The sequence below is a fragment of the Oncorhynchus keta genome, chromosome 17, assembly GCF_023373465.1.
Source record: "Oncorhynchus keta strain PuntledgeMale-10-30-2019 chromosome 17, Oket_V2, whole genome shotgun sequence".
Taxonomy (NCBI): Eukaryota; Metazoa; Chordata; class Actinopteri; order Salmoniformes; family Salmonidae; genus Oncorhynchus; species Oncorhynchus keta.
In genome coordinates, this window is record NC_068437.1 from 44,499,268 (window position 1) to 44,571,356 (window position 72,089).

The 72,089-nt window shown below is 43.5% G+C and overlaps 1 protein-coding gene across 3 annotated transcripts; it reads left to right on the forward strand.

Annotated features, from left to right (window-relative positions):
- Positions 1–18,267: 18,267 nt before the first annotated feature.
- Positions 18,268–48,969, forward strand: LOC118395902 (metallophosphoesterase MPPED2). Of its 3 annotated transcripts, none has more exons than XM_035789974.2 (8): positions 18,268–18,677; positions 19,631–19,890; positions 21,171–21,352; positions 25,121–25,346; positions 43,558–43,635; positions 46,592–46,707; positions 47,443–47,556; positions 47,770–48,969. In XM_035789974.2, exons 2-8 carry the CDS (start codon positions 19,709–19,711, stop codon positions 47,877–47,879), a joined length of 1,008 nt encoding a protein of 335 aa, XP_035645867.1. In that variant the 5' UTR covers positions 18,268–18,677; positions 19,631–19,708; the 3' UTR covers positions 47,880–48,969. The 3 variants fall into 3 exon arrangements, with proteins under 3 accessions (XP_035645867.1, XP_035645869.1, XP_035645868.1); XM_035789975.2 differs by lacking the exon at positions 18,268–18,677 and adding an exon at positions 18,705–18,856; XM_035789976.2 differs by lacking the exon at positions 43,558–43,635 and having other exon boundaries at positions 18,276–18,677.
- Positions 48,970–72,089: the final 23,120 nt, after the last annotated feature.

Consider the following 72,089-nt stretch of genomic DNA (forward strand, 5'->3'; position numbering starts at 1 on the left):
GCTGAAATACTTTTTGTCGATATTTGCACTAAATGAGTGTGAGATTGTGTTGCTGTAAAAATCAATTGCCTGATGATGCATGAGTGGAGAAGGAGAGTCTCATTTCATACAAGTGCATTTTTGTCCACTTTCCCTCTCCTTGCCTCTCCTCGATTTTCAAAAGGAAAGGAGAGGACGGAGGAGAGAGGACGCAGGAGTTGAACAGTTCCAATTAAGAAAAGGCCCGTTTGGAGGTTTAGGGCTGGTAATTGGAGGATTAGAGTGTTGAGAGAGAACAGAAGTGGACTGTTTACCCCAGCTTTACTCTGGGCTTAGATGATATTAGATGATATTTATCAAACAATCTCAGATAATTGGGAGTGTTCTTCAAAGTAATTCCTCACATTCTGATTCAGGTGCTGTCTCTCTATTTAATTACTTGTAAATCTCAAAGATTAAATGTTCTTTTCATGGTTTGGATTCATTAAATACTGGTTAAATGAGAGTTTAGATTGAGATCATAACGTGCTGATATTGCAGACACATGCAATTTATTTTCAGCTGTTGTACAGTATGATGTAATAGAAGGCATTTTAGTTGGACATTACGATGACCATTGAGTCCAGTTGTGTACACTTTGCACCTCTATGTCACCTACCACCAGTACTGACTGTTCCAACCCCACAGTTGATATTGTTACTCCTGATTTCCCGAGGTAAACATTTCACTTGGATTTCTGCTGTATTCACTTGGAGACCATCAGTTAAAGCATTAGTTTAGGTAGGCCTGGCCACCCCTCGGAGCCTGCTTCCTCTCTAGGTTTCTTATTAAGTTTCTGCCTTCTATGGAGTTTTTTCTAGCCAAAATGCTCCTGCATCTGGAATGCTTGTTCTTTGGGGTTTTAGGCTGGGTAAAAAGGGCTTTATAAAATACATTTGATTTCATAGAGCAGGTGCAGGCACGATGACCTTGGTGCCATTGGCCAGGTTTGGATTAATGCTAGCTCTACTTAATCACAGTCAGGACAACAGTTGCATATTCTGGAAGAATTTGTATTTATTTATTTAACCCTTATTTTACCAGGTAAATTGACAGAGAACACGTTCTCATTTACAGCAACAACCTGGAGAATAGCTACAGGGAAGAGGAAAAAGCCAATTGTAAATGGGATGATTAGGTGACTATGATGATATGAGAGACAGATTTGGGGTTAACACCTCTACTCTTACAATAAGTGTTAACTGTGTTAACAAACCTCCAGGCGAGATTCAATGCCATACAACACTCCTTCCGTGGCCCCCAACTGCTCTTAAATGCAAGTAAAAGTAAATGCATGCTCTTCAACCGATCGCTGCCCGCACCCGCCAGCCCATTTAGCATCACTACTCTGGACGGTTCCGACTTAGTAGAATATGTGGACAACTACAAATACCTAGGTGTCTGGTTAGACTGTAAACTCTCCTTCCAGACTCACATTAAGCGTCTCCAATCCAAAATTAAATCTAGAATTTGCTTCCTATTCCGCAACAAAGCATCCTTCACTCATGCTGCCAAACATACCCTCGTAAAACTGACTATCCTACCGATCCTTGACTTCGGCGATGTCATTTACAAAATAGCCTCCAAGCCTCTACTCAGAAAATTTGATGTAGTCACAGTGCCATAAGTTTTGTAACCAAAGCCCCATATACTACCCACCACTGTGACCTGTATGCTCTCGTTGGCTGTCCCTCGCTTCATATTCATCGCCAAACCCACTGGCTCCAGGTCATCTATAAGTCTTTGCTAGGTAAAGCCCTGACTAATCTCAGCTTACTGGTCACCATAGCAGCACCCACCCGTAGCACACGCTCCAGCAGGTATATTTCACTGGTCATCCCCAAAGCCAACACTTCCTTTGGCCTCCTTTACTTACAGTTCTCTGCTGCCAATGACTGGAACGAATTGCAAAAATTACTGAAGCTGGAGTCTTATATCTCCTTCACTAACTTTAAGCATCAGCTGTCAGAGCAGCTTACCGATCATTGCATCTGTAAATAGCCCACCCAATTACCTCATCCCCATATTGTTATTTATTTTTTGCTCCTTTGCACCCAGGTATCTCTACTTGCACATTCATCTCCTGTACATCTATTACTCCAGTGTTAAATTGCTAAATTGACATTATTTCGCCACTATTGCCTACTTATTGCCTTACCTCCCTAATCTTACTACATTTGCACACACTGTATATATATTTTTCTATTGTGTTATTGACTGTACATTTGTTTATCCCATGTGTAGCTCTGTGTTGTTTGTGTCGCACTGCTTTGCTTTATCTTGGCCAGGTGGCAGTTGTAAATGAGAACTGGCCTACCAGGTTAAATAAAGGTGAAATTAAAAAATACATGTAAAAAGTGTAATGGGATCTTGAGAGTGACCACAGAGAGTCAGACACTCGTTTAACGTCCTACTACAGGGCAATCATTGCCCTGGAGGCATTGAGATATTTTTTTAGACCAGAGGAAAAGGTGCCTCCTACTGTCCATCTAACACCACTTCCAGTAACATCTGGTATCCCATCCAGGGACTGACCAGGACCAACCCTGCTTAGCTTCAAAAGCAAGCCAGTAGTGGGATACAGGGGTGGTGTGCTGCTGTCCAAACCTTTAATCCCACTAACCAATGAAAGCAGAGAGGGTACTGTACATACACTGTCAAGTCAGTTGATCCCCTCCAAACTGGCATACTTCAGACTTGCAAGCAGGTGAATGGTAGCCTGGTTTCAGATCTGTTGGTGCTGTCTTGCCAACTCACTATAATCAAGAATAAGATCACTTTATTGGGAAATTGCACACAAGGTCCAACCGAAATTTGACTTCTGCTTTTAACCCAACCACTCCAAAAGGCCTAACTCTGTAAACAAGGGCACCCTCATAGACGTCATCCTGACCAACTGGCCCTCCAAATATACCTCCGCTGTCTTCAACCAGGATCTCAGCGATCACTGCCTCATCGCCTGTATCCGCCACGGAGCCGCAGTCAAACGACCACCCCTCATCACTGTCAAACGCTCCCTAAAACACTTCTGTGAGCAGGCCTTTCTAATCGACCTGGCCCGTGTATCCTGGAAGGACATTGACCTCATCCCGTCAGTTGAGGATGCCTGGTCATTCTTTAAAAGTAACTTCCTCACCATTTTAGATAAGCATGCTCCGTTCAAAAAATGCAGAACCAAGAACAGATACAGCCCTTGGTTCACTCCAGACCTGACTGCCCTCAACCAGCACAAAAACATCCTGTGGCGGACTGCAATAGCATCGAATAGCCCCCGTGATATGCAACTGTTCAGGGAAGTCAGGAACCAATACACGCAGTCAGTCAGGAAAGCTAAGGCCAGCTTCTTCAGGCAGAAGTTTGCATCCTGTAGCTCCAACTCCAAAAAGTTCTGGGACACTGTGAAGTCCATGGAGAACAAGAGCACCTCCTCCCAGCTGCCCACTGCACTGAGGCTAGGAAACACGGTCTCCACCGATAAATCCATGATTATCGAAAACTTCAATAAGCACTTCTCAATGGCTGGCCATGCCTTCCGCCTGGCTACTCCAACCTCGGCCAACAGCTCCGCCCCCCCCGTAGTTCCTCACCCAAGCCTCTCCAGGTTCTCCTTTACCCAAATCCAGATAGCAGATGTTCTGAAAGAGCTGCAAAACCTGGACCCGTACAAATCAGCTGGGCTTGACAATCTGGACCCGCTATTTCTGAAACTATCTGCCGCCATTGTCGCAACCCCTATTACCAGCCTGTTCAACCTCTCTTTCATATCGTCTGAGATCCCCAAGGATTGAAAGCTGCCGCAGTCATCCCCCTCTTCAAAGGGGGAGACACCCTGGACCCAAACTGCTATAGACCTATATCCATCCTGCCCTGCCTATCTAAGGTCTTCGAAAGCCAAGTCAACAAACAGGTCACTGACCATCTCGAATCCCACCGTACCTTCTCCGCTGTGCAATCTGGTTTCCGAGCCGGTCACGGGTGCACCTCAGCCACACTCAAGGTACTAAATGATATCATAACCGCCATCGATAAAAGACAGTACTGTGCAGCCGTCTTCATCGACCTCGCCAAGGCTTTCGACTCTGTCAATCACCAAATTCTTATCGGCAGACTCAACAGCCTCGGTTTTTCGGATGACTGCCTTGCCTGGTTCACCAATTACTTTGCAGACAGAGTTCAGTGTGTCAAATCAGAGGGCATGCTGTCCGGTCCTCTGGCAGTCTCTATGGGGGTGCCACAGGGTTCAATTCTCGGGCCGACTCTTTTCTCTGTATATATCAATGATGTTGCTCTTGCTGCGGGCGATTCCCTGATCCACCTCTACGCAGACGACACCATTCTATATACTTTCGGCCCGTCATTGGACACTGTGCTATCCAACCTCCAAACGAGCTTCAATGCCATACAGCACTCCTTCCGTGGCCTCCAACTGCTCTTAAACGCGAGTAAAACCAAATGCATGCTTTTCAACCGATCGCTGCCTGCACCCGCATGCCCGACTAGCATCACCACCCTGGATGGTTCCAACCTTGAATATGTGGACATCTATAAGTACCTAGGTGTCTGGCTAGACTGCAAACTCTCCTTCCAGACTCACATCAAACATCTCCAATCAAAAATCAAATCCAGAGTCGGCTTTCTATTCCGCAACAAAGCCTCCTTCACTCACGCTGCCAAGCTTACCCTAGTAAAACTGACTATCCTACCGATCCTCGACTTCGGCGATGTCATCTACAAAATGGCTTCCAACACTCTACTCAGCAAACTGGATGCAGTCTATCACAGTGCCATCCGTTTTGTCACTAAAGCACCTTATACCACCCACCACTGCGACTTGTATGCTCTAGTCGGCTGGCCCTCACTACATATTCGTCGCCAGACCCACTGGCTCCAGGTCATCTACAAGTCCATGCTAGGTAAAGCTCCGCCTTATCTCAGTTCACTGGTCACGATGGCAACACCCATCCGTAGCACGCGCTCCAGCAGGTGTATCTCACTGATCATCCCTAAAGCCAACACCTCATTTGGCCGCCTTTCGTTCCAGTACTCTGCTGCCTGTGACTGGAACGAATTGCAAAAATCGCTGAAGTTGGAGACTTTTATCTCCCTCTCCAACTTCAAACATCAGCTATCCGAGCAGCTAACCGATCGCTGCAGCTGTACATAGTCTATAGGTAAATAGCTCACCCTTTTTCACCTACCTCATTCCCATACTGTTTTTATACTGTTTTTATTTATTTACTTTTCTGCTCTTTTGCACACCAATATCTCTACCTGTACATGCCCATCTGATCATTTATCACTCCAGTGTTAATCTGCAAAATTGTATTATTCGCCTACCTCCTCATGCCTTTTGCACACATTGTATATAGACTGCCCATTTTTTTCTACTGTGTTATTGACTTGCTAATTGTTTACTCCATGTGTAACTCTGTGTTGTCTGTTCACACTGCTATGCTTTATCTTGGCCAGGTCGCAGTTGCAAATGAGAACTTGTTCTCAACTAGCCTACCTGGTTAAATAAAGGTGAAATAAAAAAAAATATAAAAAAAATATATATAGATTTTGGGGGCTGCCACTCTGGGAGCCATAAGGCTTACCAAAACAGTACAACAATATCTGGGACCTGGCTAGGTGAAAACACAGAGAAGACTTTCATCCTTGTCCTGGTTCTTCCCTGGGGAATTGCTTTACATCTAAAATACACCTGTGTGACTTTAAGGAAAGGATCCTCACCTAATTAGCCCCTATGTTAATGTGATCAATTCTAATGAAGCTGGATGTAGATGGAGAAGTCCAGCCAGGAGAGGCCTAAGGAGAGCAGCTGGCTGCTCCATAGTGAGATAGCCTGGCTATGCTGCACAACTACCTGCCTTGCTGCACCTTAGACTGACTCTACACAGCCGAATTAATATAGACAGGACATTAGGCCTTTACCACTCTGGTGGCCTGCCTTCCATGACTTTTAAGGATTCTATTGGCTTGTTTTCACCACTTTCCTTTCTATTGCCTCTGGGCTCTGTTGTGGGCTATCGGCTTTGAGGTCCTGGCCATGGACATTGACTGGCTTACCACGTGTCCATGTGACAATTTATCACAGTGTTGGGACAGAAACTGCCTGTGGTGGGAAAAGTACCCAATTGTCATACTTGAGTAAAAGTAAAGATACCTTAATAGAAAATGACTCAAGTAAAAGTGAAAGTCACAGTAAAATATGAGTAAAAGTCTTAAAGTATTTGGTTTCAAATATACTTAAGTATCAAAAGTAAATGTAATTGCTAAAAAATACTTAAGTATCAATAGTATAAATAATTTAAAACTCCTTATTAAGCAAACCAGAGAGTGAATGTGCTTTTTTATTTTATTTACGGTCAGCCAGGGGCACAATCCAACACTCAGACATCATTTACAAACTAAGCATATGTGTTTAGTGAGTCTGCCACGTCAGAGGCAAAAGAGATGACCAGAGATGTTCTTGTAATGGTTGTCGTTGCTTGAATAAGGAGAGGACCAGGGTGCAGCGTGGTACATGTTCATGATCTTTTAATTACACTGACCACTAGAACAGAACAGTCCTGTCTAAGACAGAGACAGAAAACAACTACCCACAACTCAAGGGTGAAAACAGGCTGCCTAAGTATGGTTCTCAATCAGAGACAACGATCGACAGCTGCCTCTGACTGGGAACCATATCAGGCCAAACACAGAAATACAAAACATAGAAATACAAAACATAGAATGCCCACCCCAACTCACGCCCTGACCAAACTAAAACAGAGACATAAACAAGGAACTAAGGTCAGGACGTGACAGTTCTCTTGATAAGTGTGTGAATTGGACCATTTTCCTGTCCTTTTAAGCATTCTAAATGTAACGAGTACTTTTGGGTGTCAGGGAAAATGTACGGAGTAAAAAGTACATTATGTTCTTTAAGAATGTAGTGAAGTAAAAGTTGTCAAAGATATAAATAGTAAGGTACATATACCCCAAAAAACTTCTTAAGTAGTACTTTTTACTTAAGTAATTTACACCACTGGAAACTTCATGATCAATAGAAATGTTGGAATCAATTGGAGATCAATAAAATGTAGGATGTCTCTAGAATCTAGTTTCTCTCTTTTTTCTTGTGTCACTATTTCTATATTTCATCTTAAACTCTATTGTTGGAAAATAACCTGTAAGTAAGCATTTCGCTGTTAGTATACACCTGTTGTCTATGAAGCATGTGACAAAATGTGATTTTATTTTAATTGCTTGGCTGGAGAGAAATGACCATGGTGTTAATGCAAAAGTATTTCAAATGCATACCAGCAAAAGAGCTTCATGTGTCTGCACTTACAATTGCCTTGACGGGTAAAAATTAGAGGTCGACCGATCAATCGGCATGGCCAATGAATTAGGGCCGATTTCAAGTTTTCATAACAATCGGTAATCAGCCTTTTTGGACGCTGATTATGGACGATTACATTGAATCCATGAGGAAACAGGCTGACCACCTGTTATGCGAGTGCAGCGTCAGAAGGACCTTGTGGCTGCAATGAGCCAAGTAAGTTGCTAGCTAGCATTAAACTTATCTTACAAAAAACAATCAATCTTCACATAATCACTAGTTAACTACACATGGTTGATGATATTACTAGGTTAACTAGCTTGTTCTGCGTTGCATAAATTCAAAGCGGTGCCTGTTAATTTATCATCCAATCACAGCCTACTTCAACTTTTCTAAACAGGTGATGATTTAACAAAAGGCATTCGCCAAAAAAAGCACATTCGATGCACAAATGTACCTAACCGTAAACATCAATGCCTTTCTTAAAATCAATACACAGAAGTATATTTTGCCTATTTAGTTAAAATAAATGCATGTTAGCAGGCAATATTAACTAGGGAAATTGTGTCACTTCTCTTGCGTTCAGTGCAAGCAGAGTCAGGGTATATGCAACAGTTTGGGCCGCCTGGCTCGTTGCGACCTGTGTTTCTTCCTAACAAAGACCGTAAATAATTTGCTAGAATTTTATATAATTATGACATAACATTGAAGGTTGTGCAATTATTAGACTTAGGGTTGCAACCCGTTCTACAAAATACGGAATGGTTCCGTATTTCACTGAAAGAATAAACATTTTGTTTTTGAAATTATAGTTTCCGGATTTCACCATATTAATGACCAAAGGCTCGTATTTCTGTGTGTTTATTATAATTAAGTCTATGATTTGATGTTTGATAAAGCAGTCTGACAGAGGTGGTAGGCAGCAGCAGGCTCGTAAACATTCATTCAAACAGCACTTTACTGTGTTTGCGAGCAGCTCTTAGCAATGCTTTAAGCACAGCGCTGTTTATGACTTCAAACCTATCAACTCCCGAGATTAGGCTGGCAATACTAAAGTGCTTATAAGAGCATTCAATACTCAAAGGTTTATGAAATACAAATGGTATAGAGAGAAATAATCCACGCATTAACTACAACCTAAAACATCTTAACTGGGAATATTAAACCACCAGCTTTCATATGTTCTCATGTTCTGAGCAAGGAACTTAAATGTTTTTTACATTTTTACATGACACATATTGCACTTTTACTTTCTTCTCAAACAGTGTTTTTGCATTATTTAAACCAAATTGAACATGTTTCATTACTTATTTGAGACTAAATAGATTTTATTTAGGTACTATATTCAGTTAAAATAAAAGAGTTCATTGTTCATTCAGTATTGTTGTAATTGTCATTATAACAAATATTATTATTTTTTAAATCAGCCGATTAATCGGTATTGGCTTTTTTTGGTCCACCAATAATTGGTATCTTATCTTAATTAACTGATAATGCCAGAGAAGCAGGTGTTTGGAGGATATATTGGCACGGGTGTTTTTAGGACTATATCTTGCGGAAGGATGGAAAACCGTGCCAATATATCCTCCAAACATCCGTTTCGAGGACATTATCCCTTTTATACAACGGCTTACCAATATATTCAAATAGTGATTAACATATTTTCATTGAAAACCTTATTTTGATGAATTTATTCATACCATTTCATCCTTCCGCAAGATATAGTCCCGACCAAAATCTAGGGTTGCTAACCAACCCGGCTGGTTGTTCATTCTATCGGTTTGGTTGCTAGAGATGCAACCTAGTCGTTCAGTCTTTTTGCTCTGTATCTATGCTTGCTAGCTAGCCAACTACAGCCAATTTACAGTCACGTCAAGAAGTGCATGCAGAATAACAACAAAGTAGCTACATTTGCATTTGTTTAAGCTGTTTTCTAGAGACATTTATTTGGACACATCCATAACAATGAGCTAATGAGGCGCGATTTCGCCTGGCATAGAAAATGTGCTCACTAATCAGGACACTGTTGTTCAGAGCTGCTAGCCAACACTGCAAACTAGCTGCACTTAATTTCGTTTGACATTTTTTCAATTGACATTTCTTTGAAAATATCCATAAAAAAAATACGCTTGCTGATTAATGATTTCAACTGGTTGAGAAAAGATGCCTGCCTGACCTGTCTCTCGCCCCGACTCCCTCCCGACACGTTCGTTACTGTAGGACAGCTGGAGTTTGAATTGTAATATTGAAACAATGTTGCAAATATCAGAGACAAACAGTAAGGTTTATACAAATCTCTGCTGTTGAAAACAAAATGTTAGGCTAAAAGAAATGTGAGATCATGTCTAGATACTTTTTATAGTGGAGATAAAGTTTATAAACTCCTTTTGGGGAGTTGTGTGTCAATCAGCATTCCTCTCAGTTAATGTAGTTTATTTATTTATTTTGGCCCACCAGACCTAATGTACAACAAACAACACCCCCCTCTTCACTACAGGACTCATTCTACGCTCTGCCAATGCAATATTGTAATAGTTGTAACAGTTGTGTTACGAAATGCTTCAGTCTGGTTTTAGACCCCATCATAGCACTGAGACGGCACTTGTGAAGGTGGTAAATGACATTTTAATGGCATCGGACCGAGGCTCTGCATCTGTCCTCGTGCTCCTAGACCTTAGTGCTGCTTTTGATACCATCGATCACCACATTCTTTTGGAGAGATTGGAAACCCAAATTGGTCTACACGGACAAGTTCTGGCCTGGTTTAGATCTTATCTGTCGGAAAGATATCAGTTTGTCTCTGTGAATGGTTTGTCCTCTGACAAATCAACTGTACATTTCGGTGTTCCTCAAGGTTCTGTTTTAGGACCACTATTGTTTTCACTATATATTTTACCTCTTGGGGATGTTATTCGAAAACATAATGTAAACTTTCACTGCTATGCGGATGACACACAGCTGTACATTTCAATGAAACATGGTGAAGCCCCAAAATTGCCCTCGCTAGAAGCATGTGTTTCAGACATAAGGAAGTGGATGGCTGCAAACTTTCTACTATTAAACTCGGACAAAACAGAGATGCTTGTTCTAGGTCCCAAGAAACAAAGAGATCTTCTGTTGAATCTGACAATTAATCTTAATGGTTGTACAGTCGTCTCAAATAAAACTGTGAAGGACCTCGGCTTTACTCTGGACCCTGATCTCTCTTTTGAAGAACATATCAAGACCATTTCGAGGACAGCTTTTTTCCATCTACGTAACATTGCAAAAATCAGAAACTTTCTGTCCAAAAATGATGCAGAAAAATTAATCCATGCTTTTGTCACTTCTAGGTTAGACTACTGCAATGCTCTATTTTCCGGCTACCCGGATAAAGCACTAAATAAACTTCAGTTAGTGCTAAATACGGCTGCTAGAATCCTGACTAGAACCAAAAAATTTGATCATATTACTCCAGTGCTAGCCTCTCTACACTGGCTTCCTGTCAAAGCAAGGGCTGATTTCAAGGTTTTACTGCTAACCTACAAAGCATTACATGGGCTTGCTCCTACCTACCTCTCTGATTTGGTCCTGCCGTACATACCTACACGTACGCTACGGTCACAAGACGCAGGCCTCCTAATTGTCCCTAGAATTTCTAAGCAAACAGCTGGAGGCAGGGCTTTCTCCTATAGAGCTCCATTTTTATGGAACGGTCTGCCTACCCATGTCAGAGACGCAAACTCGGTCTCAACCTTTAAGTCTTTACTGAAGACTCATCTCTTCAGTGGGTCATATGATTGAGTGTAGTCTGGCCCAGGAGTGGGAAGGTGAACGGAAAGGCTCTGGAGCAACGAACCGCCCTTGCTGTCTCTGTCTGGCCGGTTCCCCTCTTTCCACTGGGATTCTCTGCCTCTAACCCTGTTACGGGGCTGAGTCACTGGCTTGCTGGGGCTCTCTCGTGCCGTCCCTGGGGGTGCGTCACCTGGGTGGGTTGATTCACTGTTGTGGTCGGCCTGTCTGGGTTGCCCCCCTTGGGTTGTCCCCCCTTGGGTTGTACCGTGGCGGAGATCTTTGTGGGCTATACTCGGCCTTGTCTCAGGATGGTAAGTTGGTGGTTGAAGATATCCCTCTAGTGGTGTGGGGGATGTGCTTTGGCAAAGTGGGTGGGGTTATATCCTTCCTGTTTGGCCCTGTCCGGGGTGTCCTCGGATGGGGCCACAGTGTCTCCTGACCCCTCCTGTCTCAGCCTCCAGTATTTATGCTGCAGTAGTTTATGTGTCGGGGGCTAGGGTCAGTTTGTTATATCTGGAGTACTTCTCCTGTCCTATTCGGTGTCCTGTGTGAATCTAAGTGTGCGTTCTCTAATTCTCTCCTTCTCTCTTTCTTTCTCTCTCTCGGAGGACCTGAGCCCTAGGACCATGTCCCAGGACTACCTGACATGAGGACTCCTTGCTGTCCCCAGTCCACCTGGCCATGCTCCTGCTCCAGTTTCAACTGACCTGAGCCCTAGGACCGTGCCCCAGGACTACCTGACATGAAGGCTCCTTGCTGTCCCCAGTCCACCTGACTGTGCTGCTGCTCCAGTTTCAACTGTTCTGCCTTATTATTATTCGACCATGCTGGTCATTTATGAACATTTGAACATCTTGGTCATGTTCTGTTATAATCTCTACCCGGCACAGCCAGAAGAGGACTGGCCACCCCACATAGCCTGGTTCCTCTCTAGGTTTCTTCCTAGGTTTTGGCCTTTCTAGGGAGTTTTTCCTAGCCACCGTGCTTTTACACCTGCATTGTTTGCTGTTTGGGGTTTTAGGCTGGGTTTCTGTACAGCACTTTGAGATATCAGCTGATGTACGAAGGGCTATATAAATAAATTTGATTTGATTTGATTTGATTTGTCAGCCCTGCATGATAATTGACAGTCTCGGGCCTCCGTCTTTGTTACAAAAGATGGATATCCCTGCAGTACGTGCCCCCAGCTATATGGGATGCATCTTGGAAGTACATTAGAAAACAAAAATCCTTGAGTGAGAGCTGGGATTAATTAATTCATTGTGTCCTGGAGCGGTATATTTACATGCTTCAGTGTTTATAAAGCATCCGGGTGTGAGTTGGGCCACAGAGAGTTAACACATAATGAGGATTTAACTAGGAGACTCAGAGAAATTGATTTCATAGAGTGCAGGGGATATTTGATTGGATGTCTTCTACAATTTATGAACCTGCCCACTGGGCACAGATGTCAATTCAACATCTATTCCATGTTGGTTCAATGCAATGTCATTTACATTCGTAGGAAACTAGTGTGTGACCAGTGTGTGCTGTGCTACTTTCACTAGACCCAACAGACTATAGCCTCAGAAGCACTCAGATCCCACTGCAAGCTACACTGTGTGCTCTCTAGAGAGCTTTAGTGTATACTGTACCAGTCAAAAGTTTGGATACACCTACTCATTCAAGGGTTTTTCTTTATTTTTACTATTTTCTACATTGTAGAATAGCAATGAAAACATCAAAACTATGACATAGCACATATGGAATCATACATTTGAGACAATCAGTTATATTGTGACAAGGTAGGGTAGGGGTGGTATACAGAAGATAGCCCTATTTGGTAAAAGCCCAAGTCCATATTATGGCAAGAACAGCTCAAATAAGCAAAGATAAATGACAGACCATCATTACTTTACGACATGAAGGTCAGTCAAGATTTCAATAACTTTTAAAGTTTCTTCAAGTTCAGTCGCAAAAACCATCAAGCACTATGATGAAACTGGCTCTCATGAGGACTGCCACAGGCAAGGAAGACCCAGAGTTACCTCTGCTGCAGAGGATAAGTTCATTAGAGTTACCAGCCTTAGAAATTGGCAATTACCTGCACCTCAGATTGTAGCCCAAATAAATGCTTCACAGAGTTCAAGTAACAGACACATCTCAACATCAACTGTTCAGAGAAGACTACGTGAATCAGACCTTCATGGTCGAAATACTGCAAAGAAACCACTACTAAAGGACACCTGGGGCACCAGGTAGCCTAGTGTTTAGAGCATTGGACTAGTAACCAGAAGGTTGCAACTCGGGGATCCCGAGCTGACAAGGTCAAAATCCCACTGTTCCTAGACCATCATTGAAAATAAGAAATTGTTCTTAAATGATCTCCGCATGTGTGGTTCCCACCGCAAAGCATGGAGGAGGAGGTGTGATGGTGTGGGGGTGCTTTTCTACTGTCGGTGATTTATTTAGAACTAAAGGCACACAACCAGCATGGCTACCACAGCATTCTGCAGCGCAACGCCATTCCGTCTGGTATGTGCTTAGTGGGACTATCATTTGTTTTTCAACAGGACAATCACCCAACACACCTCCAGGCTATGTAAGGGCTATTTGACTAAGAAGGAGAGTGAAGGAATGCTGCATCAGATGACCTGGCCTCCACAGTCACCAGACCTCAACCCAATTAAGATGGTTTGGGATGAGTTGAACTGCAGAGTGAAGGAAAAGCAGCCAACAAGTGCTCAGCATATGGGGGAACTCCCTCAAGACTGTTGGAAAAGCATTCCAGGTGACTACCTCATGAAGCTGGTTGAGAGAATGCCAAGAGTGTACAAAGCTGTCATCAAGGCAAAGGGTGGCTACTTTGAAAAATCTAAAATATATATATTGTTTCACACTTTTTGGCTTACTACATGATTCCATATGTGTTATTTAATAGTTTGATGTCTTCACTATTATTCTACAATGTAGAAAACATTATTTATTTAAAAACTTGAATGAGTAGGTGTCCAAACTTTTAACCAGTACTATATGTAAATACTTTCAGCTTAATCCATTAAAAACATCCCTTTCTCAGTTCCCATCATCTGGCCATTTAGTCGTATACATATTCCATGGATTTAATAATTTCCTTAAAAAATAAATTTGACTTATTTTAGCTTGCTTTGGATGTGTAGCACACTGCAATTAGAATATAATTACATCAGATTAAAATGATTAACGTCCAGTCAGCATCTGTTCTTTGATACAGGTATGTACAACGTAAATCATGCTGGCACCAAGTTAATTGTTTATTATTCCCAAAGTAAATATTTAATTAATGCTCTTTCCAGAGAGGAGCATGTGTATTTACACTAGGCCAGTGCGTGGGCTATCTGGAAATAATGTGCATTCACTCACAGTGACCACAAAACTTTGTTCAACCATCGACCATCCTTTGTGATCTTCACCACAATTGGTACATGTAGGCTCACACTGTACAACAAACTGCCAATTCCACTGTCTATGACAGAACCTTCCACCTTAACCTACCTAAACTGACAGCCATATACATCATAAAGACAAATCATTACCAAATCTCTCATTACAGACCTTTTTCTCCTTTCCTTCCATGGGTAAATTGAAACCATGTGTAGCCCTTCTAACCTTCTACCTTTGATAAACATCCCCTGACAACACTAATGGTAAATGGAAGGAGAAATAATTGAACCAGGATTGAGAGAGACATGGGGAAAATGAAGACAGGCGTTGGACGTTGAATCCTACATGACATCTTCACGAAGATATATTACCTGGCATCCTTTTATCTTCAGAGATATATTACCTGGCCTCCTTTTATCTTCACAGAGATATATTACCTGGCCTCCTTTTATCTTCACAGAGATATATTACCTGGCCTCCTTTTATCTTCACAGAGATATATTACCTGGCCTCCTTTTATCTTCACAGAGATATATTACCTGGCCTCCTTTTATCTTCACAGAGATATATTACCTGGCATCCTTTTATCTTCACAGAGATATATTACCTGGCCTCCTTTTATCTTCACAGAGATATATTACCTGGCCTCCTTTTATCTTCACAGAGATATATTACCTGGCCTCCTTTTATCTTCACAGAGATATATTACCTGGCCTCCTTACCTGGCCTCCGGATACAGATAGCTCAAGAGGTATGCTTAGATACGCATTTAAAAAAAGTTAACCTTTAATTAAGCATAATGAGTATGTCTCTTGATTGAAGGAAAAAGCTGTTTCAGGTGTTTGAAAAATTCCTCAACTTTGCGATGGGGGGGAGCATAGACCCCCTCCAGAACACCCGCCCAGCAATCCTAATGTACTTTGTGACCCCTCCGATTTTTGGGGTTCATGACGTCCCTGTTCGTAACAATTACCACTAGTACAAACATGCAACAATTGTGAGAGTCCCTAGCAAGAGTAAATGTGTAGCATTGCAGTGAAAAGTAAAAGGACAATGTTTTATGGACTATGACTTGGTGTGGGGAATGTGTCAGCATCCCTTGATGTCTATTTTGAACCAAAAGCCCTATTTAACCAGACTGGATAGAAACAAAGCTGACATGGGAAACAAGGCTGGTGCCACTAAATATCAAGTGACACCCCCTTAGAAAGGCTATGTCTTTGAACAAATATAAAATGACAGTGTGCCACAGGCTGATTACTAATTCCACCTGTGCTAAATTGGTAACAGCATATATAATGTATATACTGTTTATATTGGTGAGGTTCCTTGATCAGGTAAGAAAATATATAGTCTGGGTTTGAAATGACAAACTCTGCTCAGGTAAAGTCTCTAGAGACCCATGACATTTGACTCAATTGTTTAATTTGGTGTATTGTTTTAACTTTTCAAAGTGATGCTAGCTAGTCTTACCCTGCATCCTCCTCTGAAGGTGGGGTTGTACAGTATATGATGCCACTGTATTGGACTGTCCTCTTTAATTATTGAACAAGTCAAAATTGACAAAAATGTTTTCTACTTAGGGGTCAAAAGGTGATGATGAGGTCACAAAGGCCAAGGAAAAAGCACTGCTGCCTCACTCCTAAGATGTGACATCATTCCCAAAGTAGAAGTAATTTCCGCAAAGAAACTAGAATGCCTGACCAGTTGCCAATAGTAAACCAATATCCACAGGCTGTTTTTAGCCAAGAAACCAGAGTACATGTACTGCCATCTATTTGAACCTTGGGATTTTCACAACTGAGGTGAGGTAGACAATGGAGGAGAGCATATGGGGCAGAGAAATGGGGAGTTGGTTGGTGTGTGCTTGTATGTGTGGTAGGGGTGGGTGGGGAGATATTTGTATCTCCTTCCACTGATTACCTCAGTTGCTGAATCAGTCAATAGGGCTCCAGAGGGTGGGCTCAACCCAAGCTGCTGCATTCACTGGGATCCACCAGGGCTTTCCTTAACCCATAGACCACTGCTGCTTAAAAGAGCCACACTGCATTGTGTGAGCAGCCAGCAACCCTATTGATTTCTCTACCTAGCATTATGGATAAGTCCACTTAATTATTATTTTTGAGGTCAACTGAGGGTCATCTTTTCCCATACAGGAGACTGTACTGTCACTGATGTAGATAGCTTTGAATAAATATAATGTCGAGTAGAATGGTAAGCAGCATGGTCTCAAGGCTAAGATTGGCTTTTCTGCTAAACTGTTTTATCGCAGGTTTTGTTCCTTATTTTCTAGATTTATTTTATTTTACCAGGCAAGTCAGTTAAGAACAAATTCTTATTTTCAATGGCAGCCTAGCAACAGTGGGTTAACTGCCTGGTTCAGAACGACAGATTTTTACCTTGTCGGCTCGGGGATTCGATCTTGCAACCTTTCGGTTACTAGTCCAACGCTCCATCCCCGAGCCGACAAGGTAAAAATCTGTCGTTCTGCCCCTGAACCAGGCAGTTAACCCACTGTTCCTCGGCTGCCATTGAAAATAAGAATTTGTTCTTAACTGACTTGCCTTGTAAAATAAAATAAATACCACTAGGCTACTAGGCTAATAAATACCAATAGGCTACCTGCCGCCCAAATTACTGTACTGTCCATTTTCAGGAGCATTTTTTGCCATCAACAGATACAACTGAACCATGCAACCCCTCGGCGAAACCACAAATGACTCAAAAGAGCATTGACGGTGGCATACCATCACTTGACATGGACAGACGTCATGAAATACTCACCAGTCTGGTTGCCATAGAACTGAAGCCCTTCAGCCTATCCTCACACACTAAGACAACAGTTAAAGAGGGAGAAAAGAAGGAGAGGATATGAAGGCTTAGAGAAATACCCATCCTTGTACATACTGCATGACTCCCACAAACACACACTGTCACACACAAACTGTCACATACACACACCTACATCAAAAAGCACCAGATATTGTTATCTAGGAAGTGCTGAAGTGTGAATCAACACTAAGGAAAGGTAATTTTTTCCTCTATAATACGTTACAACTAAATGAAAATATCCTAAGTATGAGGTAATTGCATGGAGTCAGGTTATGCACCCGTGTCAGTAGAAAAGCAAAAGAATGCACATTTTGTTTGCTGAAGGGGCCTTACATTAACGAACAGGGCCACATAACAGCACTTAGACCTAATCACTTCCTCTGGGAGATTAGACCACCTCAACTGTTACTGCATAGGATCACAAGACTCTGCATACAGCACACCACCATACTGTATGTTATGCACTGTTGTTCATGTATACATATAAACTAGTTGAAGAATAGTGTTACTTTTTATTTTCTCCTTTGTTGCTATTGAGATTGAGGATACTGCATGCATTAAGAAGGCAACATGCAGTACAACGGGTCATAACAGTTTATTCACAAATGTATAGCCTGTTTTCTTATCATTTCCAAGTGCACATCATTGTTTTAATTTACCCTGATATGTACGACCTTACATTTAACAGTTCAAATGTGTATTTTATTCTGTATGATGTTAATTATTGTCGTATTTTGTATAATACGTTTTAACAATTAAAATATAGTGCAATACAACACCGACTATTTCTTTAAACAGACGTGGAAGAATACCCTCAAACTTCTTTAGGCAACAAAGTCGTCTATGGCTAAATGAGCCCATTTGTAGGCTATCCAAAAATATAAATGGTTCAAAAATAGCTTGCTTTTAATCCTATTTACAATTCTACTAACAGTTGTCCCAGTGCAGTCGCCTCCTTGGCTCTGAGCTTCTGTAGCCTACTGTGTGCTCTCTGACCCCGGTGGCAGTCCTCTCGCAGACTCGCGCTGCTCCGCTCTCTCGGGCTCCCCCCTTCTCTTCTCACATCGAGGCTCCTATCTCGCCCGTTGCCTTTCTGTCGCATTTCCTCAAGAGCCAGCCGAGGGTCTCCCAGGGTCGAAGGTTCTGCCCTGCTAGCCACGACCTCCACCTCTCAAGACCTCCAAGTTGTCTGCGTTATCTATGGGACGGCATTTTTGACAACATAGACAGAGAGCTAACCCTGAGAACATATCTACCGGATGAACGGAACTCGCCACCCGTTTGGCAAGAACATCGCTGGGAAAAAATAACGAGGCACAAAGCGGTGGGTTAGGGGTGATTTGTCATTTACGAGCCATTCGGATACAGAGGTTTCCGTCGAGGCTGTAAATGTTGCTATTCGTAATATTGTAGATGAGAGAGCTTGGTTTATGTTTGTATTTTGTTCTGTAATGCAGAATAGGCCTACAATAAATGAGGAAGAACACGATCTTGTAATATCGGGTGAGAGGTTCAATTTAGTCTCTTCTGTGTCTTTAGGCTGATTGGTAGAAATGGTGCATATATTTAAAAATCCCCTTTTCCAAATGTTACAGCGTGAAACCAAAATTAGAGGGAACATATGTTTTTAGGTCAAATATCCTCTTTACAGTTCAGCTTGTAGATAATCAGCTTGTTACAGTTGACTGATAGTACATGTCTGTCTGCACTCTGCACCGCTGCTAACCTGCTAATGTTAAATTCGTCTGGGTAATTTTTATGTTTTAATTTTCAGTTTCCAATGTCTTGAACGAAAGTGGTGTAGTTTAAGTTCACTGTTTTGTCATCTGGCCAATACAGCAACTACAATTCGTTTGGTTACATTGTATCAATTCACACTTTTACATTTGTAAAAAAAAAATGTAGGCCTGGGTTATTTCAAGCCTTTTGATTGGAACACAATGCATACAGTAGTTTGATATTATATATTTCCTACTGACGTTACAGTATTGTTAAAGGTTTAATGTTCAAGCTTGTTTTGTATCCTTTCTACTGTAGGTAAAATCTATCAGCACTTCAGAAGACATTAGCGAGAAATATGAAAGTGTATCACCTCTTCTGATATTAGTGGTTGAATAATTCTTATAATTCTGGGTGTCTTCTTAATGTTGCTTTTGTACAACACAAGTGGTTTACTTAAAGCTGTCATTTACAGCAACACATTATTTTTAATCATGTCTGCTGCACAATTACTGTATTTTGAGGTGTGCTCCTCTCTTTTTGTTTGTGGTGGTACAGATTGTGGCCAGTTGTCCAGAGGGCCGGTGGGTCTGAGTTAGTGAACGGGGCTGTTCTGAATGATGCCCACTCCCTAAAATGGTTCTGGATCCTGGTAAACTAACTGCCCATGTCCCAAGCAGCAGAGCCATGGCTCACAGAAACCCCCCCTCTCAGGGCAAGGTGACCATCACTGTGGACGAGTACAGCTCCAACCCCACACAGGCCTTCACCCACTACAACATTAACCAGAGCCGCTTCCAACCACCCCATGTCCACATGTGAGTATCTATCTAGCCGCAGACCTGCACTGTATCTATCTCTTTTTCATCTGATGGGCCATTACAGTGCACAGAGGATTGATTGATGAATGTGTTCAAACAAAAGACTAAATATATGGACATCTGGCCTCATAACATCCACCACCATACCTTCTGTGTGCTCTATTCTCAGCACACATGAGCTTGTCTTGAATAGATGGAGTATGACTTAAACATGTTTGGTTATCCTCAGTGCCCTGTCAAATAACCTACAGTGTGTGAGGCGGAAGCCACCTTTCATGTTATTAATGTAACTGAGGTCAGAGGTGAGGTGGGTTTATAAGCTATTTAACAATGCTCCTTTGACCTCTGGGTCACAGCTCAATTCTAAGTAACTTCCCTATTGACTTCTAATCATTAGGATGTAATGAGTGTTGCTATGGGTGGGCCCGGGTTGGTCAGAGTTGGAGGCAGGTGCTCCTGACTGGCTGGCTGACTGACTGACATACAAAACTAGCTTTTCTAGCAGAGACAAAACAAAGGTGTAAGACAGATGTCGTCTTTATTGAAGTCAGGACTTCTGTTAACCAGTGTTTTTCATTTAGTCTACGATTAACCTTTTTTTAAATTGCAGTTTTTAAATCACATCTGCGCTCTCTTTGTCTAATTGTCTTAGACCATGGACAGATGTCTCAGTACAACAGCGAGATGGACCTTGTATCAGTTAAATTGTTTATTGAAGCTATAGTAATCAAATCGGATGGAGCATTTTAGAACAGGACAGTGTAGAGTGTAATTAACAGAAGAAGCCAAAGTCAACAGTGATAGAGATATAGGTAAGGTAATTCATTCATATCTGATGGACACATGGCAAGAGTAGGGAGTAATGAAAAACCTCCTGGACTTTGTGATGATTTGCATTAAAACATCTTGGTCGACTCATTCAAACTAGCAGCTTAATCTATAATTTGCCAGCATGATTCCATGCATCGCAGTTGGCCAGCCCTGACAGCCCAAAATTCCACAATCACAGCCTGGCTCACACAGTCTGGCTCCCAATGACGAGGCAACTGTGAGACTTTATGGGGGACCTGCACTAGCTTAAAGGTTGGACGGCCAATTCCAGTTTGGGATTCCTTAGACATCTTTAGAGAAGGCTGTTTTATTTGTAATATTATTTTATATTGGAGGTTGCTGCATGTGTCACATTGACAACCTAGGTTACATTTTCAAATGGAGGGCTGCTTTAATAATTTGACACAAACTCGTACACTGATTCTGCTGTCCCTCTTCGATGACAGGGTGGAGCCCATTCCCTATGACACCCCTAAACCCTCCGGTCATACACGTTTCGTCTGCGTGTCAGACACACACTCCAGGACGGATGGGATCCAGATGCCATACGGGGATGTCCTGCTTCATACTGGGGACTTCACTGAACTGGGCCTACCATCTGAGGTCAAGAAATTCAATGACTGGCTAGGTAAAGAGAGTCTCACACACACTTGCTCTTTTTTTGCTCTCAACCCTCAGCATCAGGGACGTTCCTTGCTGTTCTGCCGCCCTAGGCCAGACCAAAAATGATGTTGATGTTGTAAAATATGTATTTTCCAGATGTTGAAATTAGGTTACATTTGGGTTCTGAATGAAAGGTGAAAATATGTATTTTATGGACCAAAAATCAATGAATGTCCCTGGACGTTCAAATTAAGACCGGTCTAGACTGCACCAAATCTGAACCAAAAAGAGACGTCCAAAAGGCATCGGCCCGTGCTTACTGAGGTGTAGCCTACAGTTTTGCCTGAAATTACATTTTATGAATGCCCATCTATGTGGTCAGCCTACCATTTGTAAAACATTTTTTTTAAGATGTCTGAACAGGACCAAAAAAAGTAGTCCAAAAGGCATCGGCGTTGCTCCGTGCTTAATGAGGTGTAGCCTACAGTTTTGCCTGAAATTGAATTTTGTCAGCTGCAATGGTAGGCCCACCATTAAAACCGGCTTTTGCATTGGCTTTATTAGTCCTGATTCATGTGACTAATCAAGTTGGCGACTTAAGCTCTGAATATCAGCTGCCCAACTTTATCAAGAGTTATCGTGAGCCTATTTGCGATTTTATTTTTTCTTTATTTAACTAGGCAAGTCAGTTAAGAACAAATTCTTATTTTCAATGACGGCCTAGGAACAGTGGGTTAACTGCCTGTTCAGGGGCAGAACGACAGATTTGTACCTTGTCAGCTCAGGGATATGAACTTGCAACCTTTCGATTACTAATCCAACGCTCTAACCACTAGGCTACCCTGCCGTGATGTGTTTCCACAGCGGGAAATGCAGAAGCTTTTTTTTTAAAATCGCTATGATCAGCTTGTCCAAAAATGTACGGATACAAGCTTGATGCGGGGGCAGGTATCCTAGTGGTTAGAGCGTTGGACTAGTAATCGAAAGGTTGCAAGTTCGAATCCCAGAGCTGACAAGGTACAAATCTGTCGTTCTGCCCCTGAACAAGGCAGTTAACCCACTGTTCCTAGGCTGTCATTGAAAATAAGAATTGTTCTTAACTGACCTGCCTAGTTACAGTGCCTTGCGAAAGTATTCGGCCCCCTTGAACTTTGCGACCTTTTGCCATATTTCAGGCTTCAAACATAAAGATATAAAACTGTACAGCAGTTTTCAGTTCTTTCCACAGATTCTTGATTGGATTCAGGTCTGGACTTTGACTCAGCCATTCTAACACCTGGATATGTTTATTTTTGAACCATTCCATTGTAGATTTTGCTTTATGTTTTGGATCATTGTCTTGTTGGAAGACAAATCTCTGTCCCAGTCTCAGGTCTTTTGCAGACTCCATCAGATTTTCTTCCAGAATGGTCCTGTATTTGGCTCTATCCATCTTCCCATCAATTTTAACCATCTTCCCTGTCCCTGCTGAAGAAAAGCAGGCCCAAACCATGATGCTGCCACCACCATGTTTGACAGTGGGGATGGTGTGTTCAGGGTGTTGCTTTTACGCCAAACATAACGTTTTGCATTGTTGCCAAAAAGTTCAATTTTGGTTTCATCTGACCAGAGCACCTTCTTCCACATGTTTGGTGTGTCTCCCAGGTGGCTTGTGGCAAACTTTAAATGACACTTTTTATGGATATCTTTAAGAAATGGCTTTCTTCTTGCCACTCTTCCATAAAGGCCAGATTTGTGCAATATACGGCTGATGGTTGTCCTATGGACAGAGTCTCCCACCTCAGCTGTAGATCTCTGCAGTTCATCCAGAGTGATCATGGGCCTCTTGGCGACATCTCTGATCAGTCTTCTCCTTGTATGATCTGAAAGTTTAGAGGGACGGCCAGGTCTTGTTAGATTTGCAGTGGTCTGATACTCCTTCCATTTCAATATTATCGCTTGCACAGTGCTCCTTGGGATGTTTAAAGTTTGGGAAATCTTTTTGTATCCAAATCCGGCTTTAAACTTCTTCACAACAGTATCTCAGACCTGCCTGGTGTGTTCCTTGTTCTTCATGATGCTCTCTGCGCTTTTAACGGACCTCGAGACTATCACAGTGCAGGTGCATTTATACGGAGACTTGATTACACACAGGTGGATTGTATTTATCATCATTAGTCATTTAGGTCAACATTGGATCATTCAGAGATCCTCACTGAACTTCTGGAGAGAGTTTGCTGCACTGAAAGTAAAGGGGCTGAATAATTTTGCACGCCCAATTTTTCAGTTTTTGATTTGTTAAAAAAGTTTGAAATATCCAATAAATGTCGTTCCACTTCATGATTGTGTCCCACTTGTTGTTGATTCTTCACAAAAAAATACAGTTTTATATCTTTATGTTTGAAGCCTGAAATGTGGCAAAAGGTCGCAAAGTTCAAGGGGGCCGAATACTTTCGCAAGGCACTGTAAATAAAGGTGAAATGCAACTGATCATGACAATGGGGTGAAACTCCTGGACAACACTTGATCGTCTATTCCATATTATCCATTTTACTTTGACCTGGCCTGTTTTAAGGATATGTTTGTTAACGTGACAGCACATTTTTTTATTGAGGTTAGGCTATTTGATCAGAGAAACCTGCATGATGTAAAAAGTGTCCGTCTCATTATATTGTCATAGATTTTATCTCCATCCTGTAGACTACAGAAAAGGCCCCATACTCTTTCTACTATATCCTGTATTTGCTACATGATTGATGTTTGATCATTTTTTTTGACGTGACATGGAGGAGCACCGCAACGTTGCGTCTCTACAACAGCACCCTGCTTTTGACAAAGTGGGCACTGTTTATCACAGGGCGACATCAGTGCTCACCTTAAAAGCCCATTTTGCCACTGGTTGAGATATATTGGTTTTGGGCAGAATTATGTGAGGTTTTATGTGTTGTTGTTGGAGGTCTTGGTCAGTTTAGCTCAGAAAATGTCTCCCTCGTCAATCTGCCGTCATAGCCGGTGGCCTAATCCTGCCTTATGAGCGTGCCGGCCGTGCTCAGCATACTGTACAGTAACCTCTATCTTGACTAAAAAGGTTATTAGCTGTAAGTTACTATACCAATGGTATTTGGTATCATTTGGACTTCCTTATTTAAGCAAAAACTATTCTCCTCATAAAAAATATCTGCTTTGACGTTATTTAATATTTACTACTGTAAATGAAACATTTGAAATTAAGAACCGGCAGAAAGGAAGAAGTAACTTTCTTTGAAGGCCGGCCACACATTAAAACACTGCCATCCTCCTCAGTTTCAAATACATTTTAGCATACAGCCGAGAGAAAATTGAGTTGAGCTTTGAATTTGAGCCCTATACAGAGCTGCTGAGGTAATATAAGAGGTAACTGGGACAAAGGACCTGTCTCCAAGAAAGTAAAAAGGTCAAATGAAAAATGTTGAAATTCCCCTTTGTTGACTGAGATGTGCGTTGGCTGGGTAACTACGGTCTTTATCTGCAGTTATTGCTCTTTTGTAAGAGGGGAGAAAAGTTCACCCTGGTCTGAGGAGGTCAAGAAGCCTTAACCTTTTAATTTGTGGCGTTTTACTTCCATGGACCATTCCCTTAACCTCTCAAAGACAACTTTCTATTCTAGTGAATGAATATTGATTCACCAACTGGGGTATTCCCAGAAACCATGCTACTGGCCAAAGCTATGTAGTGTTTATATTCTGTACATGTCACTTGCCTTATGTTGAACAGTAACAGAAAGCTATCTATCCCATCCATATTCAACATGTCTTCCCTGCTGTCTCTCCTGCAGGGAGTCTACCTTATGAATTCAAGGTGGTGATTTCAGGGAACCATGAACTGACGTTTGACAAGGACTTCATGGCTGAGCTGGTCAAGCAGGATTACTATCGCTTTCCCTCCGTCTCTAAGCTGAGACCAGAGGACTTTGACGATGTTCAGGCCCTTCTCTCTAACTGTACTTACCTGCAGGACTCTGAGGTCACAGTCAAGGGATTCCGCATATACGGGGCACCATGGTAAGTTGCTCTCTTGTCTTTAGATAAGTATCATGACTTATTTACTTGTAGTCGATAGTGTTACGATACAGTGACTATAGAGGCTAGTCACTGAGTGACAGACTACTGCATAATATGACCTCATTGACACTGATCACGGTACCTGAGTTTGCCGTGTTGCTCAAATATTCTTCACATACAGTGGAGGTCATGACACTTTGTGTGGCCACTCTCGTTGCTTGCTTATTAAGTCCCTGAATGAGTCTAGTTGAGTTTTTCTTAGTAGTGTGTGTCCATGGTGGATATGAAACACTGCAGACCTAGCCCATGCTATATTCTGCTTCTAAGTTCTACGTTCCTTTTTGCTTTCTTCCATTTCCATACCCCATTGAGGGGATTGCCTTGTGTTGTCCTGAGTCCTGACAGGGACTCCATGTCTTTTATTAGACACAGAGTGCGTGAGAGAGAGACGTCTGTGGTTAGTTGGGTGTGGGTCAGTGCCAGCCGTGTCCTCTCCTCCTGTCCTAGACTTGGGGCATGTCCTGACACGCTACAGGCTGCCGTGGAGACAGACATGTACTTACAGTGTACTCGGCTCCAGACTGTTATGTCATCACACACCCATATCCTCAGCCAGCCACACCGCTGAGTCTGAGGCCCAGTTAACACTTCACCCACTGCTTTTCTAGTTTCCCTCCATACTACGGTGTCACTGTTGAATGATTGGTCTCTGTTTGGATTAGGAAGCCACACGGAGGGGTTTCTAAGAGTTTGTCAAGTGAAGAGTTTTGATGTAGGCATGATGCATGTGATAGACAAAATCAAATCAAATGTTATTTGTCACATACACATGGTTAGCAGATGTTAATGCGAGTGTAGCGAAATGCTTGTGCTTCTAGTTCCGACAATACAGTGATAACCAACAAGTAATCTAACTAACAATTCCAAAACTACTGTCTTATACACAGTGTAAGGGGATAAAGAATATGTACATAAGGATATATTTTTTATTTTATTTTTATTTTACCTTTATTTAACCAGGCAAGTCAGTTAAGAACACATTCTTATTTTCAATGACGGCCTGGGAACAGTGGGTTAACTGCCTGTTCAGGGGCAGAACGACATATTTGTACCTTGTCAGCTCGGGGGTTTGAACTCGCAACCTTCCGGTTACTAGTCCAACGCTCTAACCACTAGGCTAGTGATGGTACAAGGCAGCATACAGTAGATGGTATCGAGTACAGTATATACATATGAGATGAATATGTAGACAAAGTAAACAAAGTGGCATAGTTAAAGTGGCTAGTGATACATGTATTACATAAGGATGCAGTCGATGATATAGAGTACAGTATATACGTATGCATATGAGATGAATAATGTAGGGTAAGTAACATTATATAAGGTAGCATTGTTTAAAGTGGCTAGTGATATATTTACATAATTTCCCATCAATTCCCATTATTAAAGTGGCGGGAGTTGGGTCAGTGTCAATGACAGTGTGTTGGCAGCAGCCACTCAATGTTAGTGGTGGTTGTTTAACAGTCTGATGGCCTTGAGATAGAAGCTGTTTTTCAGTATCTCGGTCCCAGCTTTGATGCACCTGTACTGACCTCGCCTTCTGGATGATAGCGGGGTGAACAGGCAGTGGCTCGGGTGGTTGATGTCCTTGATGATCTTTATGGCCTCTCTGTAACATCGGGTGGTGTAGGTGTCCTGGAGGGCAGGTAGTTTGCCCCCGGTGATGCGTTGTGCAGACCTCACTTCCCTCTGGAGAGCCTTACGGTTGAGGGCGGAGCAGTTGCCGTACCAGGCGGTGATACAGCCCGCCAGGATGCTCTCGATTGTACATCTGTAGAAGTTTGTGAGTGCTTTTGGTGACAAGCCGAATTTCTTCAGCCTCCTGAGGTTGAAGAGGCGCTGCTGCGCCTTCTTCACGACGCTGTCAGTGTGAGTGGACCAATTCAGTTTGTCTGTGATGTTTATGCCTAGGAACTTAAAACTTGCTACCCTCTCCACTACTGTTCCATCGATGTGGATAGGGGGGTGTTCCCTCTGCTGTTTCCTGAAGTCCACAATCATCTCCTTAGTTTTGTTGACGTTGAGTGTGAGGTTATTTTCCTGACACCACACTCCGAGGGCCCTCACCTCCTCCCTGTAGGCAGTCTCGTCGTTGTTGGTAATCAAGCCTACCACTGTTGTGTCGTCCGCAAACTTGATGATTGAGTTGGAGGCGTGCATGGCCACGCAGTCTTGCGTGAACAGGGAGTACAGGAGAGGGCTCAGAACGCACCCTTGTGGGGCCCCCGTGTTGAGGATCAGCGGGGAGGAGATGTTGTTGCCTACCCTCACCACCTGGGGGCGGCCCGTTAGGAAGTCCAGTACCCAGTTGCACAGGGCGGGGTCGAGACCCAGGGTCTCGAGCTTGATGACGAGCTTGGAGGGTACTATGGTGTTGAATGCCGAGCTGTAGTCTGAACAGCATTCTCACATAGGTATTCCTCTTGTCCAGGTGGGTTAGGGCAGTGTGCAGTGTGGTTGAGATTGCGTCGTCTGTGGACCTATTTGGGCGGTAAACAAATTGGAGTGGGTCTAGGGTGTCAGGTAGGGTGGAGGTGATATGGTCCTTGACTAGTCTCTCAAAGCACTTCATGATGATGGAAGTGAGTGCTACGGTAGTCGTTTAGCTCAGTTACCTTAGCTTTCTTGGGAACAGGAACAATGGTGGCCCTCTTGAAGCATGTGGGAACAGCAGACTGGTATAGGGATTGATTGAATATGTTTCCTGTAAACACACCGGCCAGCTGGTCTGCGCATGCTCTGAGGGCGCGGCTGGGGATGCCGTCTGGGCCTGCAGCCTTGCGAGGGTTAACACGTTTAAATGTCTTACTCACCTCGGCTGCAGTGAAGGAGAGACCGCATGTTTTCGTTGCAGGCCGTGTCAGTGGCACTGTATTGTCCTCAAAGCGGGCAAAAAGTTATTTAGTCTGCCTGGGAGCAAGACATCCTGGTCCGTGACTGGGCTGGGTTTCTTCTTGTAGTCCGTGATTGACTGTAGACCCTGCCACATGCCTCTTGTGTCTGAGCCGTTGAATTGAGATTCTACTTTGTCTCTGTACTGACGCTTAGCTTGTTTAATAGCCTTGCGGAGGGAATAGCTGCATTGTTTATATTCGGTCATGTTACCAGACACCTTGCCCTGATTAAAAGCAGTGGTTCGCGCTTTCAGTTTCACGTGAATGCTGCCTCCAATCCACGGTTTCTGGTTAGAGAATGTTTTTATCGTTGCTATGGGAACGACATCTTCAACGCACGTTCTAATGAACTTGCACACCGAATCAGCGTATTCGTCAATATTTTTATCTGACGCAATACGAAACATGTCCCAGTCCACGTGATGGAAGCAGTCTTGGAGTGTGGAGTCAGCTTGGTCGGACCAGCGTTGGACAGACCTCAGCGTGGGAGCCTCTTGTTTAAGTTTCTGTCTGTAGGCAGGGATCAACAAAATGGAGTCGTGGTCAGCTTTTCCGAAAGGGGCGGGGCAGGGCCTTATATGCGTCGCGGAAGTTAGAGTAACAATGATCCAAGGTTTTACCACCCCTGGTTGCGCAATCGATATGCTGATAAAATTTAGGGAGTCTTGTTTTCAGATTAGCTTTGTTAAAATGCCCAGCTACAATGAATGCAGCCTCCGGATAAATGGTTTCCAGTTTGCAAAGAGTTAAATAAAGTTTGTTCAGAGCCATCGATGTGTCTGCTTGGGGGATATATACGGCTGTGATTATAATCGAAGAGAATTCTCTTGGTAGATAATGCGGTCTACATTTGATTGTGAGGAATTCTAAATCAGGTGAACAGAAGGATTTGAGTTCCTGTATGTTCCTTTCATCACACCATGTCTCGTTAGTCATGAGGCATACGCCCCGCCACTCTTCTTACCAGAAAGATGTTTGTTTCTGTCGGCGCGATGCATGGAGAAACCCGTTGGCTGCACCGCCCCGGATAGCGTCTTCCCAGTGAGCCATGTTTCCGTGAAGCAGAGGACGTTACAGTCTCTGATGTCCCTCTGGAATGCTACCCTTGCTCGGATTTCATCAACCTTGTTGTCAAGAGACGACATTGGCAAGAAGAATGCTAGGTAGTGGTGCGCGATGTGCCCGTGTCCTGAGTCTGACCAGAAAACCGCTACGTTTCCCTCTTCTACGAAGTCGTTTTTTTGGGGGTCGCTGCATGCGATCCATTCCGTTGTCCTGTTTTTAAGGCAGAACACAGGATCCGCGTCGCGGAAAACATATTCTTGGTCGTACTGATGGTGAGTTGACGCTGATCTTATATTCAGTAGTTCTTCTCGACTGTATGTAATGAAACCTAAGATGACCTGGGGTACTAATGTAAGAAATAACACGTAAAAAAAACAAAAAACTGCATAGTTTCCTAGGAACGCGAAGCGAGGCGGCCATCTCTGTCGGCGCCGGAAGAGAGTGCATGATGCTTTGATAAGTTTTAGAATGCTGTGTCTGCTACATATTTTCTATATTTATTCCTGTGAGACACTTTTTCAAAAGGGGATATTGAGGCTATAGTTACAAAACGTTACGTAATGTATAGAGCTAACCAAGCTTTATCTCCATTCCTGGTATTTCTTTTGTATTCTCCCTTGTAGGGTGGACAGGGACAGGCAGGCTGGCTAGCTGTACCGAGGCCCTGGGTGGCTGGAGAGGGTCGAGGCCAGAGCAGTGGAATCAGGCGATTGTGTGTCAGTCTGACTGACCCCAGTCTGGCCTCCACAACTCCCTGCTGGCTGACACATACACACCAGCCTCCTTTTACTGGCTCTCTCTCCCCCAATCCCAGACCCAATAATGTTCTGTGAACCACACGCCCCCCTCTGCCCGTGTTGTTCTTCATCAGTCGCTGGACGTGTTTTCTGGGAGAAAGAGAGAGGGGTTTAGGGGGCTTTTGTCTCCTCAAGTCCCAGCTGAATAGGTATGACTAACCTGACAATGACAGTCTGACCAGGTATAGCGTAAAGATGGTGACAGTGAGAGAATTGGTCTTTTAGGTCTTCATACCTTAACCTGGCTAAGTCACTATTATATTATATAAGCGTCCTGAGCCCAACTCTCATTCTCAGGGGTTAACCCTCCCGTCTTGAGGTGGGAGCTCTTCAAGCATGATTTAATCATATATTTGCCACTTCAAAGATGCTGGATATCCTGGTGATAAATAAATGTTTCTGACATTGCAGGCAGAGAGGAGAGGGCAACAATGAGGGCAGAAACATAGCGTTTCAGTCACAGAGTAGTGCTGAATCAAATTATTATCTTGGAAGGGGAGCAAACCAGCCACCCAGATGCATGATGGGAGGTCTGTGGTAGAGCTCTGGGGTCGTCATTACAGGGGCTATTTTCCAGATCTCCGAGCCTCTCCAGCAGGAAGTGGCTTTTGTTCCGACACATCCTGGTTCTTTTGTTGGAGCGTACGGATCAAACCCTGGGCCTGACCCCCTTACCCCCTTTAGGGAATGCACTCCCAGCAGGCCACAGTAACCCTTGTCACCTCAGAGCCTAGTGATCAGAGGTCATTTCCACCACCTGCAAAGAGATCAGCTAGGCTTGACAGACACTGCAGGCCTGCTCTAGGTCTGAGTCAAGACTGACTGATACAGTCTGGATGAATGTTGTAGGGGGGTGGGGGAGGGTGTGATTGTCAAAGCCACAAATTCAAGACCTTGACTTCTAGATACTTCTGATAGCAATGCAACAGACTTTATCCAGATAGCATGTCTGTCTGCAGACTTAAGCCTCACATTTACATGAAATGTTCCTTATCTCCTAGTAGAATTGAATAGCTAATATCTCATCCTATCATGGAAGATATACAATATAGAGGTCGACCGATTAATCGGAATGGACGATTAATTAAGGCCGATTTCAAGTTTTCATAACAATCGGAAATCGGTGTGTATATATATATATATATATATATTTTACACCTTTATTTATCTTTATTTAACTAGGCAAGTCAGTTAAGAAAACATTCTTATTTTCAATGACGGCCTAGGAACGGTGGGTTAACTGCCTCCTTCAGGGGCAGAAGACAGATTTTCACCTTGTCAGCTCGGGGGATCCAATCTTGCAAACTTACAGTTAACTAGTCCAACGCAATAATGACCTGCCTCTTGTTGCACTCCACAAGGAGACTGCCTGTTACGCGAATGCAGTAAGCCAAGGTAAGTTGCTAGCTAGCATTAAACTTATCTTATAAAAAACAATCAATCAATCATACTCACTAGTTAACTACACATGGTTGATGATATTACTAGATAGTATCTAGCGTGTCCTGCATTGCATATAATCTGACTGAGCATACAAGTATCTAAGTATCTGACTGAGCGGTGGTAGGCAGAAGCAGGCACGTAAACATGAATTCAAACAGCACTTTTGTGCGTTTTGCCAGCAGCTCTTCATTGTGCATCAAGCATTGCGCTGTTTATGACTTCAAGCCTATCAACTCCCGAGATGAGGCTGGTGTAACCGAAGTGAAATGGCTGGCTAGTTAGCGCGCTAATAGCGCTTCAAACGTCACTCGCTCTGAGACTTGCAGTGTTTTTTTCTCTTGTTCTGCATGGGTAACGCTGCTCAGAGGGTGGCTGTTGTCATTTTGTTCCTGGTTCGACGGAAGCTATACCATTACACTGGCAATACTAAAGTTCCTATAAGAACTTCCAATAGTCAAAGGTTAATAAATACAAATGGTATAGAGGGAAATAGCCCTATAATTCCCTAAATAACTACAACCTAAATCTTCTTACCTGGGAATATTGAAGATGTTAAAAGGAACCACCAGCTTTCATAAGTTCTCATGTTCTGATCAAGGAACTTAAACGTTAGCTTTCTTACATGGCACATATTGCACTTTTACTTTCTTCTCCAACACTTTGTTTTTGCATTATTTAAACCAAATTGAACATGTTTCATTATTTATTTGAGGCTAAATTGAATTTATTGATGTATTATATTAAGTTAAAATAAGTGTTAATTCAGTATTGTTGTAATTGTCTGTATCGGTATCGGCGTTGAAAAATCATAATCGGTCGACCTCTAATACAGTACCACAGTAGCCATCTCAAATCAAATGTTATGTCACATCAAATCAAATCAAAATGTATTTGTCACATACACATGGTTAGCAGATTTTAATGCGAGTGTAGCGAAATGCTTTTGCTTCTAGTTCCGACAATGCATTAATAACCAACAAGTAATCTAGCTAACAATTCCAAAACTACTACCTTATAGACACAAGTGTAAGGGGATAAAGAATATGTACATAAAGATATATGAATGAGTGATGGTACAGAGCGGTATAAGCAAGATACAGTAGATGGTATTGAGTACAGTATATACATATGAGATGAGTATGTAAACTCTAGTGGCATTGTTGTGAGTGCTTTTGGGGACAAGCCAAATTTCTTAAGCCTCCTGAGGTTGAAGAGGCGCTGCTGCGTCTTCTTCACGATGCTGTCTGTGTGGGTGGACCAATTCAGTTAGTCTGTGATGTGTACGCCGAGGAAATTAAAACTTACTACCTTCTCCACTACTGTTCCATCGATGTGGATAGGGGGGTGTTGCCTCTGCTGTTTCCTGAAGTACACAATCATCTCCTTAGTTTTGTTGACGTTGAGTGTGAGGTTATTTTCCTGACACCACACTCCGAGGGCCCTCACCTCCTCCCTGTAGGCCGTCTCGTCATTGTTGGTAATCAAGCCTACCACTGTTGTGTCGTCCGCAAACTTGATGATTGAGTTGGAGGCGTGCGTGGCCACGCAGTCGTGGGTGAACAGGGAGTACAGGAGAGGGCTCAGAATGCACCCTTGTGGGGCCCCAGTGTTGAGGATCAGCGGGGTGGAGATGTTGTTGCCTACCCTCACCGCCTGGGGGCGCCCGTCAGGAAGTCCAGTAGCCAATTGCACAGGGCCCAGGGTCTCGACACCTGTTGCTTGGTAAACAACAGGTGTAGACTAACAGTGAAATGCTTACTTACAGGCCCTTCCCAACGATGCAGGGAGACATTAAAAAAAAATAATAACATAAGGAATAAATACACAAGGAGTAATGATAAGTTGGCTATATACATAGGGTACCAGTTCCGAGTTGATATGCAGGGGTACGAGGTAATTTAGGTAAATATTTGTATATAGATAGTGGTAAAGTAACTAGGCAACAAGATTCAGTAGATAATTAACAGTAGCAGCAGCATATGTGATGATTCAAAATAGTTATTGAAAAAGGGGTCAATGCAGATAGTCCGGGTAGCTATTTGGTTAACTATTTAGCGGTTTTATGGCTTAGGGGTTGAAGCTGTTCTGGGTCCTGTTGGTTCCAGACTTGGTGCATCGGTACCGCATGCTGTGTGGTAGGAGAGAGAACAGTCTTTGACTTGGGTGGCTGGAATCTTTTACAATTTTTGGGCCTTCCTCTGACAACACCTGGTATAGAGGTCCTGGATGGCAAGGATCTGGATGTACGGCATGGTTAGCTCAGATCAGGGAGGGGGTGTTTATACTATAGACAGCATGGCTAGTTAAGAGCAGGGGGAGGTGTTATACAATAGACAGCATGGTTAGCTCAGAGCAGGGGGGGGGGTGTTATACTACAGACAGCATGGTTAGCTCAGAGCAGGGGGAGGTATTATACTATAGACAGCAGGGTTATCTCAGAGCAGGGGGTGTTATACTATAGACAGCATGGTTAGCTCAGAGCAGGGGGGGGGGTGTTATACTACAGACAGCATGGTTAGCTCAGAGCAGGGGGTGTTATACTATAGACAGCATGGTTAGCTCAGAGCAGGGGGTGTTATACTACAGACAGCATGGTTATCTCAGAGCAGGGGGTGTTATACTATAGACAGCATGGTTAGCTCAGAGCAGGGTGGCAGTCTGAGTCTGGCTTTAGAAAATCAAAGACTTCCTCTAATCCTCTTATGGTGTAGACACACACTGGTCATGTGACCTTTTGGGTTTACATTGGATGAGAGCCTGTCAGGCAGAGCCACAAAGAAAGTGTGGATATATGTTGCCATGGAAACCATAGCAGAGTTGTGTGTGTCACTTCAGTGTGTGTGTTTGCCATTAAAGCACTTCCACTGTGTGTGTGTGGGTCAGTGAGGACAGCATAGCTCTGAGCCTGCATTTCCCCCAATCTCTCACATGGACACCCATGCTGGGCTGGTAATGTACTTTATTGACTGGGAGACTGGTCTCACTGTCATGTGTAGCTTTGATTTCCTGTCTGTTTGTGTAGCAGATAGACGGGAATGGAAAGCTGCCTGACTAATTGCCAACAGTGTGAGCGCTTAGCCTCAAATAAACCATCTGTTTATGGAAATAAATAAGGCCATATCTGACTCTGAAATGAGGTTGTAACTCCCAAGGTAAGGGCTCCAGTTTCAGCATTACTTGGTGGAAATTCCTACTATTGCTTCATGTGTGAAAACCCTCTTTCTAGTCGCAACAACTTGGGACTGATCTCAAGACAGGCTGAATCACAAATCACTCACTCGGAGGGCCCTCCGAGCGAGAGTGGATGGTTTGGGATTCACCGATACTGTGGCAACCAGTGTCTTGCAACAGTCAGCACAATATATGTGCATGTTCCTTTCTGTCTAGTCTGTGTGTATTACCTTAGTTTTTTGGTTAGCGGCGGTTTTCTACTCTACCCTGCTCTGCTCTACTCTACCCTGCTCGGCTCTACCCTCTGCTCTACTCTACTGTGCTCTACCCTGCTCTACTCTACCATGGCGAGGCCTTACCTGCTGAGTGCTGACATCCCTGATTGTAAAGTGACCTTTGGCCCGGAGATGAAAACTGCACGTCAGTGTTAATTAGCTGCTGATGTCGACAGCGCTACACTTCTCAGATCTCTCTGCACTGCCCTGCTCTGGCCCCAGCTCTGGCCCCAGCTCTGGCCCCAGCTCTGACTGACTGCAGTGCAGCGCTGGAGGCTTTCACGCTCACCCAGCATTAGGCAGTCAGGCAGGCCAAACTGGGGCACAGGGAGAGCGGCCAGGCTGCCTGAGGGGGGCAGGCAAGGGGGGCAGACAGAAGAGCGGGTCAGACAGACAATAAGCATAGCCCAGGGAGAGGTAGAGGAGGGGAGAGGTTGAGATTAGGAGTGGGATGAACACCCTCAGAGGAGGAGATGCCTGCCCTCTATTCAGAGGATTACCATTTTGTATGAGCTCCAGCCTACCACAAGGCCACAGTGGATTCAGAAGGCTAGGCCTTTTGACCTATCTTTGGCAGGTTGAATAATGGTCAGGGTTTTATCTGGTTTCAATGCCCCCCCCAAAAAATCTGCAAAACCTCTTTCATATTAAAAAATAATAATTAACAATCGAGATGATTAAATTGTCAAATGTAATGGCCAATCCTATGAAATTGCTTATGACACGGTAGTAACTAGCTAACAACCACTACACCAGTGGTTCTGTCTGTATCAATTCAAGGGGCTTTATTGGTATGGGAAGCATATGTTAACATTGGCAAAGCAAGTGAAGTAAATAATATACAAAAGTGAACTAAAACATTAAAAATGAACAGTTAACATTACACTCACAGAAGTTCCAAAAGAATTAAGACATTACAAGTGTCATTATGTATATATACAGTGTTGTAACAATGTACAAATAGTTAAAGTACAAAAGGGAAAATAAATAAACATAAATATGGATTGTATTTACACTGGTGTTTGTTCTTCACTGGTTGCCCTTTTCTTGTGGCAACAGGTCACAAATCTTGCTGCTGTGATGGCACAATGTGGAATTTCACCCAGTAGATATGGGAGTTTATCAAAATCGGATTTGTTTTTTACTTCTTTGTGGATCTGTGTAATCTGAGGGAAATATGTGTCTCTAATGTCGTCATACATTTGGTAGGAGGTTAGAAAGTGCAGCTCAGTTCCCACCTCATTTTGTGGGCAGTGTGCACATAGCCTGTCTTCTCTTGAGAGCCAGGTCTGTCTTTGGCGGCCTTTCTCAATAGCAAGGCTGAGTCTGTACATAGTCAAAGCTTTCCTTAAGTTTGGGTCAGTCATTCTGCCACTCTGTACTCTCTTTTTAGGGCCAAATAGCATTCTAGTTTGCTCAGTTCTTTTGTTAATTCTTTCCAATGTGTCAAGTAATGTTTTTTTATGATTTGGTTGGGTCTAATTGTGTTGCTGTCCTTGGGCTCTGTGGGGTCTGTTTGTGAACCAGCTTTCTTAGGGGACTCTTCTCCAGGTTCATCGCTCTGTAGGTGATGGCTTTGTTAAGGAAGGTTTGGGAATCACTTCCTTTTAGGTGGGTGTATAATATAATGTCTCTTTTCTGGATTTGGATAATTATCGGGTGTTGGACTAATTCTACTCTGTACACAGAGCATATTTTTGCAGAATTCTGCATGCAGTCTCAATGTGGTGTTTGTCCCATTTTGTGAAGTATTGGTTGGTGAGCAGACCCCAAACCTCACAACCATAAAGGGCAACGTGTTCTATAACTGATTCAAGTATTTTTATCCAGATCCTAATTAGTATGTTGTATGTTCCTTTTGATGGCATATAATTCCCTTCTTGCTTTGTCTCTCAGATCATTCACAGCTTTTTTTAACCTTTATTTAACTAGGCAAGTCAGTTAAGAACAAATTCTTATTTTCAATGACGGCCTAGGAACAGTGGGTTAACTGCCTTGTTCAGGGGCAGAACGACAGATTTGTGCCTTGTCAGCTGGGGGATTCAAAATTACAACCTTTCGGTTACTAGCCCAATGCTCTAACAACTAGGCTACCCTGCCGCCCATTTGTGGAAGTTACCTGTGGTGCTGATGTTTAGGCCAAGGTATGTATAGTTTTTTTGTGTGCTCTAGGGCAACAGTGTCTAGATGGAATTTGTATTTGTGGTCCTGGCGACTGGACCTTTTTTGGAACACCATTATTTTGGTCTTACTGAGATTTACTGTCAGGGCCCAGGTCTGGCAGAATCTGTGCAGAATATCTAGGTGCTGCTGTAGGCCCTCCTTGGTTGGTGACAGAAACACCAGATCATCAGCAAACAGTAGACATTTGACTTCAGATTCTAGTAGGGTGAGGCCGGGTGCTGCAGACTGTTCTAGTGCCCTCACCAATTCGTTGATATATATGTTGAAGAGGGTGCATCTCTGTCTTACCCCACGGCCCTGTGGGAGGGAATGTGTTTTTTGCCTATTTTAACCGCACACTTGTTGCCTGTGTACATGGATTTTATAATGTCATATGTTTTACCCCCAACACCACTTTCCATCAATTTGTATAGCAGACCCTCATGCCAAATTAAGTCGAAGGCTTTTTTGAAATCAACAAATCATGAGAAGACTTTGCCTTTGTTTTGGTTTGTTTGTTTGTAAATTAGGGTGTGCAGGGTGAATACGTTGTCTGTCGTACAATAATTTGGTAAAAAGCCAATTTGACATTTGCTCAGTACATTGTTTTCACTGAGGAAATGTACAAGTCTACTGTTAATGATAATGCAGAGGATTTTCCCAAGGTTGCTGTTGATGCATATCCCACGGTAGTTATTGGGGTCAAATTGGTCTCCACTTTTGTGGATTGGGGTGATCAGTCAGTCCTTGGTTCCAAATATTGGGGAAGATGCCAGAGCTAAGGATGATGCTATATTTTGTGTATATTTTATCATTTCATTGAGGATACCATCAACACCACAGGCCTTTTTGGGTTGGAGGGTTTTTATTTTGTCCTGTAGTTCATTCAAGGTAATTGGAGAATCCAGTGGGTTCTGATAGTCTTTAATAGTTGATTCTAAAATGTGTATTCGATCATGTATATATTTTTGCCGTTTGTTCTTTATTGGAGAAGTGATTTACCCATACATCTCCATTTTGGATTGATAATTATTTGTGTTGTTGTTTGTTAATGTTTTACAATTTTCCCAGAAGTGGTTAGAGTCTATGGATTCTTCAATTACATTGAGCTGATTTCTGATATGCTGTTCCTTCTTTGTCCGTAATGTATTTCTGTATTGTTTTAGTGATTCACCATAGTGAAGGCGTAGACTCATGTTTTCTGGGTCTCTATGTTTTTGGTTGGATAGGTTTCTCACTTTCTTTGAGGTTTTTGCATTCTTCATCAAACCATTTGTCATTATTTATCGGTTTTTATTTGACATTTTTAGATTTGATAGGGAAGCTGAGAGGTCAAATATACTGTTAAGATTTTCTACTGCCACGTTTACACCTTCACTATCACAGTGGAACGTTTTGTCCAGGAAGTTGTCTAAAATGGATTGAATTTGTTGTTGCTTAATTGTTTTTTGGTAGGTTTCCACACTACAGTCCTTCCATCTATAGCATTTCTTAACATTACTCAGTTCCTTTTTGGATTTTTGTCTATATCACTTTTGTCAGGTAAAAAGCCCACTGCTTACACCAGTTTCCGTGAGCTTGCCCTCCTCAGTCCATGTATGTGTCAGTTGGGGTAAGAGGCCTTGCTATTACCCAACCACATCCAACACCCAGGAGCCAGCCAGAGCTTGTTACCCCAACATCATCATCATCCATACAGCTTATTACAGGACATCACAAGTGCTTTAATGAGCCTCTGTCTAGCACCACAATGTAATGACCTGTGAAATAACCAACCAGAGTGATGCCCTTTACCAATATTAAGTGACTAATTTGACTAACCAGACTCATCCAGAGCTATCTCTGGAGAAAAGACCCTGGATGAGATGAGTGTGAACTGTGTATAGCAGAGATCATCAACTAGATTCAGATGCGGGCCAAGTTTTTTTGTTGAGTGCATGGTCAAGAGGACAGAACATGATTACAAACAATTTGTAGACTGCAAATTGACGGCAAGAAGCCAAATATATATGATGTTTGACGAAAGCAAAATCATTGCAAATCTTGCCTACATTTGTGGGAAAACTTGGGAACATATTTCTTTTCAATTAAAATCACTTGGAGCTAATTTACAGGTCTCCAACAATGAAATAGAAAAAACTCTGGGGCCAAATGAAACCACTGCCCCGCGGGCCGCCAGTTGGGGAACCCTGGTGTATAGCCTACTGATGATCACTGCCAGGCTGGAATGAAGGAAGGAACCCTGGTGTATAGCCTACTGATGATCACTGCCAGGCTGGAATGAAGGAAGGAACCCTGGTGTATAGCCTACTGATGATCACTGCCAGGCTGGAATGAAGGAAGGAACCCTGGTGTATAGCCTACTGATGATCACTGCCAGTCTGGAATGAAGGAAGGAACCCTGGTGTATAGCCTACTGATGATCACTGCCAGGCTGGAGTGAAGGAAGGAACCCTGGTGTATAGCCTACTGATGATCACTGCCAGGCTGGAATGAAGGAAGGAACCCTGGTGTATAGCCTACTGATGATCACTGCCAGGCTGGAATGAAGGAAGGAACCCTGGTGTATAGCCTACTGATGATCACTGCCAGGCTGGAATGAAGGAAGGAACCCTGGTGTATAGCCTACTGATGATCACTGCCAGGCTGGAGTGAAGGAAGGAACCCTGGTGTATAGCCTACTGATGATCACTGCCAGGCTGGAATGAAGGAAGGAACCCTGATAGCCTACTGATGATCACTGCCAGGCTGGAATGAAGGAAGGAACCCTGGTGTATAGCCTACTGATGATCACTGCCAGGTTGGAATGAAGGAAGGAACCCTGGTGTATAGCCTACTGATGATCACTGCCAGGTTGGAATGAAGGAAGGAACCCTGGTGTATAGCCTACTGATGATCACTGCCAGGCTGGAGTGAAGGAAGGAAAACTGATCATGACACTGAGGAGGGTGCTTTTGAATAGCAGCTTCTCGGTAGTGTTGAATGGGTGATTGGACCAGTGCAGTGTCACAACAAGCCTGGCTGAGTACATGGCACGGTGACGTGTAAGGTGACTCGTGTCTGCCAGAAGCTAGGACATCTGTCCAGGCCAGAGCACAGCAGAATGCAGAATTTGCAACATTTGTGACTGAGTACACATGTTTCCTAGGTAGTGTAGCAGCCCATGGCATTACAGATAGACAAGACAGACGGTAATTCCCCAGGCCCTTCTTTTCCCTCTCAGTACTACCTCTGCTGCAGCTGAGTTGTTCAACATTACAGCCAGACATAGCCATATGCCCTTCTCTTGTAGTCTAGTGCTAGTACAACCCCCACATAGTCCTGACTGAGGTGATTCATATTTGAAGATTCCAGTAGCCCTTTTAGATTGGAGAAAGTTGAGGTACACGCAGGGTAGTGCATTAGAGTAGCTGACCTGGCCACTTTCATAAATAACCTGAAGCTAGGGGTGCGGTTCGGTGCACTGTTTTAGAGTTAAAAAGGTCTGGGCACTGTCTGGGCCATGTCTGCATTCTGTATCAGGTTCAGCTGACAGGTCACCAAGCTCAAGTGCTGATACAGCTCAAATCAAACGGATGACTTGCTGGCTTGTTGTGTACATTGGACAGGGTTGCCATATTGAATAAGAGGACCTTGTCAGAGCTTAGCTTGTGTGTGTTGTGTGCACACGTACAGGTGTGTGTGTGTTTGTGTAATGACAGAGAGAGAGGTGATGATCATATAGCAGCAGGTCCAGACAGTGGCTGTTATTTCAGGGCTTTAATGTCTGCTGCCTGCCTGCTACGGGGGTCAGGGTGGGAGTCAGCCAGCAGAAACGTTAGCCTAGCAATGGTGAAAGATTGCACCCCTGTGTATAACCCAACACGCTGCGTGCTAAAGCAGGCACTGGGTTTTATTTACTCTGCTATCAATCACAATCAAGCTGCAACAGGCCTCTTAAATAAGAGGTCATGGCACGCAGATTAGGACCCAGAAATATTTCAGGGTTCGATACTGTGACCAAGGCTGTTTGACTTGGCAGTGCGACACATTTTTTGTTTATCATTGTTTATTCAAACAGTAATGTTTAATTGACCAAAAATGAACCAACTTTCTGAAGAGGAAAAACGGCAGAGGAATACCCGTGTGCGTGTGCAGTGCCCGTGCAATTTGCGTAGCCGTTAGCGATGTTACTGATAGCCTAATCCTATTCGGGTATATGGAAATGCAAGTAGCCTGTGCCTACCTGGGAAAACCATAATTATTTGCATCAATCCAGTGGCCATTTGTAGAGCCCAACTAATATAGGATTTTTAGGTCCGATACTGATTTTAGGGATGCAAACTACACTGATCACCAATATATCTGACGATATGTGACCGACCTCCTTGATTCTGACTTATGTAGCAAATTTTGAGAAACAGACACCTCAAGTCCTCAACTGGCAGCTTCATTAAATAGTACGCGCAATACATCTGTCTCAACATATACAGTGAAGCCAATAAAAAGAAAAGATTAAGATGGGCAAAATAACACACACTGGACAGAGGAACTCTGCCTAGAAGGCCAGCATCCCGGTGTCGCCTCTTCACTGTTGACGTTGAGACTGGTGTTTTGCGGGTACTATTAATTAAGCTGCCAGTTGAGGACTTGTGAGGCGTCTGTTTCTCAAACTAGACACTCTAGTGTACTTGTCCTCTTGCTCAGTTGTGCACCGGGGCCTCTCACTCTTTCTATTCTGGTTAGAGCCAGTTTGAAGGAAGTAGCACACAGATGAGATATTCAGTTTCTTGGCAATTTCTCGCATGGAATAGCCTTCATTTCTCAGAACAAGAATAGTGTTTCACTGTACGTGTTTCAGAAGAAGGTTCTTTGTTTCTGGACATTTTGAGCCTGTAATCAAACCCACAAATGCTGATGCTTCAGTTACTCAACTAGTCTAAAGAAAGCTAGTTGTATTGCTTGTTTAATCAGCACAGCAGATTTCAGCATAACATAATTGCAAAAGTGTTTTCTAATGATCAATTAGCCTTTTAAAAAGATAAACTTGGGTTAGCTAACACAATGTGCCATATGAACACTGGAGTGATGGTTGCTGATAATGGGCCTCTGTATGCCTATGTAGATATTCCATTAAAAATCTGCCGTTTCCAGCTACAATAGTCATTTACAACATTAACAATGTCTACACTGTATTTCTGATCAATTTGATGTTATTTCAATGGACAAAAAAATGTGCTTTTCTTTCAAAAACAAGGACATATCTAAGTGACCTCAAATGTTTGAACGGTAGTGTAAGTAGCAAGCACAGATTGCTTGCTTGCTTGCTAACTACCTTGCTGGCCAGATAGAGCCTTACTTCATTGCTGGTTAGCTAGCCAGCTAACGTTAACCAAGTGAGCATGTGATGACGACAGGGTTGCTTGCTTGGTGATGTGTACTTTTGATTATTTACTTATTCAAATATGCTGTCGCTGGCTGTGGCAAGCTACTCACGTTAAACCACCATGACCACTCTTACTCTCACATCGTGACTTACTGAATGGTGAATGATGTTCAATGAGCAGCTCTTAGAGCTCCCTCTTCAGGCAACCATTGAAAAATTCACACATTTGTTCATTCTGTGTATATAATATCAGCACTTTATTGTTGGAATAAAGACCGATACAAATATTGCTGTGAAGGCTCATTTTTAATATCGGTCAACCGATTTATCGGTCGGGCTCTTGCCATTTGTTTTGAAAACACCACCACAATTGCTCTACAAACATAGGTAGCACTCCATAAACTAAGCTTTCCCTAAAGTAGCCTAAATTGAATTAAATTGCCAAAATGGTATACCCTAATTCACCTACTCCTGTCTATACAGAAGTAAATAATATAATTCATAATAGGTTACAACACCAGAGAGCATGATTTGGTCACAGAGGATCATTAGGTTTAAAAAATAACAATGTTTTAAATCACAATGCCTACAGGCAGAAGGGCCCACAATGTGGGTGGCGCATGCGACAAATACCACATGATTGTTGAGTTGTGACTGTCAGTGAAAAGTAGAGGTCCTTCCGGGCATATCACAATAGTTCATCATAGTTTGGAAAGCAAATGGCTATATCTGTTAAGAGAAGACGAGGAGATGAGGGAAAAAATGATTTCATCAATTTTAGAATAAGGCTGTAACCTACCAAAATGTGGAAAAAGTTAAGGGGTCTGAATACTTTCTGATGGCTCTGTATATGGATCAGACAACGTCGTTTTAATGGATCTGTTTGTCAGTGTCAGCACAGAAGAGTAGGCTACCCTGTAATTGTTGTCATAAAAGTTAGTGTAGAACCCTGGGTTAGATTTTTTTTATCTGCCCCAGTCAGGGCAGACAGTGGAGTCCAGACTTCCGTATCCTGATGGATCATTCCCCTGCAGAAGATCACAGCAGTGACCAGAGGTAGTCAATCAGTTAGCCTAGTGATGACAGCCAGGGTGGGAGAAGACACAGCTTGTGTCTACGTGGTCAAGCTAACCACAATCTCCTACCCACAATATTCTCCCTCCTGCTTCCTCTTATCCTCCACCCTGCTCCCACTTTCCCTGCTCCCTCTTCTCCTACTCCCCCCCCCTCCTGCTCCCTCTTCTCCTACCCCCATCCTGCTCCCTCTTCTCCCCCTCCTGCTCCCTCTTCTCCTACCCCCATCCTGCTCCCTCTTCTCCCCCCCCCATGCTCCTTCTGCTCCTACTCCCCCCATCCTGCTCCCTCTTCTCCTACTCCCCCATCCTGCTCCCTCTTCTCCTACTCCCCCTCCTGCTCCCTCTTCTCCTACTCCCCCCATCCTGCTCCCTCTTCTCCCCCTCCTGCTCCCTCTTCTCCTACTCCCCCCATCCTGCTCCCTCTTCTCCCCCTCCTGCTCCTTCTGCTCCTACTCCCCCCCCCATCCTGCTCCCTCTTCTCCCCCTCCTGCTCCTTCTGCTCCTACTCCCCCCATCCTGCTCCCTCTTCTCCCCCTCCTGCTCCTTCTGTTCCTACTCCCCCCCATCCTGCTCCCTCTTCTCCCCCTCCTGCTCCTTCTGCTCCTACTCCCCCCCATCCTGCTCCCTCTTCTCCTACTCCCCCTCCCTCGCAGCATGGGAAGATAATAGCGCCCTCGGGTCCTGGGGAGCATGCCCCTCCCCCTTTCCTCCCCCCACCACATCCTGGCTATTACTGGCTTCCATATTGAGAAGCACAGCTCATTGTTCATATCTCGTCTATGTCTGCTCTGCTGGGTTGGAGTGCGACAAGAGAGACGCCGGGGAAACGTAGGATTTATCTACCCGCTGGTGTCAGCAGTGGGATCCAGGTCTAACACAGAACAGATCTGCTTTGAATCACAGGGTTGGAGAAGGCAGTGTATCCCAGCCTGGAGGAAAATACACTACATCACCAAAAGCATGTGGACACCACCTGCGAGTCGAACATCTCATTCCAAAATCATGGGCATTGATATGGAATTGGTTTCCCCCCTTTGCTGCTATAACAGCCTCCACTCTTCCGGGAAGGCTTTCCACTAGATGTTGGAACATTGTTGCGGGGACTTGCTTCCATTCAGCCACAAGACCATTAGTGAGGTCGGGCACTGATGTTGGATGATTAGGCCTGGCTCACTGTAGTGTTAAGATTTCCCTTCACTGGAACTAAGGGGTCTTGCACAAACCATGAAAAACAGCCACAGACCATTATTCATCATGATTCATCACTCCAGAGAACGTGTTTCCACTGCTCCAGAGTCCAATGGCGGTGAGCTTTACGCCACTCCAGCCGATACTGGGCATTGCATATGGTGTTCTTAGGATTCTGTGCGGCTGCTCGGCCATGGAAACCCATTTCATGAAACTCACGATGAACAGTTATTGTGATGACGTTGCTTCCAGAGGCAGTTTGGAACTCAGTAGTGAGTGTTGCAACCAAGGACAGGCGGTTTATTTCTGCGCACTTCAGCACTTGGGAATCTCATTCTATGAGTTTGTGTGGCCTACCACTTCGCGGCTCAGCCGTTGTTGCTCCTAGACGTTTCCACTTCACAATAACAGACATTTGATGAGCTGGCTTGGTGAAAGGTGGCATCCTATGGCGGTGCCACTTTGAAAGTCACTGAGCTCTTCTGTAAAGCCATTCTACTGCCAATGTTTGTCTATGGAGATTGCATGGCGGTGTGCTCGATTTTATACACCTGTCAGCAACGGGTGTGGCTGTAATAGCCGAATCCACATATTTGAAAGGGTATCCACATGCTTTTGTGTATATATAGTGTTTAAAGGTGCAGTCAATATGAATGGGCTGTTTGTGAGCTACTCCGTGCATGGCTGTGTCAGACCCTTGCTACTGCACAGTGGGGGCTGTATCAGAAATGCTGATACTGTATGTAACACAAGACCATCAAAATCTTTATGTACATTTGAAATGAACGTGGCAATAGTGGCATGGTACGAGTTCTGTTTTCATCTTGATTAAAGCTATACAATAAGAAATGTGCAAGATGCTAAATCAGACAGTGTGTGAGTCTCAAACTTGGCCCAGAGCCTCACCTGCACTGGAACGGCTCTTGGAGTGAAATACATAGTTGATCTGAAGGGAAGTATCAATCGGCAGTGTTTGTATGTGGTTAATAATGTCCCCCTAGGCAGCAGCAGCCCTGTGTGGAACCCTCCAGAGAGATCTCCCCCATGCATCACGGTGTAGCCTAGACTGTTCAGACAGGTTGATGAATGCACTGCGGGCCATATCAGTCATATAACCGCAACTATCAGCGTTCATTTAGTCCAGACCAAATAGCTTCCACTTCAACCCGTCCCTCCTCCCCCCATCTCCCCAACCTCTTCCAGTTAGCTCTGGCCAGAATTAGCTGTGACCTTGGCCTGACGTGTGCCTTTCTGTCTGCCCATTATGGCCGGGGCAATCTCTTTACCTCCATGTGCCCCGGCTGTCGGTAAATAAAGGCAGTAGTCAGACAGGACAGTGCTACCCATACTGCTGTGTGTCAGGAGGCCAGGGTCCCAGGGGAGACATGAAACTCTTATTAACATGCTTCTTCTCATTGGTGCTGACAGCTTAATCCATTTCCAGTGTTTGGATGACCTCTGTTATGCTGTGGCACGGGCCAGAATGAATGTCCTAGTCGTATGATAACCCTCTATCTCCCTCAATGGCTGGCTGTCTCCCCCCCCCACTCCCCGGGCGCTCTGCCTCCCCGCTCGCGCTTTCCCTCTCTCTCGCTCTCCTTGTCTCCCCCCCTGGGCACTCTGCCTCCCTGCTCGCGCACTCTCCCTCGCTTCCCATACCGCTCTGCCCCCCCCTCTCCCCCCTAGATCTCTCTCTTGTGTGCAGGTGTGTGTGATGTATATTTTTATATAACTGTGTGTTCCTACAGGACACCGTGGTTTAATGGCTGGGGTTTTAACCTTCCCCGCGGCCAGTCTCTATTGGATAAGTGGAATCAGGTTCCAGAGGGCATAGATGTTCTCATGACCCACGGACCTCCCCTCGGTGAGTTGACTTCATAGAACCCCAGAACACCCCATTCTACAGCCTTTCCCAAAGACTTCTAAAACAGCTTGCACTTATGAATGTGCCAGTATAGTTACTGTCACTCATTAATTGAACTACTGGAAGAAATGGAAGCAGATATAGGGTGACATTTTTCTTATGTTAAAATGAGAAACAAGCTACAAAGACTGTGCTATGACGAGTTTGGTATTTTTCGTCTGTTTAAAATGGTGTGTAGGTGTAGCTGAAGAATGAGAGTGTAACATCAGGTCCAACTGAACAGGTTTTCTTTGTGACCTTCAACAAATTCTAATTCATTTACAGCGCTGAGATCGCCTATATGATCCATTCAAACATTCACAGCACATATAACGGTAATACCGCATCATTGTTTGTAGTGTAATTCGGGTTCTCCAGCACGCCTTCATTACAATAAATCATTGAGATTAGTTATTCAAATATTCCATCCATTTACTCTCGCAGAGAGTTTCACTTCCTGATAAAGTGCTTGAGGATAATGGCAAACTTCACAGATTGTGTCTAAAACTTTGCGTTTATCTGTGCATTTATACAAAAACGTTAAGATATGGAAACTGTCACCCTTAGTTTGTCTGACCTGTCTCACTATGTTATGATTGAAGACGATAATGTTCAATTTATTTCCGTTATGTTCATTTGTCTTTTGCAAAGGTTAATCAAGTGTGTTAATCAGTCTATTGTTGTGGTTTGGGACAGGTTTCCGGGACTGGGTTCCCAAGGAGCTGCAGAGAGTGGGCTGTGTGGAGCTGCTGAACACAGTACAGCAGAGGGTCCAACCCAAGCTCCACGCCTTTGGGGGCATCCATGAGGGTGAGTGTTCTGTGCTCTGACCTCCATGGTCCTGGTTCTATAAAGGACTGAACATACATGTTAGGAAGTCGTCAGATTTCAGGCAAAACGCTTCTTAACATGGATACTGTTCTAAAGAATGGCAGTTAATCCTGAATCAGTTGGGGATATCCTGTGCCTGTTATTGTCTCTGTTTTGACTCTGGTGTCTAATGTCTTTGTCCTCTGTCTGCAGGGTACGGCATTATGACGGATGGATGCACAACTTTCATCAACTCCTCCACCTGTACAGCCAGTTTCCAGCCCACAAACCCCCCCATCGTATTTGACCTGCCCAACGCATAGAGCATCGTAGAAAATAAACCAGCATTTTTTTAAATTCAGTTGTACGAAATGCTAATCTTCAAGATATTTGTCTTTTGTAAACTGCTTGTAAAAATGCATGAAAATCAGATTCTGGTAATGAAATGATCTTTGTAAAATATTCCATATTTTCCATTTGCTTGCATTTGCTGAAGTGGCTGGTTTTCTGTATTGTGGTTCTCTTTGTTTCCTCTATGAAGATGGATAAGCGCCTTGCCTCACAGGCAAGTACACTGCCTGACCGTAACAGGACTCTTTACATAAGCAATACTTGACCTCATGATGATGATTGAACATGCATTTGGCATTGTAACTTAAGTTATTTGGTCTCTGTTAAAGGCCTGTGTATTGTTAAAAATTAAGCCTTTGAAATGAAATTGTATGTTGACATTTGTATGAAATTGGTCCAATTATTCTATACCCAGCATAGATGAATCTCTTGCGCTCTCACACTTGTGTACGAGCTTTATGTGTACTGGTGCATCATCTCCCTTGATCTGTGGCGCAACGTTTTGGAACGTTCAGAGAGAAATATGCTATGTGGACCTATCTGCAACGTTCGATCACATTTGGCTACTGAACTTGGCCGTGTTTTTCTCTAGTCAAGCTCATTGATTGACTGGCCAGTCTTGTGGTACCGTTTGACATCAAACCGTTCATTCCCATCTTATGAATAATCAGCTGTAAAGAAAACTTTCACTTGATGTTAATTGGAAACAGATGCTGCATATTCTCAAATGACCCCATCTTCCATGGAGTACCTGTGAGCCGGTGCTTGTGTGAGTTTTCAACATGCGCAAATCAGGCATTTTCATCTCACTTTAAGATTTGTATCGATATTCAACAGCTGTAAAATATTTGGGATGCCCTCTAAAGTACAATTGTTTTGTTTTTTTCTCTGATTTTTGCACTGTGTGAAAATGCTATCTTGCTAGCACAAAACAAGTTGCCAACGGTAGTCTTCTGTCATTGTAAATGCCTGTTTAGTTTCCTGGTTTATGAACCTTTTTTAAATTGATGAATTTAGTTGCCTTTATATGCAAATAAAATTGCAAGATTTTTACCTGTTGAATAGCTATAAATTGTTTTGTATTTTACCTTAGTGAATTCTTCATATCATCAATAATTCTTATTTGCCAAATTATTTCTAAAACCTATTGCTCTTTACCACGTGTCTGGGAAATGTCTGATTATCATTATGGCAAATAGTCCCTAATACTGTACACCAGGGGTGTCAAACTCATTCCACAGAGAGCCTAGTGTCTGCAGGCTGGTTTTGAGTTGAGCCCTAGACAACGAGGTGTTGGGAGTTTCTTACTAATTAGTGATCATAATTCAGCGATCAAGTACAAGGGAGGAGCAAAAAACCTGCAGACACTCTGCTCTCCGTGGAATGAGTTTGACACGTGTCCTGTACATTGTCCTCACGTTGTATACTGTAGAAGTGGTCAAGCACACTAAGGAAAGTACAGTACATAATAATAATATAATCCCTTGGATAGAGGTGAAGGTATATGTCACCCCCACGGTCTTCCCTGGGCCAGACTGATTAACTCATTAATTATCCCCTGACTGACAACACCATGGATTAATAGGTGCTCTTGATACGGGTGACTGTGGCCCTGTGCTGTCCTGGCAGCCTATTGATAGGAGAGATTTGTCAGGCTGGCCTTGGTCCTGGCCCTGATGGATGTCATATCGATTCTCCCCCGTTCGTAGACACCCAGTAGTTGGTCGCTAACACACCGGCCAACGGCTACTTTCAGAAGTTAGTCTTTCTGGTGTTTCCTCTCTCACTATTACAGATATACTGTAACTTACCACTCATCACTGTGGATATGTTTTATTGTTGTTGAAACCAGCTGGACATCTCAAGTCCATTTATTTTCATTAGTGGTGACTCCAGGCGACCCATCTCTATTAAGCCTAGACCTAAGTGTTCTTGGCATTGTCAAAGAGATTATATCACAGTTACTATAGGAGTAATATAGAGTACTTTGACTACACAAGGGGTTCTCAAAAGTTTTGGGGCCGGGACCCTTTTTTGTGTTAGCAAATTCATCAGGGACTCCCCTCATAATCAGAACACAACTCGAGTGTGATAAAAATAGCCTACAGGGATTTTTATTGTTATGATGTTTTACTATGAGAAAATGTTGCCGTTTTCAAGCTAATTTCCTGCAATTCTACACATTTTGTCCTGCCCCAATTTGCTTGAAAACAGCAACATTTTCTATCCAATTCCCAAGAGACAGGCCTTCTAAATGTTCTTTCCCGGACCTGAGACTTGGTTCATCCAGCCATGTGCTGCAGATGTCAAAATCCCTGTAGCCAATTTTTATCGAACTCTAGTTGTGTTCTGATTATGAGAGGGTCCCTGAATAATTTTTTCATATTTTGTTGTTGTGGCTTTAAAGCTAATATCCTGTAATTCTAAACATGACATTAGGCAGAGAGAAAAGCTTGCCGTTTTAAAGAGTAAATTACAGTGCATTTATGTAAAAATAAAGTTACATTTGGGGGGGAATAGTATTTAATTGAAAAATGTATAATTGGTGGAGTTCTTTAATATCAATATCCCTTTGAGCGTCCCAGGCCCATGTTGCCCAGGGTTAAGAACATAAATTGTAGATGAATAATAATGTGTTGTATTGCACACTGTAAACTTACTCCACAGATCCCTTGCCCAAAGTCATTTAATCTGTTAGTAATATTTATTAAAAAAATAAAGATGATTATTTTAAATTATTTTATATCTGGCGGTGGACAGTACCTCTGCCGACCCCACTTTAAGAACCCCTAGACAACACAACACGTCTGGTATTCACTACTTGTCCCCATGATTAAAGTTGAAATCTGTAAAGGGAGAATAGGTGCCACTGTTTGCCCAAGCACCTTCGTGATTGTTTTTGTTATGTTGATGAAGTGGAGGAGAGGAGCATCTAGCATCGTGGTTTGTAAAAGTCTCAGTACATATACTGCTATTTATGGCACGTGCAATGAAGTCCGCTGGGGACAAAACTGTTTGTTGTTTGAAGTAACTTCTTTGTTTTTGTAATATCACAAACACGTGGCAGTTTCACCAACTATGAATAATTTTACATCATCATGACGATGTGGCTGGTGACATTTTGCTTCTTGAAAACTTGTCTCCTGACATGCAAAATATTTTAGGACTGTATCAACACTGAACTAATGCTCCACAAACAGATGGACCATATGAGGAGAGAGACAGCCATCAGAAATCCTGAGCTTGCTGATACTGAGTCAGGAAGAGTAGAAGAGACCAGGGGGAGAGGGTTACTGAACCTTCCCTACCCACCCTGTCTGTCTTCAAGCCACTTTGCTGCCACCTACCCAATCCTGCTCAGGAAGTGGGATCCTGCCCCCTTCTGGACATACATCTAACATGCTACTTCATGTGTAAGAAGGACAACAATGATTTGATGACCCTCCTTTATGTATTGAAGATGGGGCAAAACAGTTTCCAATAACTCTTTATTCATCACACGCAGTCTGTATATTTGATTTGCGATACAGACATCACTATTGATGATACAACACAAATATATACAAATCACATGTATGAGCTTGATGGGTCATGTTGAGTGTTTAGACATTGGTACTGTACACATGACAACATCAGTTACCCTCAGTGTAAACTAATGTATGAGCTTGATTCATTCTTTGTCCTGGAGCTCCGTGGCTCAGAGGCTCAGCTCGCTGTTGGTTTGTCCTAGGAGCCACGCCCTCTCCGGCCGCCCCTGAACCTCTGTCTCCCTCAGGGCCTGGGTGAGAACACCTCCTCCTCTATCCCACACATGCCCTGGGAAACACACACACACGAACACACATACTGTACAGAAAATACATCACAATACACACAATGTAAAAAATAAAAAAAGATTAACGCTGTAATATTTTTCTGTATGCTCTTTCCAGATCTACCCACCTTGACGAGGGTGGACACAGGGTGAATGGTGCTGAGGTTCTTCAGTTTGACCTGTGCTAGGCTGGACACACTCAGACCAATGACCCAGGGGGTGTGCCCCTTCAGGTGAATCACCCCGTAAGCACTGAAGAGACATTTTACACTTGAGTGTGTATACAGACTCAAGATAATACTGACTTGCTCTAACTGTAATCTATGCCCATGTTTCTAGAGATTAATTGGTGATACACATTTACTTTTGACAGGGACAATGCTGATCCTCTCCCTAGAAAGGCCAGAACCGAGGAAGAAACCAGGCTATGAGGGGTGGCCAGTCCTCTTCTGGCTGTGCCAGGTGGAGATTATAACACAACATGGCCAAGATTTTCAAACGTTCATAGATGACCAGCAGAGTCAAATAATAATAATAACAGTGGTTGTCGAGGGAGCAACACGTCAGCACCTCAGGAGTAAATGTCAGTTGGCTTTTCATAGCCAATCATTAAGAGTATCTCTACCACTCCTGCTGTCTCTAGAGAGTTGAAAACAGCAGGTCTGGGACAGGTAGCACGTCTGGTGAACAGGTCAGGGTTCCATAGCCACAGGCAGAACAGTTGAAACTGGAGCAGCAGCACGGCTAGGTGGACTGGGTCCACAAGGAGTCATCAGGCCAGGTAGTCCCGAGGCATGGTCCTAGGGCTCAGGTCCTCCGAGAAAGAAAGAAAGAATTAGAAAGAGCATACTTAAATTCACACACGACACCGGATAAGACAGGATAAATACTCCATATATAACAGACTGACCCTAGCCCCCCGACACATAAACTACTGCAGCATAAATACTGGAGGCTGTGACGGGAGGGGTCGGGAGACACTGTGGCCCCGTCTGACGATACCCCCGGACAGACAGGGCCAAACAGGCAGGATATAACCCCACCCACTTTGCCAAGCACAGCACCCACACCACTATATCTTCAACCACCAACTTACCATCCTGAGACAAGGCCGGAGTATAGCCCACAAAGATCTCCACCACGTCACAACCCAAGGGGGGGCGCCATCCCTGACAGGAAGATCACGTCAGTGACTCAACCCACTCAAGTGATGCACCCCTCCTAGGGACGGCATGGAAGAGCCCCAGTAAGCCAGTGACTCAGCCCCTGTAATAGGGTTAGAGGCAGAGAATTCCAATGGAGAGAGGGGAACCGGCAAGGCAGAGACAGCAAGGGCGGTTCGTTGCTCCAGTGCCTTTCTGTTCACCTTCACACTCCTGGGCCAGCCTACACTCAATCATAGGACCTACTGAAGAGATGAGTCTTCAATAAAGACTTAAAGGTTGAGACCGAGTTTGCGTCTCTCACATGGGTAGACAGACCATTCCATTAACATGTGGCTCTATAGGAGAAAGCCAGGCCTCCAGCTGTTTGCTTAGAAATTCTAGGGACAGTAAGGAGGCCTGCGTCTGGTGACCGTAGCGTACGTGTAGGCATGTACGGCAGGACCAAATCGTAAAGATAGGTAGGAGCAAGACCATGTAATGATTTGTAGGTTAGCAGTAAAACCTTGAAATCAACCCTTGCCTTAACCGGAAGCCAGTGTAGAGAGGCTAGCACTGGAGTAATATGATTACATTTTTTTGTTCTAGTCAAGATTCTGGCAGCCATGTTTAGCACTAACTGAAGTTTATTTAGTGCTTTATCCGGGTAACCGAAAAGTAGAGCATTGCAGTAGTCTAACCTAGAAGTGACAAAAGCATGGATTAATATTTCTGCATCATTTTTGGAGAGAAAGTTTCTGATTTTTGCAACGTTACGTAGATGGGAAAAAATCTGTCCTTGAAACAGTCTTGATATGTTAGTGAGAGATCAGGGTCCAGAGTAACGCCGAGGTCCTTCACTGTTTTATTTGAGACGACCGTACAACCATCAACATTAATTGTCAGATTCAACAAAAGATCTCTTTGTTTCTTGGGACCAAGAACAAGCATCTCTGTTTTGTCTGAGTTTAAAAATAGAACATTTGCAGCCATCCACTTCCTTGTGTCTGAAACACAGGCTTCCAGGGAGGGCAATTTTGGGGCTCCACCATGTTTCATTGAAATGTACAGCTGTGTGTCATCCGCATAGCAATGAAAGCGGTAAAATATATAGTGAAAACAATAGTGGTCCTAAAACGGAGCCTTGAGGAACACCGACATTTACAGTTGATTTGTCAGAGGACAAACCATCCACAGAGACAAACTGATATCTTTCTGACAGTTACGATCTAAACCAGGCCAGAACTTGACCGTGTAGACCAATTTGGGTTTCCAATCTCTCCAAAAGAATGTGGTGATCGATGGTATCAAAAGCAGCACTAAGGCCTAGGAGCACGAGGACAGATGCAGAGCCTCGGTCTGACGCCATTAAAAGGTAATTTACCACCTTCACAAGTGCAGTCTCAGTGCTGTGATGTGGTCTAAAACCAGACTGAAGCATTTCGCATACATTGTTTGTCTTCAGGAAGGCAGTGAGTTGCTGCGCAACAGCTTTTAATTTTTTTTGAGAGGAATGGGAGATTCTATATAGGCCAATAGTTTTTATTTTCTGGGTCAAGGTTTGGCTTTTTCAAGATAGGCTTTATTACTGCCACTTTTAATGAGTTTGGTACACATCCGGTGGATAGAGAGCCATCTGTTATGATAAACATAGGACAAGGACAAGCACAGGAAGCAGCTCTTTCGGTAGTTTAGTTGGAATAGGGTCCAGTATGCAACTTGAAGGTTTAGAGGCCATGATTATTTTCATCAATATGCCAAGAGATATGGTACTAAAAAACTTGAGTGTCTCCCTTGATCCTAGGTCCTGGCAGACTCAGAAAAAAAGCTCAGTTGTCCTGCAGACTCACAACAACTGAGCTTTGGAGGAATACACATATTTAAAGAGGAGTCCATAATTTACTTTCTAATGATCATGATCTTTTCCTCAAAGAAGTTCCTGAATTTATCACTGCTGAAGTGAAAGCCATCCTCTCTTGGGGAATGCTTCTTTTTAGTTAGCTTTGCGACAGTATCAAAAATAAATGTAGGATTGTTCTTATTTTCCTCAAATAAGTTGGAAAAATAGGATGATCGAGCAGCAGTGAGGGCTCTTCGATACTGCACGGTACTGTCTTTCCAAGCTAGTCGGAAGACTTCCAGTTTGGTGTAGCGCCAATTCCGTTCCAATTTTCTGGAAGCTTGCTTCAGGGCTCGGTTATTTTCTGTATACCAGGGAGCTAGTTTCTGTTGACAAATGTTTTTTGTTTTTAGGGCTACGACTGCATCTAGGGTATTGCGCAAGGTTAAATTGAGTTCCTCAGTTAGACGGTTAACTGATTTTTGTACTCTGACGTCCTTCGGTAGGTGGAGGGAGTCTGGAAGGGCATCTAGGAATCTTTGTGTTGTCTGAGAATTTATAGCACGACTTTTGATGATCCTTGGTTGGGGTCTGAGCAGATTATTTGTTGCGATTGCAAACGTAATGGTGGTCCGATAGTCCACGATTATGTGGAAAAACATTAAAATCCACAACATTTATTCCACGGGACAAAACTAGGTCCAGAGTATGATTGTGTCAGTAAGTAGGTCCGGAGACATGTTGGACAAAACCCACTGTGTCAATGATGGCGCCGAACGCCTTTAGGAGTGGGTCTGTGGACTTTTCCATGTGAATATTAAAGTCACCAAAAATTTGTATATTATCTGCCGTGACTACAAGGTCCGATAGGAATTCAGGGAACTCGGTGAGGAACGCTGTATATGGCCCAGGAGGCCTGTAAACAGTAGCTATATAAAGTGATTGAGTAGGCTGCATAGATTTCATGACTGGAAGCTCAAAAGACGAAAATGTCGGGGGATTTTTTGTAAATTTAAATTTACTATCATAAATGTTAGCAACACCTTTGCGGGATGCGCAGGGGATATGGTCACTAGTATAACCAGCGGGTGAGGCCTCATTTAACACAGTACATTCATCAGGTTTAAGCCATGTTCCAGTCAAGCCAATCACATCAAGATTATGGTCAGTGATTAGTTAATTGACTATAACTGCCTTGAAAGTAAGGGATCTAACATTAAGTAGCCCTAATTTGAGATGTGTGGTATCACAATCTCTTTCAATAATGTCAGGAATGGATGAGGTCTTTATTCCAGTGAGATTGCTAAGGCGAACACCTTCATGTTTAGTTTTGCCCAACCTAGGTCGTGGCACAGACACGGTCTCAATGGGGATAGCTGAGCTGACTACACTGACTGTGCTAGTGGCAGACTCCACTAAGCTGGCAGGCTGGCTAACAGCCTGCTGCCTGGCCTACACCCTATCTCATTGTGAAGCTAGAGGAGTTAGAGCCCTGTCTATGTTCGTAGATAAGATGAGAGCCCCCCTCCAGCTAGGATGGAGTCTGTCACTCCTCAACAGGCCAGGCTTGGTCCTGTTTGTGGGCGATCAAGAAAGAGAGCAATTATCTACAAATTTGTAGGGGTTTTGGGAGGGAGCAGCCAACAGTTTTCAACCAGCGAAAAGAGGAGATGTACTGCGGAGGGGGCCAGGATGCGGGGTGAAAGAGGTCAGTCCCAGAAAGAGAGCCAATTATCTACAAATTCTATATTTTGGGAGGGTCAGAAAACAGTTTTCAACCAGCGATTGAGGTGTGTGACTGCTGTAGAGCTCATCACTCCCCCTAACTGGGAGGGGGCCATAGACAATTACTCGATGCCGACACATCTTTGTAGCTGATTTACACGCTGAAGCTATGTTGCGCTTGGTGACTGTTTCATCCTAACATTGTTGGTGCCGACGTGGATAACAATATCTCTATACTCTCTACACTCACCAGTTTTAGCTTTAGCCAGCATCATCTTCAGATTATCCTTAACGTCGGTAGCTCTGCCCCCTGGTAAACAGTGTATGATCGCTGGATGATTAATTTTAAGTCTAATACTGCGGGTAATGGAGTGGCCAAACATCTGCCCAGCCCTCTGAATCCTGCCCAGCCTCTAGCTCTCGGGTGATGTATATTTTTTGGATGGATTGATTGTGATGCTGTTTTCGACCTAATACAGGGGAGTGTCTCACCACTGGAGTCCCCGTGCTCTCCTATGATGTGTCCCTGGACACAGCTAGAGTGGATCTGCAGTCTCTCCCCCATCAAGTAGGGGAACCGTGCTGAGTCCAGATTGGTTCTGCTGACCCTGTTCTGAAGGAACCCACTCAGCCTCCATGCCACATAGGTCAGCACATCCACCAGAGTGCCACAGAGTTCAGTACCATCGGGTTAGCCACCAGCCAGGGTTAGAAACAAATATATATATGCTCAATTACTATTGGACAGGGTTTATCCACGCTAGGAAGAAACATTTACAGTGCCTTGCGAAAGTATTCGGCCCCCTTGAACTTTGCGACCTTTTGCCACATTTCAGGCTTCAAACATAAAGATATAAAACTGTATTTTTTTGTGAAGAATCAACAACAAGTGGGACACAATCATGAATTGGAAAGACATTTATTGGATATTTCAAACTTTTTTAACAAATCAAAAACTGAAAAATTGGGTGTGCAAAATTATTCAGCCCCTTTACTTTCAGTGCAGCAAACTCTCTCCAGAAGTTCAGTGAGGATCTCTGAATGATCCAATGTTGACCTAAATGACTAATGATGATAAATACAATCCACCTGTGTGTAATCAAGTCTCCGTATAAATGCACCTGCGCTGTGATAGTCTCAAAGGTCCGTTAAAAGCACAGAGAGCATCATGAAGAACAAGGAACACACCAGGCCGATCCGAGATACTGTTGTGAAGAAGTTTAAAGCCGGATTTGGATACAAAAAGATTTCCCAAGCTTTAAACATCCCAAGGCGCACTGTGCAAGCAATAATATTGAAATGGAAGGAGTATCAGACCACTGCAAATCTACCAAGACCTGGCCGTCCCTCTAAACTTTCAGCTCATACAAGGAGAAGACTGATCAGAGATGCAGCCAAGAGGCCCATGATCACTCTGGATGAACTGCAGAGATCTACAGCTGAGGTGGGAGACTCTGTCCATAGGACAACAATCAGTCGTATATTGCACAAATCTGGCCTTTATGGAAGAGTGGCAAGAAGAAAGCCATTTCTTAAATATATCCATAAAAAGTGTTGTTTAAAGTTTGCCACAAGCCACCTGGGAGACACACCAAACATGTGGAAGAAGGTGCTCTGGTCAGATGAAACCAAAATTGAACTTTTTGGCAACAATGCAAAACGTTATGTTTGGCGTAAAAGCAACACAGCTCATCACCCTGACCACACCATCCCCACTGTCAAACATGGTGGTGGCAGCATCATGGTTTGGGCCTGCTTTTCTTCAGCAGGGACAGGGAAGATGGTTAAAATTGATGGGAAGATGGATGGAGCCAAATACAGGACCATTCTGGAAGAAAACCTGATGGAGTCTGCAAAAGACCTGAGACTGGGTCGGAGATTTGTCTTCCAACAAGACAATGATCCAAAACATAAAGCAAAATCTACAATGGAATGGTTAAAAAATAAACATATCCAGGTGTTAGAATGGCCAAGTCAAAGTCCAGACCTGAATCCAATCGAGAATCTGTGGAAAAAACTGAAAACTGCTGTTCACAAATGCTCTCCATCCAACCTCACTGAGCTAGAGCTGTTTTGCAAGGAGGAATGGGAAAAAATGTCAGTCTCTCGATGTGCAAAACTGATAGAGACATACCCCAAGCGACTTACAGCTGTAATCGCAGCAAAAGGTGGCGCTATAAAGTATTAACTTAAGGGGGCTGAATAATTTTGCACGCCCAATTTTTCAGTTTTTGATTTGTTAAAAAAGTTTGAAATATCCAATAAATGTCGTTCCACTTCATGATTGTGTCCCACTTGTTGTTGATTCTTCACAAAAAAATACAGTTTCATATCTTTATGTTTGAAGCCTGAAATTTGGCAAAAGGTCGCAAAGTTCAAGGGGGCGGAATACTTTCGCAAGGCACTGTACTTAGCGAAAATAAGTAATGTAACTAAGTTTGAATTGACTCTTCTCATCAGTCTGATAATATCCTACTCACTTCTCCCTATACGAATATAAGAAGTGGACATGGTGTAGTGAGTTAATAGGGGTTTATATGACCAGGGGGATGGCGTCAGGACTGTGCTGGGCCAGTGGAGGGATGATCTGTTTCAACACCTAAATGTTCCTCTGGACCAGATCCAGACGACTCTCCCCCTTCCTCTGACGCACGCCTGCAGTGATGACGCACAGCTTGGAGTTGGCTGTTTCTGAGTAGAATAAGAGGAACAGAGCGTGATATATTACAATATGTTACAACGAAGTGGGAAAATATCCCAAACTCCACATTTTTACATCTAGGGATTTCATAGTTTGTCACTCTGGACACTCTTTCCCACAAGAATTTGAAATACAAAAAGCATCCATCGTTCTGCTGTATCACTGTATTATTTTAAAGGAGTCAGCACACATACATGCAAGCACGCACACACACACACGCACGCACGCACGCACACACACGCACGCACGCACACACACGCACGCACGCACGCACACACACGCCCGCACGCACACACACGCACACACACACACACACACACACACACACACACACACACACACACACACACACACACACACACACACACACACACACACACACACACACACACACACACACACACACACACACACACACACACACACGGGGACTGAGCCAGGCTATAGCTGACCTCTGGCGGCTGAGGTCTTCAGGAAGAGGCTGGCTTGCTGCATGTCCAGCTCCTCTCCATGCAGTCCTCTATAGCATCCACCACGGTGACTTCATCAGCCACACCCTTCACAGCAAGTGACAGGGTAAGTGATAAGATATAATAGACTGTTTATCATCAGTATTCATAGGAATTGTTGTTTGTTTGTTGGAATGGCTTGGCACTGTATACAAGCTCAGAATAAAAATCTAAAGTCTTTGGTGCTCGCTCTGCACAGTGGAACTCACTGTAAGATACTGAGGGAACATGCAATCATGGGTGGAATGACTAATAAGAGATGTTCCATTTCTTCACACTAGATGGCAGAAAATTCATTCCTAAAAGTTTCAATGGGAATGAGCTTTAACACTGGGACAAGAAAGCAGTGTCCAAAAAAAAACTATTGAAAAGAAGCGCTCTCTGTGGGGATGGGAATTGAAAGTGTGGTCTGTGCTGGTGTACGGTGTGCACACGGAGTAACCAATTTGTAGCCTCTGTGCATGGATATTCTGCACACAAAAAAAACATTTTATTTGGGTGAGTATTTTATATTTGACCATTCTTTCCCCCATACAGTTATATGATATCATGTTAGATGGACTAAGCTAATTTAGATGCATTCGTATAATTTTTTATTTTGTATTTTTTACATCGCGGTTTCAGTCAGTCGCATTCTATATTCATATTGTAGGCTAAGTCTAATGGTTAAACTTGAAATATGTTTATAACTACTGTAGTATGTAGCCTATTTGGGTTTCTTTAGTTAAGTGAGAGTGATAGTTTTACAGTGTTTTAAAAATCATCGGTGTTCCCAAACGATCATAATGAGAATGATGATGACAATGATGTATCAATTTAATGCAGCCTTGCATATATATATATATATATACTCATTAAAGGGCTTTTCTTCATTTGACTATTTTACTAGAAATGTATGTCTAAACTATTAAATAACACATATGGAAACATGTAGTAACCAAAAAAGTGTTAAACAAATCAAAATATATTTTATTTTTGAGATTCTTCAAAGTAGACACACTTTGCCTTGATGAAGCTTTGCACACTCTTGGCATTCTCTCAACCAGCTTCATGGGGTAGTCACCTGGAATGCATTTCAATTAACAGGTGTGCCTTGTTAAAAGATCATTTGTGGAATTTCTTTCCTTTTTAATGTGTTTGTGCCAATCAGTTGTGTTGTGACAAGGTATGGGTGGTATACAGAAGATAGCCCTATTTGGTAAAAGACCCAGTCCATGTTATGGCAAGAACAGCTCAAATAAGCAAAGAGAAACGACAGTCCATCATTACTAAACAACATGAAAGTCAGTCAATCAGGAAAATGTCAATAACTTTGAAAGTTTCTTCAAGTGTAGTCGCCAAAAATATCAAGCGTTATGATGAAACTGGCTCTCATGACGACTGGAAAGGAAGGGAAAGGAAGACCCAGAGTTACCTCTGCTGCAGAGGACAAGTTCATTTGAGTTACCAGCCTGAGAAATTGCCCAAATAATTGCTTCACAGAGTTCAAGTACAGACACATCTCAACATCAACTGTTCAGAGAAGACTGCAAGAACCAGTCCTTCGAATTACTGCAAAGAAACCACTACTAAAGGACATCAATGAAAAGAAGAGTCTTGCTTGGACCAAGAAACATGAGCAAATCTGAGCTTTGGTCTAATGAATAAAAATTTTAGATTTCTGGTTCCAACCGCCGTTTCTTTGAGATACGCAGGGTCACGACTGCCGCCGAGGTTGGTCCCTCTCCTTGTTTGGGTGGCGTTCGGCGGTCGACGTCACCGGTCTTCTAGCCATCGCCGATCCAACTTTCATTTCCATTTGTTTTGTCTTGTAACCCGGGTGTGTTTCGTTTTCTGAGTGCCGTGTTTTTGTTCGCCCCGTTTGCTACCCATTTCTGCTCTCCTGCGCCTGACTTCCCTGCAGCGAGTTACGCACTCCATTGCACGCAGAGTAGGTGAACGGATGATCTCCACATGTGTAATTCCCACCGTGAAGCATGGAGGAGGAGGTGTGATGGTTTGGGGGTGCTTTGCTGGTGACACTGTTGGTGATTTATTTCAAATTCAAGGCACACATAACCAGCATGGCTGCCACAGCATTATGCAGCAATACGCCATCCCATCTGGTTTGCTCTCAGTGGGACTATCATTTGTTTTACAACAGGACAATGACCCAACACACCTCCAGGCTGTGTAAGGGCTATTTTACCAAGAAGGAGAGTGATGGAGTGCTGCATCAGATGACCTGGCCTCCACAATTGAGATGGTTTGGGATGAGTTGGACCACAGAGTGAAGGAAAAGCAGCCAACAAGTGCTTAGCATATTTGGGAACTCCTTCAAGACTGTTGGAAAAGCTTTCCAGGTCACTTTTTTGGTTACTACGTGGTTCTATATGTGTTATTTCATAGTTTGATGTCTTCGCTATTATTCTACAATGTTGAAAATAGTGGAAATTAAGAAAAACCATTGAGTTTGTGTGTCCAAACTTGATATAGTGGGTAACTGGGTACATGGTGGGTAACTCAAGCTCTTCGCTCAGATCAAGCATGATGGGACACTTGGACCCCCTTGGACTGAACCATGCTTATCAGATTTCATTATCACTGTGTTAAATCCTATCACTTCCAATGAAGGCAGTGCATCGTTGCTGCAGGCTGCATCCCTAACTAACCACCATGATTCAGAGACCAGCGGCCCCTGGGACCCAGTCTCTCCGGTCAGTCCCGTGGCCCATTCCCTCTGGGTTGAGACTGAAGAAGCAGAACTATTGTTGACCTTTTTCCGCCAGAGCCCCAGAATCCTTTGGGAGGTATCGGATGTGATCATTCTTTTGGAGAAGTGGTGTATCCGTATTGACAACCTGGGAAGGAAGTAGGATATCACATGTGAAATATCTGGGATTTCCCTTCCCCTCAGGGATTATTGGGTTGTGGATATTGTGGAGTTGGGACTGAGCAGGGAAGAGAGAGGATATCTGGCATTCAGCCTGCTATGGAACTGGGAGCTGAGGGGAGCAAGCATCAGCACCAGCACCAGAGGAGGAAACCTGTGAGACATGCACTGGAGGAGCAGAAAAAGGTAAATGGAGCCCATCGCCTTCTGTCTCTCTGTTTGTCCGCTAATGACCTCTTTACAATTATAACCACTGCTTCACAGTGGTAATAATGTCACAAACAGGAGCTTGAGGGGAAGATCTTATTGATTCACCCCAAAATGTTTTTACATGACTGTTAATATGATTGTTATCCTGCCGGTGTGGTTGATCAAATCAGTGGCTACAGTTTAATTCTGTCTACAAGTCAGGGCAGTTTCGGAATGCTTTGAACTTTGAAACTGAACAGAACAAAATGTACTGCATAGTGGTAAAAGTAAGTTTTATTGTAATCTGTTGGACAACTTTAAAAATGGTATGTACGAATATAAATGATGCATGATGCCGGTGGTGAAAATGACAGCAACAAAAGTATGTTTATTCTTGGCTAGATTCAATATGCATGCAGAGTTAGGTAGTTTATGTATCTATTATGAGAGAGTTATTGGGGATCCCGTCCCCCATCTGTTCAGGCTTCATACCAGGATGTTATAAGAGGGTTCTCTACGGTAGCTAGGTTGTCCCCCCACCCCCCATGGCTGGCAGCTGGGGCGGCATATATTGGTCATGCTTTGGCTTTGGTGAAGCTTCTACACTGAACTGTGGGGCTGTCGTAGAGATTAGGTAATTTGCCTTGATAAGTACGTGCGATCGCTTTCAATGACTCCCCAAGTGAAAGTCTCCTTTTGAACAATGTAAAGCTCAGTGTTGGGTCTTATCATGTCAGGCCCCTCTCTCACGCCTTATGGCAGCCTGATTGCCTTGTACTCTTGCCTCATTGTTGGCCCTCATTTAGCCCACCCTCGTTTGTCATCAGATGTGTATTTCATCTTAGGACGATTAAATGTTCTATTTGTTCAGACCTGTGATTTCTATGATTCAGTGTTCCTGGGTTCTTGAGAGGGACAGGTAAAAGAAGGCTGCTTGTGAACTCATCATTGTCATTCAATAGTCAAAAGATTTGTTTTCTGTGACTTGATGCTTTGGTTTATCCCCTTATTGAATTATTGATAGGTTCGGGAGCAGTGATTTTAATCATCTCTGATTGTGATGGTAGTATCATTAATTAATGGCCTCCTAACCTGCTCTAACATCTTTTAGACCAATAATTCCTACAATGCACCATGTTGATTTCCATATTAGTAATCCATCTGGTATGACATTGGCTACCTACAAAGCTACAGTGAGTACTACTGGATAGGGGGATACCTAGTCAGTTGTACAACCGAATGTCTTCAACTGAAATGTGTCTTCCGCATTTAACCCAACCCCTCTGAATCAGAGAGGTGCGGGGGGCTGCCTTAATCCACATCCACATCATCTGCATCAAGGGAACAGTGGGTTAACTGCCTTGCTTAGGGGCAGAACGACAGCTTACTGGCCCAACGCTCCTACCCACCAGGCTATCTGCTGCCCCTACTGAAGCTTGATTATTGTTCTAACTAGATTATTTGTAATTTTGTTCCAAAGTTAGTCAAATTAGGCAATTGTTTTCACCTATGCTCCAACTGTGTTTCCACAGGCATCCCAGTCTGAGATATTTTTCCACTAATTGTCCTTTTGACAAATCAGATCGGCTCTTTTACTAATAACTGGGCAAAAGATCAGAATGTGTCTGCCTGTCACGCCCTGTGTGACAGTGGGGTGGGCATTCTATGTTTTGGGATCTATGTTTCTTTATTTCTATGTTTTGGCTGGGTATGGTTCTCAATCAGGGACAGCTGTCTATCGTTGTCTCTGATTGGGAATCATACTTAGGTAGCCCTTTTTCCCTCCTTCAGTGTGGGTAGTTAATGTTGTTTGTGGCACTAAAGCACTGTAAGTGTCATGGTTGTTCATTTTGTTTCTTGTTTTGTTGGTGTTATTCCAAAATAAAAAGGAAAATGTACGCTCACCACCCTGCACCTTGGTCCACTTCTTACGACGGCCGTGACACTGCCTGTGTAAACGCACAGGCACTTTTCCAACAAAGCAAACATTTCATAGCAATGTGTTTGAAAGTTGTCATAAAGTCTCCCATTTAGCATTTGTTTGTCTTTGTGTGTTCTAACTTTGGTACATGTCTATTCATGATTATTTTGTTTCATTCGGCAAGCTCTGGAAAGGAAGGGTAGTCCTCTCATGCAGTCAAATGACCTAGTGGCCTTATGGGTGGAATGCTACTAAAATAGTTAATAATCTCATAATTAATAAATGTTTGTTTTTTTTTACGCTGAAAATCCGTTATTTCTATATCAAAGATTTTGTTATATTTCAGTCTTCTGTGATGTATATAAAGTGTAGTATTTGGGTGCAAACTCAAAATGAAATACATTTCTACTCAATAACTGACATGGTACACGTGTCTTCTTTTTTAAAGCCCATAACCATGAGTGTGAGCTGTATACTTTTGTTTGAAAGTAGATTTGTTTAAGACTACAAAGAAGCACTCTATGTGACTCTGATTTAGCCCACTGCAGTAAAAGTTTTTAAGATGGTGTGATGGAGTTGATGTGAAGTCTCGTGCTGATCCTACGTAGTGTTGGAGAGAGCTCTCCCTCCTCTGCCTACTCCTCACTATGGCTGAATGGAGTGGGAGGAGAGGACTTCTGTCGGAACTAGGTTCCTGTCAAGCGCATTAGCCGGAGCCACTGACATTGACCCTAATGAGTTTGTAGGGCCAGGAAAAAATGGTGTATTGTCCATAGTTATGGAGGGCCATCAAGGGATCCTGTCATAAGATGTTAGATTCTACACACAGCCAGGGTTTAGCTTTGACTTTGACTTCATGATCGTTTGAAAAAGTTCAGCCTAAAGTAGGAGGTTAAGAGTGCTGTTAGATGATGTGATTGAGGATGAGGAGTACTATTCAAGAAGGTTACTCCGATTAATTTAACCTTTTCATTCATATTAATCCGTAATCTATCTGTGCATCATATTTCAGTCCCTAGTCATATTTTTCAGTGGTTAGCCTCTTATCTAGTGGTTTTGGTTTACCCTGTCACCACAGTTTCAGTCTCCCATCGAACCAGTGCATCACTGGGGCCAAGCTTCCTGCCATCCAGGACCTCTATACCAGCCGGTGTCAGAGGAAGGCCCTAAAAATTCAAAGACTCCAGCCACCCTAGTCATAGACTGTTCTCTCTGCTACTGCACGGCAAGCGGAACCGGAGTGCCAAGTCTAGGTCCAATAGACTTCTAAACACATTCTACCCCCAAGCCATAAGTCTCCTGAACATCTAGTCAAATGGCTACCCAGACCATTTGCATTGCCCCCCTCCCCCCTCTCCCCTCTCCCCTTCTTTACACCACTGCTACGCTCTGTTGTCATCTATGCATAGTCACTTTAATAACTCTACCTACATGTACATTCTACCCCCGCATATTGACTCTGTATTGGTACCCCCACCTCTATATAGTTTCACCATTGTTATTTTACTGCTGCTCTTTAATTACTTGTTACTTTTATCTCTTATTCTTATCCATGTATTTTTTTAAACTGCATTGTTTGGTTAGGGGATCGTAAGTAAGCATTTCACTGTAAGGTGAACCTGTTGTATTCGGCACGTGACAAAAAAATAATATTTGGGGAGAGTTATGCCGTTGCATTTTGAGTGGGAATATCATTCTCCACTCTTTAATGGATAACAATTTGATCTACTATTTAAGGGAGAAAATTGCTCTCCTGCAGAAATGAGAGAGTGTGCATACATCCTCTGTCTGCTGCATAAACATTTGATTTAACCAGGCAAGTCAGTTAAGAACAAATTATTATTTACAATAACGGCCTACCCCAGCCGAACACTGACGACGCTAGGCCAATTGTGCGCCACCCAATCACAGCCGGTTGTGATACAGCCTGGATTCAAACCAGGGTGTCTGTAGCGACACCTCTAGTACTGAAATGCAGAGCCTTAGACCGCTGCACCACTCGGGATATATTCTGCCCAAAGATAAAAAATAGATTACAGATACAGCCTGTAAGTTGATCAATGGTATGACTATGAAATTGTGTGTATGAAGACTGTAAGCCATCCTGATGATTGCCTATGAACTGTGGATCACTCAGATTCTGTGGTTGTAAATGTGATTAGACATGTTCTCCTTGATGCTGTCAATTTCATCTTTACCTACCATGCTGCAGGGGTAACACACACACACAAACACACACACACTCAAACATTTTGGACATAGCTTAAGTCATGCTCTTCTCATAATAGGAACCCCCAGTAATGCCTTAGCAGGGCCACCCCATTAACAAGCCACTGAAGGGAGGGACCCACTGGTACTGTCTGTGGGTTGGAGAGGAGGATAGGTGGGAGAATGGAGGCCACTTGTTTCAATTCGGTCCTCCTCTAGGCCCCAGCACCATCTGTCCCTCTCCTGCTCTCCTCTCTCATTCACTCCATCTCTCTGTGGACGTGGGCTGAAGAACAGGTGGTGGTGAAGAGCTGTGAAACCTGGGGGAGGCAGGAGTAATCCTTACACCCCACTACTACAGTACATGTCCTAGTTCTGCTATGGCTTACTTTGGATTCTGAAGAACAAAAAAGCGACATGTAGTGGTGAATGCTAAAGGGCAGAATGCGAAAGTGTGTGTGTGTGTGTGTGTGTGTGTGTGTGTGTGTGTGTGTGTGTGTGTGTGTGTGTGTGTGTGTGTGTGTGTGTGTGTGTGTGTGTGTGTGTGTGTGTGTGTGTGTGTGTGTGTGTGTGTGTGTGTGTGTGTGTGTGTGTGTGTGTGTGTGTGTGTGTGTGTGTGTGTGTGTGTGTGTGTGTGTGTGTGTGTGTGTGTGTGTGTGTGTGTGTGTGTGTGTGTGTGTGTGTGTGTGTGTGTGTGTGTGTGTGTGTGTGTGTGTGTGTGTGTGTGTGTGTGTGTGTGTGTGTGTGTGTGTGTGTGTGTGTGTGTGTGTGTGTGTGTGTGTGTGTGTGTGTGTGTGTGTGTGTGTGTGTGTGTGTGTGTGTGTGTGTGTGTGTGTGTGTGTGTGTGTGTGTGTGTGTGTGTGTGTGTGTGTGTGTGTGTGTGTGTGTGTGTGTGTGTGTGTGTGTGTGTGTGTGTGTGTGTGTGTGTGTGTGTGTGTGTGTGTGTGTGTGTGTGTGTGTGTGTGTGTGTGTGTGTGTGTGTGTGTGTGTGTGTGTGTGTGTGTGTGTGTGTGTGTGTGTGTGTGTGTGTGTGTGTGTGTGTGTGTGTGTGTGTGTGTGTGTGTGTGTGTGTGTGTGAAAATGTTTCAACCATAAAGGTAGACTCAGAAATCTGATGTAGATGAAGAAAGTAAACGGCATAGTGAATACATTTCCTCAACAACTAAGAGCGTTGAAGCGTGAGGCTCAACTTCTCCACTGTTTTGGTCCCCTGCTCATGCGCAGGTAATGTCTGTGTGAAACTGAGGTCTTGCCAGGGTTTTTTCTGCTTCGAAATGTATTATACGGTCCGCCGAAGTGTTTTGCGGGCCTCCTATGTCCAAAAAGTAAAAACAATGATAAGGGACCTATATGGGTGTGTGTGCCTGTGTGTGTATGTCTCTTCAATCAATGAATCAATCAAATGTATTTATAAAGCACTTCTTACATCAGCTGATGTCACAAAGTGCTGTACAGAAACCCGGCCGAAAACCCCAAACAGCAAGCAATGCAGGTTTAGAAGCACAGTGGCTAGGAAAAACTCACTAGAAAGGCCAGAACCTAGGAAGAAACCTAGAGAGGAACCAGACTATGAGGGGGCGGGGTCCCCATCTGGCTGTGCTGGGTGGAGATTATAACAGAACATGGCCAAGATGTTCAAATGTTCATAGATGACCAGCAGGATTAAATAATAATAATAACAGTAGTTGTCAAGGGTGCAACAGGTCAGCACCTCAGGAGTAAATGTCAGTTGGCTTTTCATAGCCGATCATTAAGAGTATCTCTACCGCTCCTGCTGTCTCTAGAGTGTTGAAAACAGCATGTCTGGGACAGGTAGCACGTTCGGTGAACAGGTCAGGGTTCCATAGCCGCAGGCAGAACAGTTGAAACTGGAGCAGCAGCACGACCAGGGGGACTGGGGACAGCAAGAAGTCATCAGGCCAGGTAGTCCTGAGGCATGGTCCTAGGGCTCAGGTCCTCAATACTTAAATTCAGACAGGACACCAAATAAGACAGGAGAAATACTCCAGATATAACAAACTGACCCTAGCCCCCGGACACATAAACTATTTCAGCATAAATACTGGAGTCTGAGACAGGAGGGGTCAGGAGACACTGTGGCCCCGATCGATGATACCCCCGGACAGGGCCAAACAGGCAGGATATAACCCCACCCACTTTGCCAAAGCACAGCCCCCACACCACTAGAGGGATATCTTCAACCACCAATTTACTATCCAAGGCCGAGTATAGCCCACGAAGATCTCCTCCATGGCACGAATCCAAAGGGGGGCATCAACCTGGACCAGGATCACGTCAGTGACTCAACCCACTTCACAGTCCACACTGTTCCATAAGGTGTAGTTTTATCTTTTTTTCTGATTCTACTGCTTGCTTGAATTACTTTATGTGGAATAGAGTTCCATGTAGTCATGGCTCTATGTAGTACTGTGCTCCACCCATAGTCTGTTCTGGATTGGGGACTGTGAAGAGACCTCTGGTGGCATGTCTTGTGGGGTATGTATGCATGGTGTCCGAGCTGTGTGCTAGTTGTTTAAAAAGACAGCTTGGTGCTTTCAACATGTCAATACCTCTCAGAAAGACAAGTAGTGATGCAGTCAATCACTCCTCTACTTTGAGCCAGGAGAGATTGACATGCCTGTTATTGATTTTAGCTCTCTGTATACATTTAAGGGCTCTGTTCTATGCCAACTGTGATTTGCCGATGTTACTCTTTGTGGGACTTGATCATGTGAATGGGCAGTAGTCCAGGTGCGACAAAACTCGGGCCTGTAGGACTTGTCAGGAAAGCATAGCTGCGCTTTATTACAGACAGACTTCTCCCCATCTTGTGTTACCATTGCACCAATATGTTTTGACCATGATTGTTTACAATCCAGGGTTACACCAAGCAGTTTAGTCTCCTCAACTTGCTCAATTTCGACATTATTCATTACAAGATTCAGTTGAGGTTTAGGGTTTAGTGAATGATTTGTCCCAAATACAATGCTCTTCATTTTTGTATGTTTATTTCTTGCCACCATTTCTAAAACTGACTGCAGCTCTTTGTTAAGCGTTGCAGTGATTTCACTTGCTGTGATAGCTGATGTGTATCCTATTGAGTGATCAAAGACACGCAGGTTTTACTCAGTGCCAGTGGCAGATCATTAGTAAAGATTGAAAAAATCAGCAGATTATGATTATGACTGAAGTCTAACAAAACAGCTCCCACAATATTCTTATCAATTTATTTGGGCCAATAATCAGTCATTTTTGTTCCGTATATGTTGAGTACCCTTCCCTGTAAGCGTGCTGAAAGTCTGTTGTTAATTTGTTTACTGTGAAATAGTATTACTAAGGGTTAGTAACAGGCTGATTGGTCGGCTGTTTGAGCCAGTTGCTTTTCTTGGGTTCCCGCCAGGCCTGAGGGCACACACTTTCCTGTAGGTTTAGAAGGAATTAAGGCTCACCCCAATTAGTTGACTGGTCAAACAATTTTTGCACATTCATTGTTTCATACATTGATTGTGTGAATTGTTTCTATTTGATTGTTAGTCTATCAATTCCCCATGACATGTATCACCAGTAGTACATTTGTTGTTAATTCCTATAATTATAATTTCTATAATTCAATATATTATTATTGCATTGTTTTACCGTTCTCATTGTCAGAGTGGACACGTGTTTTGCAGAGTGCACAACCTACTGTATGCTACACCTGTGAGAAATATGTTTTGGTTTATTTGTCAATTTAGTCATTTTATTTTGTTTGGAAGGCTCCTGTCAATGTTGAGTAAGGACACACAACTGATTATGCATAGAAGTTGGCCTATAGGCTACCTGGCCTGTGCACAAATATAAGCGTATAAATGTGCACATTTGGGGATCTGATAGTATTTCTGATTGGCTTAACGCACCACCACTAATGAGCTGTGTAGCTTCTCAAAGTAATGTTTTCTTCACCTCAAACAGCAAGCTAACAAAGTCTGTTTTTACATCCATTGAGAATGACAATAGTTCCTCAATGTATTTGAAAAATCTTTCCAGCTCTCTCCCTTTCAATAACCACTCAGCGAGAAAGACAAAAATGTAATGCTATGATCCAGTGAAAACATCATAAAATAGGCCCACCTAATTACTTCTTATCCCTTTCGCAAATAGTCTACAGCTGTGTCTGTCCCAAGCTAACTGGCACGGGAAACTCTGAGGGCCCTGAATATTTTATGCAATACTGCAAGTTTGCTAGCGTGAGCTTTGGGCTGGACCCAAGTTAATAGTTGATACAATGTTTCAAGTTTGTTGCAGACAGGCCATGCATATGTACAGGCACAGGGTGAGACCCAGATGCAGACACGGGAGGCAGATGGTTTGAGTCTCTGATATTTATTAGTGTCCAAGGGGCAGGCAGGAGAATGGTCATGGACAGGCAAAAGATCATAACAAGGTCAGAGTCCAGGAGGTACAGAGTGGCAGGCAGGTTCAAGGTCAGGGAAAGCGGGTTCAGAGTCAGGGCAAGCGGGTTCAGAGTCAGGGCAAGGGGGTTCAGAGTCAGGGCAAGCGGGTTCAGAGTCAGGGCAAGCGGGTTCAGAGTCAGGGCAAGCGGGTTCAGAGTCAGGGCAAGCGGGTTCAGTGTCAGGGCAAGCGGGTTCAGAGTCAGGGCAAGCGGGTTCAGAGTCAGGGCAAGCGGGTTCAGAGTCAGGGCAAGCGGGTTCAGAGTCAGGTCAAGCGGGTTCAGAGTCAGGTCAAGCGGGTTCAGAGTCAGGGCAAGCGGGTTCAGAGTCAGGGCAAGCGGGTTCAGAGTCATTAAGGGTCAAAACCGACAGGACTAGCAAAACAGAGAATATAAAAAAGCAGGAGCTTGGGAAAAAACAATGGTTGACTTGACAAGATGAGATGAACTGGCACAGAGAGACAGGAAACACAGGGATATATTCACTGGGGAAAGTAAGCGACACCTGGAGGGGGTGGAGACAATCACAAGGACAGGTGAAGCAGATAAGGGTGTGACAGCGTAGCCAATGTGATTTTGAGATTCGAAGACATTATTATACATTAAATGAAACTGTTCCACGAAAATGGGCATATGAAAACCATAACTGCCGCGCAGCTTGGTAGAAATAGTCAGATAAAGTGGCATTCAATGTGAGAAAGGTTTGCGACTCCACGTGTGGTCCTATTACCAGCAATTTCAGGAGAGTAACAGCAGAATCTGCAAAAGCCAGCAATAGCGGGAGGAGGATGGTTGGGTCAGGTTAAGTTTTTTTCTTTTGGTTATCTTGATC

Bases quoted from the DNA above. Each gene is read 5' to 3' on its own strand.
- LOC118395902 (XM_035789974.2), top strand. From the start codon at position 19,709: ATGGTTCTGGATCCTGGTAAACTAACTGCCCATGTCCCAAGCAGCAGA. The intron at 21,353-25,120 runs GTAAAGAGAGTC...TCTCTCCTGCAG, and splicing joins GAAATTCAATGACTGGCTAG to GGAGTCTACCTTATGAATTC. The intron at 47,557-47,769 runs GTGAGTGTTCTG...CTCTGTCTGCAG, and splicing joins CTTTGGGGGCATCCATGAGG to GGTACGGCATTATGACGGAT.